The sequence below is a fragment of the Ostrea edulis genome, chromosome 4 (assembly GCF_947568905.1).
Source record: "Ostrea edulis chromosome 4, xbOstEdul1.1, whole genome shotgun sequence".
Classification (NCBI taxonomy): Eukaryota; Metazoa; Mollusca; class Bivalvia; order Ostreida; family Ostreidae; genus Ostrea; species Ostrea edulis.
In genome coordinates this window covers 3,276,478-3,348,566 of record NC_079167.1, presented here as the reverse complement: position 1 = coordinate 3,348,566, position 72,089 = coordinate 3,276,478, and the positions used below count along the sequence as shown (strand labels likewise).

The 72,089-nt window shown below is 36.4% G+C and overlaps 4 protein-coding genes and 1 long non-coding RNA gene across 14 annotated transcripts in view; 2 read left to right on the top strand and 3 right to left on the bottom strand.

The window, feature by feature from the left end:
* The window catches only part of LOC125669942 (cerebral cavernous malformations protein 2 homolog), a 26,860-nt gene extending 2,817 nt beyond the window's left edge, over positions 1–24,043 (top strand). The window contains exons 2-12 of one of the 8 annotated variants that reach the window (XM_048904807.2): positions 11,826–11,930; positions 12,094–12,177; positions 13,210–13,311; positions 13,628–13,715; positions 13,842–14,043; positions 14,715–14,735; positions 15,728–15,869; positions 16,951–17,104; positions 18,116–18,236; positions 18,628–18,712; positions 19,909–20,826. In XM_048904807.2, the coding sequence (XP_048760764.2) occupies positions 11,826–11,930; positions 12,094–12,177; positions 13,210–13,311; positions 13,628–13,715; positions 13,842–14,043; positions 14,715–14,735; positions 15,728–15,869; positions 16,951–17,104; positions 18,116–18,236; positions 18,628–18,712; positions 19,909–19,935 (1,131 nt within the window). In that variant the 3' untranslated portion in view covers positions 19,936–20,826. Of the gene's footprint in view, positions 1–11,825; positions 11,931–12,093; positions 12,178–13,209; positions 13,312–13,627; positions 13,716–13,841; positions 14,044–14,714; positions 14,736–15,727; positions 15,870–16,950; positions 17,105–18,115; positions 18,237–18,612; positions 18,713–19,908 lie in introns of all 8 variants that reach the window. The other 7 variants (XM_048904805.2, XM_048904804.2, XM_048904803.2 and 4 more) reach the window with 7 other exon arrangements.
* On the bottom strand, positions 9,332–11,808 carry LOC125670451 (uncharacterized). The gene is made up of 2 exons (XR_007368207.2): positions 9,768–11,808; positions 9,332–9,560 (listed from the first exon to the last, which is right to left on the bottom strand). It is a non-coding gene; the product is annotated as an uncharacterized LOC125670451 (long non-coding RNA).
* A 7,488-nt stretch (positions 24,044–31,531) lies between the features above and the next one.
* LOC125671494 (integrin beta-1-binding protein 1-like) lies at positions 31,532–43,068 on the bottom strand. Of its 3 annotated transcripts, none has more exons than XM_048907253.2 (5): positions 42,942–43,068; positions 38,385–38,552; positions 37,993–38,088; positions 32,570–32,719; positions 31,532–32,044 (listed from the first exon to the last, which is right to left on the bottom strand). In XM_048907253.2, the coding sequence occupies exons 1-5, from the start codon at positions 42,969–42,971 to the stop codon at positions 31,979–31,981; spliced, it is 510 nt and encodes a 169-aa protein (XP_048763210.1). In that variant the 5' UTR covers positions 42,972–43,068; the 3' UTR covers positions 31,532–31,978. The 3 variants fall into 3 exon arrangements, with proteins under 3 accessions (XP_048763210.1, XP_048763212.2, XP_048763211.1); XM_048907255.2 differs by having other exon boundaries at positions 42,876–42,950; XM_048907254.2 differs by lacking the exon at positions 42,942–43,068 and adding an exon at positions 42,111–42,225.
* A 152-nt stretch (positions 43,069–43,220) lies between these two features.
* Positions 43,221–64,220, top strand: LOC125671282 (transcription elongation factor A protein 1-like). The gene is made up of 9 exons (XM_048906855.2): positions 43,221–43,431; positions 43,662–43,730; positions 43,852–43,963; positions 46,802–47,026; positions 49,953–50,006; positions 50,372–50,526; positions 51,186–51,332; positions 62,894–62,965; positions 63,134–64,220. The coding sequence occupies exons 1-9, from the start codon at positions 43,363–43,365 to the stop codon at positions 63,140–63,142; spliced, it is 912 nt and encodes a 303-aa protein (XP_048762812.1). The 5' UTR covers positions 43,221–43,362; the 3' UTR covers positions 63,143–64,220.
* Positions 64,221–71,541: 7,321 nt separating this feature from the next.
* The window catches only part of LOC125671641 (uncharacterized), a 19,065-nt gene continuing 18,517 nt past the window's right edge, over positions 71,542–72,089 (bottom strand). The window contains exon 19 of the mRNA XM_048907469.2: positions 71,542–72,089. This exon is cut by the window's right edge and continues 347 nt beyond it. The gene's annotated coding sequence lies outside the window, so the exon portion shown is untranslated.

Genomic DNA, 72,089 nt, shown 5'->3' with positions numbered 1-72,089 from the left:
TGCGGTCATGGTTGACCAGCATAACCGTCGTCTTGGTCCTTACTCGGTAGAGGTGGGCACTGAGCTTCTGGACCACCAGCCCTGGACCCTTCCATGAGGGGCTGAGCTTACGGCATTTCCCCTTCACGGTGGCTGTGTCCAGGACATAGACTGTATCCCCCTCCTGATAGGCTCGAAACCTGACCCTAAGGTCGTAATCACGCTTCATGCGCTCCTCGGTAGTCCGAAGTCGGGCTCGGGCGATCTCGTGGGCGGCCTGGATGGACTTCTCCAGGTTCACCACATAGTCCTCTAAGTCTAGGTCCTCGCCTCGTATGGGGGGAGCATACATCAGGTCTGCCGGGGTGTTGGTCTCCCGACCTAACATCAAGTTGTTAGCCGTAAACCCAGTGCTACGATTCACAGACGACCTCAGGGCGCCTGCTATCTGGGCCAAGTGTATGTCCCAGCTGTTCTGAGCCTTGTCTATGTAGCACCTGACAGCATCCATTAACGTCCGATTGTACCGCTCTACTTGGCCATTGGCCGAGGGCCGGTAAGGGGTTGTTCGTGCCTTATGGATTTTCAGTAGCTCACAGACTGCTGCAAAGAGCTTGCTCTCGAAGTTGCGCCCTTGGTCAGTAAATACCTGGAACGGGCAGCCAAACCTGGCAAAGAACTGGTTCACTGCTGCTGAGGCGGTCACTTCAGCTGTCTGGGAGGGAAGTGGTACACACTCGACCCACTTAGTGAATTGATCCACCATCACAAGCACGTACTCGTTGCCACTGTCAGTCCTGGGCAGTGGGCCCAGGAAGTCCAAGTGCACTCTCTCCATGGGAGCTCCTGCATGATACTTTATCATCTCTGCTCGCGCGTGTCGCTGGGGATGCTTGTTCCTGCTGCAGGGCCCACAAGTGCTTACAAAGCCCTCTACTTCCCTCATCATGCCATACCAGAAAAAGCGCTCCCTAAGGCGGGCTTTAGTCCTGCTGATTCCCTGATGGCCTGAGGCAGGGACGTCGTGGCACAGCCTGAGAACTTCCTCCCTCAATTCCCGGGGGACTACCAATAGCCGACTCCTCGACTCTCCCTCCCCCACCAACTTCCAAAGGACTTGGTCCTCATCCTTCATGAAAAATTCCCTGTCAATCCAGTAATTTTTCAAAGCCGGGCTTGCTAGGAACAGCTCTCCCTCCGCCGGCTCTCCATCAGTTGACAACCATTGGCCAAAGAGCTTCAAGTCCGCATCCTGCTGTTGGCTCTGCATCATCTCGTCTGCGGTCATGCCTACGAGGGACAGGGAACCACTGCCGGTATCTGTAAGTGTCCTAACAACAGCTGGTATCTGAGGACTGGTGAGCAGCCGTACCTGGGTTCTGAACGGACCAGATGCCGTGTCGTCACTCTCAAGGTCCACTATCTGGCTGGGTGGCCCGAGAATTTCTCGGGAGACATAGTTCCAAGCCGCCTCACTGATCTCAGGGCTGTGGCCCTCCGGAACGACTCCGGGCTTGCACTGGGCCAAGTTGATAGCCGAGTCCTCAGCCAAGTCAATTTCCTCGTCCGACGAAGGCTCTTCTAAGTAAGTCCAAGTACCCGGGCGGGCGAGTGGAGCCACGTCATCCACTTCCTCCACAAAGGTGTTCCATGACTGGTGAGCCTTCGTGCACTTCAGGCAACTCCGCAGGGCAGGTCGCTGGGATGAATAGTAAAAGCGGCGCCAGAGGCACAAGATGAGTGTGGCAATCTGGATAGGGCATCAGCGTTGATATGGCGCCGGCCTGGGCGGTGCTGTATTTCCATATTATACTGGCTAAGTTCCTCTAGCCAGCGGGCCAGCTGATCCTGAGGGGATTTGAAGTTCAGCAGCCAAATGAGACTATGGTGGTCTGTCCGGACCCTGAATCTCCTTCCCAGGAGGTAATGGCGGTACATGCGAGTGAACCTCACAACCGCCAGTAGCTCCCGCCGTGTAGTGCAATACTTCCTCTGGTCTCTATTCAGGCCAAGGCTCCCATAAGCTATAGGTTTCTCAACCCCGTCCTGAATCTGGCTGAGCTCAGCCCCTATGGCCTCCCCTGACGCGTCCGTATCCAATACAAACATACCCTCTGCTATAGGCATGGCCAGTGTAGGCGGACTAGTGAGTGCTTTCTTCAAGGCGTCGAATGCTGACCGCTGCTCGGGACCCCATTCAAAGGGTTTTTTCCCTGTCACCTGATAAAGCGGGCACGCTAACTGGGCATACCCAGCTATGAAGGTCCGATGGTAGTTCGCAAACCCCAGGAACCTTTCTACCTCCTTGACATTGGTTGGGGGAGCCCACTCCCTCACTGCTGCGATGTAAGTGTCCCCCATCTCAATACCCTTTCCGCTCACTTGGCGCCCCAAGAATTCAACCTTAGTCTGGAACAGCTCACACTTCTTGGGCTTGAATTTAAGGTCGAACTCCCGGAATCTCCGGAATACCGCTTTCAAGTTGTCCAAATGACCTTGAAAGTCTTTACCGAGGACTAAGGCGTCATCCAGGAAGGCCAGGACTATACTCCATGTGAGTCCCCTTAACACCAGGCTCATGGCACGGGAAAAAGTCGCCGGCGCATTGCACAATCCGAATCCCATACGAACAAACTCGAAGAGCCCGTACTTCGTGACAAAGGCGGTCTTCTTCCTGTCCTTAGGGCTGATCTTGATTTGGTGAAAAGCTGAGTTGGCATCGAGCTTCGAGAACCACACATTGCCAGTTAAAGTGTCTAGACACTCGTCAATGAGGGGCAATGGGAATACGTCCTTCCGGGTCACGTCGTTGAGTTTACGGTAGTCTAGGCACCACCGAACTTGCCCGTCCTTCTTCCTGATCAACACAGGGGCGGAGGCCCACTCTGACACCGAGGGCTGGATCACACCTGCATCCAACATCTTCTTAAGATGTGCTTCCTCTTCGTCCACGAAGAACAGCGGGGTGCGCCTCATCCTCTCCTTAACTGGACAAGCCTCGCCTGTGTCGATCTCATGCTCCAGAGCCGTGAAATTACCAAAGTCGAATTCCCCCGTAGCAAATACGTCCTGAAATTCGTTGAGCAGGTCTGCGAGCATCCGTCGCTCCTCCGGGGTCAGTTCCTTGGACGAGCGATCAAGGAGGTCCTTCAAGTGTTCGGGGACCTCAGCCCCCGAATCAGTGTGGGGATTAGCCACACTGCAAACATTCCGGACTATGTCCGGAGTCGGCGTCCGAGGCTGAACCTATCACACTGCCCTCTGGGATGGACACATCCTCGTCCGAGGCGTTGATAATGCAGGTCACTGCTGACCTCCCCCCAGTGTGATAAGTGTGCGGCACCAGTAGTAGGTTCGAGAGTCGTGTGATCTGAGGGCTGACTACGAAGTCTTCCAACTCCTTATCCAAATGACAAGGGCATAAGACGACTGAGGCAGCTGGGACCCTGATAGACTTTGTTACCGAAACCTGAGCCTCCTGTCCCCCTCCTGGGCGTCCGAACGTCATAGGGACCTTCTCCTTTCCCAAGGTCATGGTGCCATGCTCCAGGTCTAAGTGGGCCTTCTGCTGATGCAAAAACTCCATACCTAGCAGCATTTGGTCCTGCAGGGGAGCCACATACAGGTCGACGTTGTGTTCTGTGTCTCCCAGGCAAACTGCCACCGGGCCAATGACGAAGCCCCTCATCCGAGCGTTTTCCCCTGCCTGAACCAAGGTCACATGCTGCTTGATGGGAGGCTTGGGGTCGAGCTCCTCGTAGACCCGGGTGGACAGCACACTCACCTCCGCCCCAGTGTCTACCACTGCCTGTAGTCTGACTCCCTGGACTACCATTTCGACCATGAATCCGGTGGTTGGGCGTATCTGCCCTATAGGCACAGGCAACTCTTCATGGGCTTCTCCCGCATGCCGGCATGGCATATCCACGGTCCCGTCCTCTGCCTGGCCACTGACCACCCCCAGCCCACATTCCTCCTTGGGCTGAACCTGCGCCTTAACTGGCTCCGGGCACTCACTAGGCCTGGGCGCGAGATACGCGCCGGCCTGCTCCTCCTGAATGAGCGAGGGCTCCTGATCCGGCAAGTCCTCCGAATCCTCCGGAAATTCCTCCCCATCCCCCTGGTTCTCTGCCCCAAACCTGGGCAGTTCCGGCACCACGATATCCTCAGGGAGCCTGAATCCCGACAACATATCCTTGGGAGAGGGCTCGTATTTGTCCTCCTCCCACCCTATGACCCAGTCATCGGATTCCTCCTCCTCCTCCTCGGATGCCTCCTTGAACCGCACTTGGAGTGTGCCCTTCCTGGAGCGGCGCATGCAGGAGGGCGCCTGCCTGTGTCCTCCTGCAAACCGACTTGTCCCCGTGCGAGCGTCGCACGGCCCTGGCCTAACTGGGGAGCGCTCTGGAGTCAGCACCCTGACTTCCCGCTGCGTAGGCCCTCCACTAAATTGTGACTGGCGGGTCTTGGCTCCCCGCCCTCGTGGTTCTGACGAACGTTGCTGCGTCTCGTGGCTGTCCTTAGGCTTGGCCTTGGCCCCTTGACCCTGGTTCGCCTCAGTTTTCCCCTTCAGCTCCGGGCATTCCCTCTTGAAGTGCCCCATGGCCCCGCACTTGTAGCAACCTACTGACTTCCGATTTCCGCTCAAAGGTGGCGATGAAGGTCTCCGAGGAGAGGGGGTCCGCCCTCGGAGTTCCTTCTCTATCTCCTGAAGGCGCTGGCGCATCTCCCTGAGTTCCTTGTCAGAATCGGGGGCCTCCTCCTGGGCTACCTGCCTCGCATCCCGCCTAGGCTTTGACGACTTAGTCTGCCTCGAATGTTGGTAATACTGCATCCGATCAACAGCTTCCTCAACCGTCTTGGGCTGGCCATCCAGGGCATAGAGTCCTGCGTCCCGGTCCTCGGCGCCATAACACAGCCGCGGAATGGCGTGAGTATGAACATCTGGCACGGATGGGAAGGCTTGTGTGGCCAGGGTGAGCACCCTGTCTGCCCAATGTCTCAAAGACTCGCCTGCATTCTGGGACGCTGACTGGAAGTTCAGCTGGTGTGACAGGTCTGGCGCTGAGGATCCAAAACGTTTCTCAAATCTCCTCAGGATGTCGGTCAATGAGAGGTTGCGATCAGTGTCCAGCAACAGGGTGTAGTAATCACTGGCGGTCCCTTCCAGGGAGAAGCAGAATTGGTCATGCTGTTCAGGCTCGGTCCACTGTTGGCTACGGGCCAAGCGAGCGAATTTGTGCAGGAAGGACTTCCAGCTACTTTTCCCATCGTACCGCAAATCCTTGTACTTAGGCGCGTGTCTTCCAGTTCCCGTCGCGTATCCCCCAGACCTAGGGTACTGAGGGGCGGGCGTGGGGAGGTGGGGCACCGGAGCGGGCCCCTGGGCCAACGGTCCAAGGAAAGGGGTATGTGTGTCGTGAACACCTAACTGGGGCCGAACGTGAGCTACTCTACCCCCCTCGTCCCCTAACCCACAGGCCGTGGTGCCAGGATAAGCGGAGGGTCCCTGTTGATAGGGTGGAGTCATCATGGTAGGGTAGGGCATAGGTGTGCTAGCGTAACCGCCAAGCCTAGGAGGTACCGAATGCTGGGGATGGGGGGTATTCCCCCCAGCCCAAGGGTCTTGCACATGTGAAGGATGGGCATGTGGGGGTGGGGACCCTGTGAGTAGGTCATAGCTTTGGCTGGCCTGTGGGGGGTGATAATTCCCATAGGAAATCCCTGGCTCCGAAAAAGGGGCGACTGGGGGATCCTGTCTGGGAGTGGGACGTTGTGAGCGTGAACCTAAGCCCCCCAGGGGTAAACTCTGACTAAGCTGGCCTACTGCCTGATCATCGGCCCCAGAGCGAGGGAGTGGGGCCGAAAACCTCCGTGACCCTGGAGCGTAGGGATGCAGGGAGGGGGTATGATGTTCCGGGAAAGTCCCTGAACTAAATCCATAGTCGAAACCATCCCCCCTACCCGGTGTGGGCCTTGCCGAGACATTAGGAATAACTGACCCCCCCATGGGGGACAAGAAATCCTCCTCCCACCTATTCCTATCCCTAGACCACGAAGTGTCGAGTCCAGAACCTTTTCTGGGTGAATCTAAGCCAATTAGATTCTCTGCTGAATTCCACCTACGCCGTATACCCCATTCTGGGCTGTCCCCCTCCCTAGAACCAAGTAGAGTGTCCGAGAACCTCACTCCCCCTCCTGGGGCACCCCTCAACCTACCACCCCCCTCCCTCAAACAGGAAGGCAAGGACGGCGTGACAAAGGGATCGCCGCCAACCAAGGATCCACCTTGGGAATATGGCTCTAACCCGGGACCTGACATACTGTCATAAGCCCCCCCATAACCCCATGGGTTATCAACTCTACCTGAAGCTAACTGCGACAGCGTAGGGCCACGACGCGGGGGTGTCTGGGTGGGCTCGTAAGCCCAATCCAGACAGCGCTTCATCAAAAGATGTATCCATAATACACAACAATGCACAAATATACAAAAATGCAAATGTCAATAATCTAAATTGATTCTGTAATTAAATATTAAATCCTAAAATAATCACAAAAATCTTAATTTAATTCAAAGTGAAAAAAAAAAAAATTTCCAAGTCAAACTGAGACTTCCCGCCAATATGGTGGCTGACCAGCGTGGTGTGAAAAAACAACAAACTGTCAAATCACCGATAAGCCTGTGGCCTCGAGTTGGGCGCCAATAAAGTAATTAGGGTGTTAGTGACCCAGTAATCCCGTGAGTTACCCACAGACTTACCTATGCATTACGCTGAATGAACCTTTCTGTCTTTTATATCACTAGTCTCTAGGTATACGTCTTGCTTCTTCAAGCTGTAGTTCAAAGATGCCTCTTGGCGGGAACTGTCATCCGGGCTCCGGAAGCTGTCTGCCAAACAGGTCGTACTGGGGACGACTCCCCAGATACTACATATATTTGCAGAATTTTATTGCTCATTAATGGAATTTTGTTGAATAAAACGATAATTTTTTCATGGTTATAGAGGATACGTAGATTCTTTTGGTATTTTTTTTGTGGGGGTACACGTTCGTATTACAGGTTACACTTTGACTGAAATTCATAAGTCTGGCACAGAAAAATGACATAATGAAGTAATGTGCTGAATATTTTAACAACATGAGGAACAATACAAATTAATCTCATAAACACATTGCCCCCAGCTGCGCAGACGACTGCAAAATTGTTAATACACGAAATATCACATATATGAACAAGATCCCTTATTGCTCAGAACTGCACTGCCAGCATTCACTGAGGAAGTAGGAGGGGGGGGGGGGGGATATGGGAGGATATATATATATATTGTATAGTGTAATAAATTTTTTCTCCCTCTCTTATATCATTAGCTCACACATGTACACACTCAAATATATATATATATATATATATATATATATATATATATATATATATATATAGATCTATATAATATATAAAACAGAAGTAGTACACATAAATTACTAAAATTATTATATATAGACTATATAATATATATATAGAAAATACTGCACTAAAACCAACATGCAACACTCGGAGATCAGTATATTAAATATGATATATGGTATAAAAAGTCAAATTAGTATATATACTCAATTGACTTTGATATTTCTAATATATATCTCTGTGTGTGTGTGTGTGTATAACATCAAAAGTTGATATAGTATACTCATTTGACTTTGATGTTCCCATTATTTTAAAGATATATATATATATATATCAAAAGTCAATTTAGTATACTCGATTGACTTTGATATATCTATTGTTATTATTATTGTGTGTGTATATATACAATATACATATATATATACAAATATATATAATACACATATATATCTGTATATATATGATATCAAAAGTCGATTTAGTGTACTCAATCGACTTCAATATTCCCATTATTTTAAGTTATTACCTTGAAAATATGTCTTAAGGTTGATTGATCCTCATGTGATGTCATAGGTTTTTTGCAAAATCTTTATTTAATCAAATTTTTCGCATGATTGAAATATAACTTTCACAGGAATTTTATTCACTGAATAAAATAAAAAATCTGGTAAACTTGATACTGAAAAAGTTTTTATTTTCCATAGATAATCAATTATTTATAATTTTAAAAATGTTGTCAAGGGCAATAACTCCTATGCTGGAATTTCCTCTACTGCATGTCTATGACAATGATTTCACTAATATCAACAATTAATTTTTATATATCTATGAATTATCAGATTTCTTAAACTGTTAACTTTTAAAATTTGTCATTTCAACAAGTTTTTTAATAATTTTCATCATTCTATTTAACGAAAATGTGCGATTTTTTTAATGTTGATATATGCTTCTGTTTTTGTATGTCTGACATCTTTAAAGGGGTGGCAACATACACATTTTCTTTGGTTATTGGTTAGATTAAACTATATTGAGTGGAAATTAATACAGTTTTTCCACTTTTAACCATTAATATTGATAAGTCACCTGAGGATCTACCCACCTTAAAGGGATACCTGTTTTTTCTTCCCCCTTTTATCTTCAAATTTTGTTTTTTACCTAGTGTATTTTCATTATGCTATACATGACCAGACCTGGGGTCAATTACTTTAAAATGTAACGCATTAAATTACAATTACATTGTAACTTTCACCTTTACAATTACTGTTACTTTCATTCATATAAGTAATTAATTAAATTACAATTACTTTGGTAAAGTAATGAATTACATTACACATTACAATGCAAAAAAAAAAAAAAAATACAAAGAAAATTCATGAACACAAATTATTTGAAATTAACTTTTAAATCAGCTTGTGATTAAGTATAAATGACCATTGACTGCATGAACACATTAAAAGAATGTTTTTATTTGAAAGAATGTATTTTTTTTAAAATAAATGGGGGGTATCCACATTTCAAATGCCTGTGGTAGCTGCTGCATGCAGTATAACATTCTGATTGGAGAAAAGTTGCATATACATCTAATTTGAAAAGTATGTGAATACTACTTATCTTTCACCATACATGTTGATGACTGAATTTCAAGTTCATATAAATTTTCTAAAGAATCTTATATTTATAATTTTAAAAGTTGTGTCCGGAGGAAAAAGTTTTCATCAAGATATTTGGTAAAAGATGAGAGTTGTCTGTACTTCTCATTTGAGTCTGAGCACACATATATAAATAATATATAGGTGGTTTGAGACCAAGATGGACATTTAAATGTTGTAAATCAGTGTGTTCATATGCATACACTTAAAATAATCCTTGTTTATAATGGAAAGTATTGTTGCATATATACATACTAATTTGCTACATTGTGTAAAAACAAATAATGAAAAGGACAAAATCTATTCAAAACTTTATTTTTTCTACAGAAATGGAGCATGAATTAAAGTTAAAGTGTATGTGTAGGCTCTGTGGAGTGAAAATTCCCATTAATTCCAAGTCTCATCCCAAAGAAAACTTCAAAGCTGCAATCACCTCCCTTTATTATATTGACATTGACAGTGACTCTGTGAACATTCATCCTCCTGAAATTTGTACAGCATGTAGACTACGACTCACACGACATTTTCTACAACAAAAAAAGTAAATATAAGAACAGATATCAAATGTAAATCCCCTCTGCATATAGACTAGATACAGCTACATCTATGCATGTTCATTTTCATGAATTCTTGCACATTATTACACTTATAATTTGTGACACTGTATTACACAATCTCCTCTAAAACTAATATATCATCAATAAGTTTTAAAATAATCGTCAAATACAGCTTACCTTGTCTGTAGAGGGCTCGAGAGAATAGCGCGCGGCTATAGCGAAAGTAGGGCTCGACGTTCTTGCAACCGGAAATACGGTAAAGGTTATTGCCCCTACGCACGAGTTATCGTTCTTTGCAGGAGACGGCTTATATAACGGAAGTTTGATAACGCGGCCGCTGGGCCTCTAACACCGATTGCCTTTGTCCATCCTATTAAAAACGTGCATATTTGGTCAGATAATTGAAATCCTCAAGTATTTCAATAGTATCTCGTGTTTAAAATAGCCGTTATCTTTAACCTCGTTCTTTTGGCGATTTAGTTCCCAGCTTTGTTTACAATTTGGATATTTAATTCACAAACCCAGGCCAGGGCTCATACTGGACCAAAATTTTGTGTCGGAACCTGGTGCGCGTGCATCGACTGATACACGTTTACTGTAGATCTATATTCCATGTATATTATTCAAGAGGCATATACAACATATCATGTCTCTGATTTTTCTTGCATGATGTATAGGCTTACAACATAGCTTTGTTCAGCTATTATGATATTGTGAAAATTGTATTTCAGCAGATTGCTTTTCAGTCAGTCTAGATGACATTGCAGCACAATCATTGTTTTGTCTTTAAATATTGTTTTTGGTGAAGTTGACTCAATTCTATTTCATACCAGAAAAAAATTTAGGAGTATTTCATAGCCTATAATGGGCGACATTGAATAAAGACAAGAAATGAGTTTCTATATGTTTATTAATCATGTTAGTAGTGTAAATGACATATAATACTCATCATTAACATTAAATTTGCACTCTATAAAAAGTCACTGTCAGATGACAAAGTTACTGAAGATTAATTACTGTAATACATAACACATCATAGTTTCACAACATCACATTTTTCAAAGAATTCACTGAAGAATTCTGTTTTCATCTTGAAATCCAGAATGACAAGGTGGTCCTTTAGTGAATATCATCATGTACTGGAGAAGGGAAGTCAGGAAATCTGAAAAAAGTTTTAAATGGCTTAAGATGATGTGAAGACAAAAGATGACAGCATAGCAATCTCAGAAGAACCTACAATTTTGCATTTCCTTGCGGCCATTTTCCAAATAGATCAAATCAAAGACCTAAAGAATGATGCAATTTCCCAACATTCCTCCATTTATACACCATACTACCATCAAATGGATTAGAAAATGTAGCTTAACAATAATTAACATTCAATAGTTTAACTTCTTAGATGAAATCATTTTTGTACTGTGATGAAGCAACAAACTGAATTTTATATGTTTTTAGTGACACAGAAGTATCTTCCATTAACTAGCTTGTGTGCATAATCACACGCTTTTTATTCCACCCAGTTTGGAGAAAGGAGAAACAAAAACAAAAATATTTCAGATGATTTTATGTGTAACTACATGAAAACTCTGCGAAAGTTCATACCTGTTTTAAGTTTCTAATTCCAGGCTGTCCAGCGGACCTAAAATTTCTAAAAAAAATTCCAATTTTCCCCCCAGTTTTGCTAAAATTCCTTAAAAATGTTAAATTCAAGGGAAAATCCTAAAAAAGCCCAAATTTTCCCTGTCAATTTCTATTTTAAAAAAAATATATTTCTATTCTAACAATTTTGAAAACTAAATTTGACCAATATGTCAAGCTGTTTATTGCTTGTAACTTTGTGAACAGAGAGTATTTTTTAAAAAGTTTCTTTATTGTCAAAATTGCGCAAGTAAGACCATTTTAAAAATGTCTAAAACTGTCCTAATCTAGTTTTGAAATACCTAATTTTAACCCTAAATTTTCGTAATTTTAGCCCTAAAATTAGCCCTTATTTTTTGTCAGAGATTGCTGGACAGCCTTGCAACTCAAAAAACTTCAGTTGATAGTGTCAACTTTAAAATGTCGAAGTTCCATAAAAACATGTAAGAATGAGTAACCAAACCTGAATTTTTCAGCAACTAAACCTTTGTTTTATCTATACCCACATCATTTTCTTATTTTTATAATTTCATCATTCAAAAAAGTTGTTAAAAATAAAATATAAAAAATAATGCTTTTGTTAAATGTTTTCTTAAGCAGCAATCTCATTATGAGGTTGTGAATGAGTCCAGGAATTCCACAGGATATGGCATGCACTCAGAATACCACAAAGATGGTGACCACAGTGAATATCAGGTGCAGGTCAGTATCCAGATTTGAACAACTCCAGATCATCTTAGTAAACTTTCAGAATACAGTTATCAGGTGTTTTAATCATATCCAATATTCATATATTTCAAGAAATAATTTACCCAATTCAAAGTAAATGAATTGTTAACTTACCTGTGTCTTTATTGTTTTTTAGTTTGGAGGAATAATTGAAGATATCCAGGTCCATGTAGATATCACAAACAGAACAGAGGTCCTAAGGATGATAGATCGTGGCAAGGTAACTGTATCAAACATTTATCAGATTTTTAGGTCGCCTGAGCTGAAAGTCTAATTAAAGTTTGTGTGCTGTCTGTCTGACATCAATTTGTAAACTTTCCACATTTTCAACTTTTTCCAAAAACTACTTAGCCAATTTGAAACTTACCTCTCACAAAGCACTCTGGGATTAAGGGGATTTCAAGTATGGTCAGTTAAAGGGACAATTAGGGATAATTAAGAAATGGTTGAAAAAGAATCCAAACCATTGTTTCAAAATTGTTCTTCAGAAGCGCTGAAGCAGAAAATCCAAAACTGTATCTTGCATACATACTGAACAAACCATGACCCACTGGTTAAGGGGGTTTAACCTGACACATATAAATGGGGGTTCGACGTTCTACATAGGAAATCAGAATACATGAGAAAACACTTATGAAAACCCAAGGCTTCAGAACTACAAGGGTAAAGTATGTCAAATTGGTATGCAATCATTGTCATATAGTTTCAAGTTTGTTCTGACCTTGAATTGTCAGCCATAATTAGAAATGGAACTTAATGCTTTACAGAGGAAATTAGCATTTGTTCAGGTGAGCATTGTGGCCCTTGGGCGTCTTTATCGGGCTTCTTTATATGTGCTTGTAATGTTATTCCGGTGAAATATAAATCTATGAGCAACCACTGTGCATATGGTATTGTTTGTTGTCTGAATACAATAGCTAATGTATAGAATCATAGCAGGCTTGTAATTCCTCGAGATAAAATGGCGGAATGCAATCAGGTAGTTTTAAGGAGGAATAACACAGTGGAGAAATTTGATATGGATTGAAAGTGTAGGATATGTAAAATGATATATCGAAATTATAAACTTTCAAATTTACCTTATTTAGTTAAAAAATGCAGTTTTAGTAGAAAGTAATTTGAAATTTTTTTTAAACCTCTTTAAAAGGAAGTCAGCCATTATGATGATGTGTTATTCCTCCTTTAAGTTATGATGAAATGGATTGACATATATTTGGTGTTATTCAGTTTATTTGACAAGGAATATTTATAGATGGAAAAGACAATCCCTCAGGTGGTGACCATGGATAGAAATGCTATACTAAGTTTGAGTCGGTATAACATCAAACTGATGTACAGAGATCACAACACAGAGGTTAGTGAGTCGTAAAGTAGAATACATTCAACATTACCTCTGTTATCTTTGTCAATTGATGATTCTCAAAATTTATTCATATATTTATTGACCCAAGCTTTTGAATTTGGTAGCAGTTTTAGCTACGAACATTGAGAATGGGAATGCTGAAACAGTCTATAAATAAGATGAATATTGTTGCGTGCCATTATGTAATGGAAATACCAGAATTCACCACGATCTCAGTTTCATATTCAAATACTTTGTACTGTTTACAAGTGTACAGAAAATTATTCTTTAGTTTTGATTTTAAATGACATTTGCTTTGTTGTTTCAGAGTCTAATCATTAGAGTTCCTATCCATGAAATAGCAGCCGTATGTTATGTCAATGATGATGGAGATCACATATTGGCTATTAAATATGGTAATGTATCCATTGAATGAAGCAAAGATGATATCCATGCACTTCTCTATTAAAGAAGACAAGAAAATGTGATGCATTTGTACTTCATTGTTCAGATTAAAAATTTTCAGCTAATTTTTTTCACAGGCAATCCTGAAAGGTGTTCATTGTTAGTACTGAACTGTGACAGTCCAGTCCGAGCTGAACGTGTATGTTCAGATGTGGCTCAGTGCTTTCAGCTTGTCTATACAGATGCAGTGGTTCAACTTCTTGAAGATACCATTGTGAAAGTAGAAAGTTCCTCCACAGGATCCCCTACCATTAATGACAATGTTCGAAAGTATTCCTTGTAAGTTCTGTTTGACACTCCATGACTTCTTTCAGTGAGGATGTTTCTTTTCTTATTTTGTTTGAAGTTGTACTGTAGTGAGCAAATGGTGTATTGCCTTCTGTACGGATTTTCTGGCTGTCCATTTGTTTTGTGTACAATGCTTTTGAAGTTAAGAGCTGAAATTCTTAAGGACATTTTCTCTAAAATTATTTCTTCATTTCCTCGATATGAAGGCTTGGACAAACTTTATATTTATACTATAGATTTATTTTTCCAGTACACATATGTGATAGAATAGAATTGTTTGTCCAAGCTGTGCTCTTTGTTCACAAAAGTGATCGTTGTAAATCAGATTGAAATGGAGATGTATCACTTTAGAAGCTATGTACTCTAAATGACAGTAAATATCAGAGACAAATTATGTAAAACTTTATTGTACAAGAATTTTTTTTATGAAATAAGGAAAGCTTTAGTCTTCTTTTAAAGCTTTAAGATTTAACAGGGACACAGAAAGGCTGTTATCAAATATAGTCGTTTCCAATGTGAAAAACCACATTTCAACTAAACTGCTAGATTTGACTCTTCATGAGGGCATGCATTTTCCCCGAGTTATGTTTTAAACTGAGTTTGAAAGAACAACACCATGTTATAAAGATTGTGTGATATGTCAATAAATTGCTTGCTTACAGGGAAAGCCATGACAACATTGGGTAAGATTTTGTGTTGGTTGTAAATATCACTTCCTAATACTCTTTTCACTTGGTATTGGTAGCAGGATATTTGACCATCTAGAAAATATAATGCATTTAGGAAAAAACAAAAACCATTATACTTTCAGTGCACTTCATCTCAAGCAAACAGTATGATTTAATAAGACTCTTGCAATTGAAATTTATTACATGTATGAATTTATTCATAGATAGATATATTCCATCTTGCTTTTCATCTCGACATATTTCTTTTCTTCTCTGTAAACGTGTCTTTGTAATGTTATAGATTAAAAAAAAAAAAGTTTCAATACAAAATAATAGGCATTAAACATAGACAATGAATATACATATATATACGTAATAGGCATTAAACATAGACAATGAATATACATATATATACATAATAGGCATTAAACATAGACAATGAATATACATATATATACATAATAGGCATTAAACATAGACAATGAATATACATATATATACATAATTATGAAGATTTTTTGCACTTTATATTTCTACATCCTAAAGGGTGGTATCTTGCCTTATATTCTAGTAGAAGTTATGATTCTTCTTTGCTCACTACAAATTATTTTCTTTAGTATTTTCAACACTTAACAGTATTTTTGTGTGTGAAAACAGGTGACTTTATCAAGCTATCAGCTATTGCATTAAATGACATAGATGTTGGGTGGTTTTTGATACTAATATATGTTGAAACACTAACTAAATTGTGGGTGATAGAAGAAATTATTTACTTTTTAAATTTATGTATTAGATTTTTTTCTTTTTCTCAAAACTTTGTCGGACAAAAACAGGAGAAATTATTGTAACTGAAGGAGAATTTCTTATAAAGAGTACTTTATTTTCAGCTTCAGGAGAAATGATTGTTACTGAAGGAGAATTTCTTATAAAGAGTACTTTATTTTCAGCTTCAGGAGAAATGATTGTAACTGAAGGAGAATTTCTTTTAAAGAGTACTTTATTTTCAGCTTTTCCGGCTCACAGCAAAACTTATCTGACCATAGGCCTTCTCTGAGGAACGGTCGATCTCGTAGTGTTGCAACCAGCGACATTAGCATGCAAAGTGCCCAGAGCGTTCAGGCAGAACTCTTGAGGTCGTACTTGGAGCAGGTAATATAACTGAAAGATTAGAATACCAAGCCCCTCCACTAAATACCGTCTTGTGTAGTGATTCAACTCCGCTCAACAAATGTATATAGTTAGGATATGATATGTTTTCAGCTTCTTTGTCAAAGGTTTGTACGATTACTTGTTTGTTGATTAACTTTTGTGTTCAATATATGAACCTCGTTAACTGTATTGCCAACACAATAAAAGGTGAAAAGTCATTCTGTCTTTTTAATGACCTAACAGGACATTTATTTATTGTCTTTAAATATAATATGCAAAAAAGAGAGGTTTTTTTATACCCTCTGCAAATGTAATTTGGGGGGGGGGGGGGGTATATTGGACCTCATCATGTCCATCTGTTCGTCCGTCTGTCTGTAAACATGATTTTGTCCGTGCATGTTCTAAGATACTAGTGCATCATGGATTTTTTTGAAAATCTGTACACTCGTTACTCACCATATGAAGATGTGCACCTGGTATTTTCATATTGATTGGAAATTTTTCTTCAATTTACAGGTTTTTTTCTACCTATAAACTTAATAATTTTTTAAACTAGAATGAGTATATCTTCAAAATTCATGAAGAGATTTGATTTAAACGTTGTAAATACATTGTTCTTAAACTGAAGTTATGCATTTCTTATAACCCCGGGGGCGGGGGGTATTAGTCTCAAAAGGACAGTTCTAGGTTGAAATTATGCTTATATTGCTTGTGAAAATGGAATAGTAAATGGAATTTTCTTACATTATTTACAGTGTGAGACTGACTTTACCCATGTGAGACAGCTTTACACTGCTACATCATTTGTTATGATGTCAAAACTTTTTTTTCTTTTTTTTTTTTTTTTTTTACATGACATAGTGAAGTAAAACATTTTTTATTCTTTCTTCAGAATTCAGTTTGATGAAGCTTGTTTAGGTACAGTCTGAGGATTTTTAGTTTACAAATTACTAGTAATGGTAAACAATTTTTGGGATATGCTCTTTCTGGCAGTCTAATTTTAGTTTTAGTCTACCCTTAGTAGGAATTCCCAATCCAACACTTGTGCTAATAAAGGAGTATATTAATCTTTTTGTTTCAGTTGAAGAATAAATTTACTGTAGATGAACTTGCCAAATTCTCCACTCTGCTGAAATTAATCAATGATCCTACACCCAAGAATCCTCAAGATCTTCTTGCAGTTTTCCAAGAGGTGTATCAGTTGTATGGGAAAGAAAGGAAATCTCTCTTATCTGGTAAATTTGTTTTGAGAAAAATAGAGGTACATGTTTTATTATACCCCCCACAACTTGGGTATACTGGAATCGGGTTGTCCGTCTGTCTGTCCGTCCGTCCGTCTGTAGACGCAATGGTTTCCGGGCTCTAAAGCATTATCCTTTTCACCTACTGTCACCATATCATACATATGGACTACCCATGGGATGAAGATGTTCCCTATTGATTTTGGGGTCAAAGGTCAAGCACACTGGACATCGAAGTAGCAATATGGTTTCCGGGCTCTAAAGTGTTATCCTTTCCACCTACAGTCACCGTATCATACATATGGACTACCCATGGGATGAAGATGTTCCCTATCGATTTTGGGGTCAAAAGGTCAAAGGTCACACGCACTGGACTTCGAAGTAGCAATATGGTTCGGTTTGTCATGCCATTTGTTTTTTACACTCAGAAAAGAGGCAGTTTATTCCTATTACCAACACCCTTTGGGAGATTGGGGTAAGCGGGGGGGGGGGGGGGGGGGGGGGGGGGTATTCTTAGTGGTTATTGTTGAATATTTGTGTGTAAAATTTCATAGCATATGGAAAAAAACCCAACATATTTAGGAGCCTGTGATCAATGGTAGAAACTTTTATGTGGGTCTGCCAATAATAAAAGAAAGTTTTTTAGGGGTTTGCCATAATCTGTAACTACTCACAGCACAAAAGTCGTTACCCTTTCTGAATGGGTATCATGAAGATAAAGGAATTTATTTTTTAAGGTAGTGGAGGTTGAAATTTTTAAGTAAGCCACCATGTTCATAGGACTTTGGAGGCGAGCATAATTCTTATATGACAAATCATGTGGATGTAGAATTTGTAAATCATCATCAATTATTGATTTGGCAAGCAAAAATCAATAGTCAAACATTGCACACAACAATTTCCGTTCAGAACAGTGTATTTGATAAAATGAATACATGTATGTACTAGTGCTTCAATTATGATTCTTTTAAACTTTGTTGATTTTTATATCTTGTTTGATTATAGGTTTGTGTCCTTTCATCTATGAGAAACATTATGATAAATTCTTGGATTTTCTGAAAAAACAAGGAATTGTGCTCGAAAATGGAACATCTTCAAGTCGCAACAGTTTTCCTCGCATGTACCCGTAAGTATAGAGCAGAAACTGTGCATTAGAAGCTTTAAGATGTACAATAATGATATACATGTACATTGTATGTGTGTGAATACATCTGTAACCTTGGTAGATAAATTCCTTAAAATCTCAAGTTCACTGTGTATTTCATCACATCATTAGTGCATGAATAGCAAGTACTTGTAATTGATACATATGCCTATATTTACAAAATATATTTCCTGTATTTGACATAGAAAAATGGAAGAAAGTAAATTAAAAACTGACTGAATTTTCAATGATTATCATTCATATTGGGAATTTGGGGACAATGTCATTGACACCAGGTTGGATTATCCACTAAAATGGGAGCAGACTCAGTGTAATTGTGACTACTAAATTTTATCAGGGAGTTTGATTGTAGTCCTTCCATCAGTGACAGCTCCACTATTATTGACGATGACCTGGATAGTGAATTGGAGTTTATGGCCTCGGCCTCCTCTGTTATGGTAATCATATGCCACTTTTCAGCAGATGTGTGCTTACACAGTTAACTCCCCTCACGCAGGGTCAAACTTTGTCCATGGCTGCTTATATCTACTATTGTCACTTTTTGATGCATTGGCCATTTTCCTCCCGAGGCAATTCATAAACTTCCCTAATAGCCATGTTCAACCAAAAAAAAATTGTATTTTAAAAATGAGATAAAATTACTTTAATATCAGAAGTTGTATGAATTGTAAGAAAATTTTATCTGGATATTTCCATTGAATTTAGCTTCAAAGGAATATGACCATTATCTTCAAAAAGTGGCATTTGTGGATGATCTTTAGAGTACATACTCGCACATTGCATAAATAACTGTACGGTCATTTTGAATTTTCGTCACTGCATTTGTTACTTCAATAATATCTTCTGGCTGGGTAACTGAGTATGTATAATGTTTTAAAAAACTTGAGCATTAAGTCTATATCTGAGTTTGAATAATATTAAACTCTGTTTATATGATCAATCTCATTCATTTGAGCAATTTAGTTCTGGTTTTCCAGAGTTATTCAAGGACAAGATTCAGTATCATTAAAATTTGCTGTTCCAGATAATTATGTTGGGTATTACCGTACGGTTGTTTACAATGTGTATTCATTCAGCTCCATATTTGTACACCATTATAATCAGAAATGTGGAGGGTTGGTCACTGCTTTTATGGTTCAATATAAATACCAAAGTCTTTGTGCAAGGTTCTGGACTTGCAGTCAAGTCTGTGACAGCTGAATACATTTTTGAAGGTAAAGTTTAAGTTTACTAATGAGCTCATCTTCTAACTTGTCAGCTTCGTAGAACACTTGCTGGATATTGAGGGAATAGATGCCAAATATGTTTTGATGGAAAATGCACTCTTGTTACAAGAATCTGCTGCAAGATTTGCAGGCAAATGCAGGCTGGGGAAAGGTCTCATAGGGCATTATAGTACCTGTTCATTCCAATATCTCAAGTCTTAATGTCAGGTTATATTTGTTAACAGAAAATAGGTTAGTATTTTAGTTTATTTCATACATTTATACATAAACCTGCAGTGCTTTGTGAAGTTTCCTTTTCAGAACTTAATCAAAGAGCCTTTCATATAGAACTGCCATGTATATACTAAACATTCTAAATAATTTCCATATGAAATACTTCTACATGAATTTTCATGTTGCCTTTGCAGACGTTCCATGAGCGACATGACCGCTAATGATCAAAGTGACATTGACAGTGTATTGGAAGGGATTTCTACACAGCTTGCTCAGATTGACAGCAACATTGGGGACATTCCAACATATTTGTCTTATCCACCATAGCTTACTGGGGAAAGTCTTGTTGCAGACTATGATGGTTGTCTTCAATCAGCTGTACCCAGTCCCTGACTGCATTTTGCTTGCCAGCATCTGGTGCTGGCATCAGAAGCTGTGCAAAAGAAGTGATATTCATCTACAATATTTTGTGTGAGCATGTGCTCCAATATGATTGAAAAAAAAAAGCTTGCCTCTATCCCAGTCATACTACGTTATTTTAGATTGCCCATTTGTATGTAAGTGATGGTACATCTCATTGTACTTAAAACAAATCAGTTCCTGTAGCGTATGGTAAATCATGAAGAGCTTCAGCATCAAACACAGCTTAATACAAATATATTATTGAAGTGCTGTATAAAGTGCCTTTATTTAATTCGCTGATTATACAAATAACCCCATGCTTCCATTATTTTCATATCCCCAATACTACAAACAATTCCGTTTATCTGTGGTGTAAATAATGAAACAGATTCAAAAGTTCACATGCATGTCACAGTGCCTTCAGTGAGAAATGAAAACAATGGAAGGTTTATTGTGGGATGTACATAGATATGTGATGCATGTTATTCAAGTCTAATTATATCCCTGGCATTGGATGAGGAAGGGTTATAAAAATGTGATAGTGTGTGTGTGATGGTGAGAGAATGAGTATAATTCTGATATATTTACATCGTTAAAGGGTTTCATTCAAGGTTTAATACTGATGTGTATTGATTACTGTATTTTCCCCTATTATGGCCTCAGCTACATGAACTGTGAAAGCAGCAGGTATAAATTTTTTGTCAGGACGAAAAAAAGTTAGATGTTAGTACATGTAATATTACGATGTATGCTGCCTTAATTTTTTCTCTATCTTTCAACTAAAAGAGTTGTGCAAGTTTTTCATTCACATGATATTGTGGTAAATCAATATATTACAGAACTGAAACATGTTGACAATAAGTGAAGCTGAATTTAATGTAGGTCTAAAAAATGACGGTGAATTATTTGTCATGGAGGATAAAATATTAAAGTGTGTCATTTAATTTTTCTTCAATGCTGGCAAACATCGTATCTAGTATGATGACAAAGAAAAAAACAACCCACAAACCATTTCATTGTCGAAATGATTTGCATGCTGTTTTATGCTGTGTTTACATTAATGATAGTTGCATAGGGATGCTCTGCTTTGTGGTGCTGACTTGTTCAGTTATATGAATTGAAAGGTTGTATGTTGTGAATTGTGGAGATAGAGTACAGGTATATACATTTTTTTTTACCTATTTGTTTTTGAATGTTGACTTAAAATGTATTCCAATAAGATTCTTAAACATAGTCCACATTTACTTGTACATTTGTGTTCACTTACATTGATTGAACCAGTAGTGATTAAGTGATTGTTTAAGAGATTGACTGAATCAGTAGTGATTGATTGATTTTATTGAATAAGTGATTGATTAATTGTATTGATTAAGTGAAGATTTTGTTGTTGTAATTTTTGTTGAAGGTGTGTCTTTTTTTTTAAGTTACACAATGCCTTGTTGATGAACAAAATATTGTTAGCACAAATGATGCAAGTGGGAACAATTCACAGTTCTTCCTAAGATAAAAAAAAATGGGTGCGTTCGTACTACCGTTGATTGACAAAAGTTACCATCAGCAGAATTTTTAAATAGTGGTACATATTTCTAAACACATCTTGCTGCAAAATTATGCATAGATATGGATATATTGTTGTTTGACATTTCTCGCTAACTGATCAGTCAATGGTATACCATTGTTGAATTTCTTACCATTTGTAGCCCAAACTCATTCAGAATACACAAGAATCCAATGACTAAAATATATACTATTGGCAAATTAGTTTATGGTACCATTGGGTTTACTCTGAACACACCCATGTTATGGGCTGCCTTTAGTACTAAAGTTTGACAAGGATAACATTGGTAGCCTTACAATGTGAATGGGGTTTTCAGTAATTGTTGGGAAGGTGACGAACAATGGTTATCAATGGTAACCAGTAATTACCACTGCTAATCAGTGGTTACCTATATATGTTAACCAGTGGTTACCATGAGCAGTTACCTATATATGTTAACCAGTGGTTACAATGAGCGGTTACCTATATATGTTAACCGGTGGTTATGATTAGCGGTTACCTATATATGTTAACCGGTGGTTATGATGAGCAGTTACCTATATATGTTAACCGGTGGTTATGATGAGCGGTTACCTATATATGTTAACCGGTGGTTATGATGAGCGGTTACCTATATATGTTAACCGGTGGTTATGATGAGCGGTTACCTATATATGTTAACCGGTGGTTATGATGAGTGGTTACCTATATATGTTAACCGGTGGTTACAATGAGTGGTTACCTATATATGTTAACCAGTGGTTACAATGAGTGGTTATCTATATATGTTAACCGGTGGTTATGATGAGCGGTTACCTATATATGTTAACCGGTGGTTACAATGAGTGGTTACCTATATATGTTAACCGGTGGTTACAATGAGTGGTTACCTATATATGTTAACCGGTGGTTATGATGAGTGGTTACCTATATATGTTAACCGGTGGTTACCTATATATGTTAACCGGTGGTTACGATGAGCGGTTACCTATATATGTTAACCGGTGGTTATGATGAGTGGTTACCTATATATGTTAACCGGTGGTTACAATGAGTGGTTACCTATATATGTTAACCAGTGGTTACAATGAGTGGTTATCTATATATGTTAACCGGTGGTTATGATGAGCGGTTACCTATATATGTTAACCGGTGGTTACAATGAGTGGTTACCTATATATGTTAACCGGTGGTTACAATGAGTGGTTACCTATATATGTTAACCGGTGGTTACGATGAGCAGTTACCTATATATGTTAACCGGTGGTTACAATGAGTGGTTACCTATATATATTAACCGGTGTTTACCATGAATGGTTACCTATATATGTTAACCGGTGGTTATGATGAGTGGTTACCTATATATGTTAACCGGTGGTTACGATGAGCGGTTACCTATATATGTTAACCAGTGGTTACGATGAACAGAAATGTTTCGATTCACAATCATGACAAACCAGTTGAATTTTGCTGTAACAGAGTACAATCATCACCACCATTTTCTTCTTTTTAACCAAGTGTCAACAAATGATAGCCAGGCAAGCATCATTATGCACCACAAGTAAAACATTTCATAGAAACAACAGTTCCTTAAATATTTTGACCCCTTATAAAGTATTTGAATTGTTCATCATTTTGTTTCATCTAAGGGGTAAAATGACAGAGAATATCTTTGATGTGACAGAGTATGGTGGCCATTTTGAAGGATGGACGTATGAAATGTCACATTGGCAGTTCTGCAATATTGTGGTCAACCTGCAAGATTTGTTGCCAATGTCAGTTGTTACTGGTAAACATTTATACCATTGGAATATCAATGATGATTTAAAATACCAACAATAGCCATTGAGAGAGCTGTGAATACATCCAATCTTAAGTTTTTTTGTTTGTTTACTTCAGGAAATGATGTTAAGGTAGCTCACTACACTAAAGCTTATACTCTGTATGACACCACGTCACAAGATGGTGATTTAAATGTTTTGTGAAATTATTTGTATAGATCAATTTCTTTGTCTATCATCGTAGCTCGGTGGTTAAAGCATAGGACTGGTGAACCGCATATCTTGAGTTCAAATCCGCCAGTCTTTTGTTCATATGTGTTGAAATAATTTTTTTGAAAATCATGCTTTTATCCAAATTTGCATATTTTCTGCCTTCTTGGCATATAAACTGATTATATATCATCATATCTTTTATGATTAAATCAATTTGTGCTGATTTGAGAAACTATTTTCAGGGTGTAGTGAGCCATCTTAAATATGTTTCCTAAGATGGAAAGATATTAAATTATTCAAGTTTTATACCCGTGATGTTTAAGACTGAACGTGGCATTCTGTTAAAATACATTTTACTAGATGAGAAGTGGGTGGAATAAAAAGTTTTTAATGTCATTTTCATTGTTGTTATCTGTGCCCATGTCATAAACTTCTGAAAAAAAAACTAATTGGAACTGACCAGTTTTTTACCAAATGTGGTATATAGCAACTACACTAGGGTATAGGAAACAGATATGGTTAGGATTGGGGCCAAAATCTGATGATGTAGTCTTTACTCCCCTACAAACAGCACCTAGCCATGATAAGCAAGAGGCCTTTACCTTAAGGTAGCTCGCTTATACATCAAGATTTATACATTTTATAACACTATAGTCATGAGATGGCGATTCAAATGTTTTGTAAACTTACTATTATAGATTGTTTTGCTTGTATATCTATGTAGCTCAGTGGATAAGGTATCGGGTTACTGAACTGCAGATCCCAGGTTAAAATCTGCCAGTGTCTTTTGTGTTTAAAATTACATTTTTGAAAACCATTTTTTGTTCTCTCCAAAATTGCATATTTTTGGCCTTTTTGACCTATGTACTTATTACATATATATATCTTTCATGTTTAAATCATTTCATGCTGATTTGATGAACTCTTTCGAAGTGTAGAGAGCCACCTTAATTGTAAAATTCATGGTCCCAATGTTAAGTTTTCTCTCAAAACCTTTAATTGTCATATCTGTATGTGTCAACACTTGTCGAGAAGCAATAACTCAAACTAGTTTTCACTGTAAGTAACATCTTCAAACTTTGCACACAAATACTTTATTTTTATATATTTACCTATAAATTTTGGGGTCAATCTATATGTATGTATTTATGTATCTATTATAATACAAAAACTCTCACAATCTTCATCATAACAATTTAAAACTTAATACCCATCAACTAGGGTCACATATTGAAAACAATGATGCTCTATAGAAATCACTTTTGTTGTCACGGTATTGTGAATGATTTTCAATATAAAGCTTTCATATTTTACACAAAGGTAGTTGATCATTAACTGAGGACACCTTTAACATTTGGGATCACAAGGTCAAAATCCTGACAAACCTTCAATTTCTGATAATATCGTGAAAAATCTTTAACATACAGCTTCATATTCTACAGAAAGGTACTTCTTTATTAAACAAAGATATGTTTAGATTATGAGCATCAGTCCATCATCACTTTGATATTTTATACAAAGGTAAATGGCCATTAAAGAAAGACGCCTAAAGATTTTGGGTCATGAAATCAATGTTACAGCAGACGTACCTTCCCACTAAGTTTACTATACTTAATGCCTTCATACAAAGTTAACATAGTTGATCCTGCGGTTAAAACATGGAAATGGAAGTTTTCGTGAAAAGAACATAAGCACTCCTCTCTGTCATTACAAACATCAATGCTGTGTAACTAGTACAAGTGATACATTAATTTAGTTCTTGGCAGGTCCATTTCTGGCTGTGTCAGTTTTCTAGTTTCTATAAAATATTGACTCCAGGACATAATGCAGACAACCTGAGTGCATAGGAAATACTGCAATACATACTGTACATGATTATAAGAATACAGGCCTCTACCATGAGAAACATCAAAACCAGTCCCTGGGTCACACGATGAAAATGCATTGAATATTAAGAAATAATAGGTAACCAAGTTACAATGACCTTTGAGGACTATTTGCAAGTTCAAGTCCCTGGATGGGGGCTACATGGATCATGAATAGAAAATGCATTCAATCATACAAAATATTTTTCATTCCTAAACATTTTAACAGATAAACTGGGTGCAAAGTTTAATTGGGAAATCTTTATGGCACGTAGATCAAGGATGCATGTCCGGAGATGATGAGGGCTATAGTTATCATAAAGTGAAAATTAATTACCTCGGAACATTTAGCATACATGTTGCAGAAGTAGGAATTACAATGTCCGTCTCTCCATCGTACTCTGGCTTCCATCTTATTTTTGCCTTGGTCTTAACTTTGTATTGTGGAGACTTTAGAAACACGTATTTGTCATTGTTTATGACCATGTCGTGACCCTGAATCAGGTATTTGACCAAGGTAAAAGTCACTAGTAAAATAATCACAGAAATACACCCATTTTTCATGTCCACAACTTCATGATGTAGAGAAATAGAGGCTAAAACAGAGCATGGAGGTTACTAATGAACAGAAATAGAGGCTAAAACAGGCTTAAGGTTACTAATGAACAGAAATAGAGGCTAAAACGGGCTTAAGGTTACTAATGTATAGAAATAGAGGCTAAAACAGGCTTAAGGTTACTAATGTACAGAAATAGAGGCTAAAACAGGCTTAAGGTTACTAATGTACAGAAATAGAGGCTAAAACAGGCTTAAGGTTACTAATGTACAGAAATAGAGGCTAAAACAGGCTTAAGGTTACTAATGAACAGAAATAGAGGCTAAAACAGGCTTAAGGTTACTAATGAACAGAAATAGAGGCTAAAACGGGCTTAAGGTTACTAATGAACAGAAATAGAGGCTAAAACGGGCTTAAGGTTACTAATGAACAGAAATAGAGGCTAAAACAGGCTTAAGGTTACTAATGAACACACACTGTCATGACCCTGAACCAAGGTCGTTTTGTCAAGGGTAAAACAAAGTTAAGAACATATCTCCAGGCCATGACTTTGTAAAGAACGTATTCTAGACATTCATACATGTAAATTTTCCAAGATAAGGTTATTGACGACAATAGGCCTACAGGCCTTTATATCAGTCAACCAAGTTTTAGTTTAAAAGTACTGTATCACTAGCCCCAAGGGCAAAGAAATCTAGAAAAAAATTCTAGTTCTGCATATCTAAGCGAAATTCTAATATTCAGCAGCAGTATAAAACGAGATGTGTACTTAAAACTTAAATGCCCCAGAAAGTGTCTATACTGATGAAAGACTTCACATATATAATATACACAATATGACTGATTTGGACCCATCCTAGAATCAAAACCCTGGGGTTGCAAAATTCACAATTTTGGTACATCTATGGCAAGCCATTTTTACTATTTATTCAATAAAGGATTATATCTCTTTAACTTGAAGAGATATTTCTTCAACTTTGAGAGATGTCTCTTCAAGTTAAAGAGATATCTCTTCACTGATGCAAGATATATTTCTTAAAGTTAAAGAGATATCTCTTTCAGAAAATGTAATAGAGATATCTCTTTGATTTAAGAGATATCTCTTAAAGTTAAAGACATGACCTTATTAAATCAACTGCAATGGTTACTCCCATATACGACATTTTGTACAATGTAATAAGTGCACTTGATCAAATTGGCTAAACATGTAGAGGAGGTTGTCTCTACTGTGTTGAACAGTAGATTTGTTTGACAAAGTAAATAAAAAACAGTATATATGTATAAGATGTTTGTTTCTTTCATTCATACACGTGTGCACATCGAAAGCTGAAAATCTTGCATCTCGTCATGCACTTCCAACTCTAAGTGCCATGTAACACAATTTTGGCGCTTCCACTCTAGGGAGCATTCCGTGCACATTTAGATTAATTTTTTAAAATTAAGAGAGATCTCTCTTTCAGTTAGAGAGATATCTCTTTTGAACTCAGATATCTTTTCTGATTTAGGAGATATCTTGAAAGAGATACCACTAACTTAAAGAGAGGTGTCTTTCTCTTAAAGACATATCTCCCTAAGTGAAAGAGATTTCTCTCCGAGTGAAAAAAATATCTCTTAAACTAAGAGAGATATATCTCTAATATAGAGATGTCTCTTACTATAAAGAGATATCTCTAAAATTTAAGAGACATCTCTTAAGGTTCAGAGATATCTCTTAACCTTTTAAGAGATATCTCTAAGTCTTTAAAGTGTGATATCTCTTTAAATTAGAGCGATATCTCTCATTAAGATATCCATTTACTATTTATTTGAAAAAGGGATATGCCTTTAACATTGAGAGATATCTCTTTAACTTTGTGAAATATATCTTTAACTTTGAGAGATTAAAGTTAAAGAGATATCTCTTTCAGAAAATGTAATAGAGATACATGTATCTCTTTAACTTTAGAGATATCTCTTAAAGACATTACCTTAATGAATTGACTACAATGGTTACTTCCGTATTAGCTACCGAAATGTAGTTCTCTGAAAAAATATTGTGACAGAACAATATTTTTAGGTCACCTGAGTAAACTACTGCAATTGGTCTGCGTCCGGTGTTGTCCGTTGTCTGTTAACAACTTCTTCTCAGAAACTATTGGGCCAATCTTGACCAAATTTGGTATGTAGCATTTGTAGGTGAAGGAGACCGGAAATTGTAAATTTCATGACACCCCCCCCCCCCCCTACAAGGCCTTAATTTTGGGGAGAAAACTGTAAAATTGATGTATTTCTTTAAAAATCTTCTTTACTCCTCGACATCTAGCAGAGAAAGTTAGTATATAGTGATGATGAGCAAGGAAGCTTCTACCAAAATTGTAAATTTCATGATCCCCGGGTAAGGGATTCTGACCCCAGGGTGCGGCCAAACTTGGTATATATAGTGTGTAAAACAAATAACATCTCCTTTAGTGCTATTGATACTAATTGAAACTAAATGGATATTTAGAAAGAGCAGGGAGTCCTTTACTACAAATGTAAATTTGATGATCCCAGGGGTAGGGGTTTTGGTATCAGGGTGGGGCCAAAATGGTCAGTTATTAAATGTGTGAACAATTGTATGAAGCATCTTTGGAATAAGGGGGACATCAATTGTATTTCAGGACTCCTGCACCCCTGGGGCGGGGCAAAAACTGCCCAAAATTGACAAATTTTAAAAAATATTCTCTACAACCGCACGTGTAAGAAAAACTACAGGTAAATGCATAGTGATGTAGAGCAGGAAGGCTTCTACCAAACTTGTAAATTTCATGATCCCCAGGGTAGGGGTTCTGACCCCATGGCAGAGCCAAACTTACTATATAGTGTTTATGTGTAAAACACCTATACACCATCTTCTTTAGTACTAATGATATGAAATTGAAACTAAATGGATATTTAAAAAGCAGGTAGTTCTTTACTACAAATGTAAATTTGATGATCCCAGGGATAGGGGTTTTGGTATCAGGGTGGGGCCAAAATGGTTAGTTATTAAATGTGTGAACAATAGACATTTTTAACTTCTTAATCCTTGCCACATGCACATCGTCCATGCCCTTACAAATATTCTGTAAAATAAGAAGGTCCTCACTTGAAAACTGTAGAAGGAAAAATAAAATACAAATCATGTACTCTAAATGCAATATTTCCTCATAACATAAAACTGGTATTACTTAGAACCAGGTCCAATAGAGTCATGGGGTCTTCAGAAATGATAAAAGGATGATGAGATCTACAAATTGGTATCAAGGTCATTTGACTCCAGTGACCTTGACCCCTGACCTTGAACATACAAACTGGTATAACTCTAAAACCAAGACTAAGAGTGACATGGGATCTTCAGAAATAGCAAGAGGATGACAGGACCTACGAACTAGTATTAAGGTCATGTGACTCCAGTGACCTTGATCTTTAAACACAAAACTGGTACTATTTAAGAACCAGGTCTGATAGAGACATATGGTCTTCAGAAAGGATGATGAGATCTACAAATTGGTATCAAGGTCAAATGACTCCAGTGACCTTGACTTTGAAAATACAAACTTGTATAATTTTTTAACTGGAATTGATAGAGACATGGGACCTTCAGAAATGATAAGAAGAAGATAAGATCTACAAACTAGTATCAAGGTCAAATGGCTATAGTGACCTCTGACCTTAGAACATAAAACTGGTATTACTTAAGAACCAGGTCTGATAGAGATATGGGATCTTCGGAAATAATAAAAAGGATGATGTGATCTATAAAGTGGTATCAAGGTCAAGTGACTCCAGTGATCTTGACCTCTGACCCTAAACATAAGTATGGTATAACTTTAGAACTGGGGATGATAGAGACATGGAATCTTCAGAAATGATAAAAGGGTGTAGTGACCTACAATCTAGTATCTCCATTGACCTTGATTATAAAAACTTGTATAACTTTAGAACCAGGATTGATAGAAACATGGGATAATCAAAAATGATGAAAGGATGTTGGAATCTACAAACTAAGATCAAAAATGATAATAGGACTTACAAACTAAGATCAAGGTCAAGTGACACCAGTTTTACAAGAGGAAAAAAAAGGGGGGATTTGTTTTCGAAAAACTCAAAGCCTTCGTGATTTAGATCTTTTAAATGAAGTTAAAATTGGCATGGATTTTGTCAAGGTAGGAAAATAGTAGTACTCAGAAAAAGCCACTTTTATACAGCCAGTACTTCGTTTTGGAGACTTTATAATCGGGTAGATTATATTCATTTCTCTCATATCTGCGTATGTAAGATACAGATATTCTATGAAAGAAAGGTATGTAAGATATTTCTATCTTTCATATCACGTGACGTTTATCTTACATATCCCGTGACGTCATAATCAATACACAACTAGCTTGCAACTTATCTCGCCTCGATTGACGAACACTAGCGTCTGCAAAGCTCTTGTACAAAAAAATGGCAGATTGTAATGTCCCTGATAATCTCCAGGTGTATGTGACCGGACACAAAAATACACATTCCTTGAACAATTACCGCACACTCAACAACAGTCAAATTCCTCATGACATACACCTATGTCATCCTGTGCGTTATGCCAGTTCACAGAAACCCAGCCCACACGGTCTACTAGTTCTAGGCCTACCTCCACATTCACTCTGTCAATGTCTACTGTCCGTGTCTCAGGTGAAATAAGTGCCTTCAATGTCCATGAGACTCGAGTCCTTGCACGCGTGGAAAACGAAAGCCTAGCCATGCCAATATCCACCAACAAAAACCACAAGTTGGAATCTCTCTTCACACACTCGTCATTAAACTGCTCAATTAATATCAATAGCAATGCTCCTCTAAGAAAAAAAACGTGCAGTTGTGGATTCATATTCTGATTAGGTCTGTCAAAATGTTTCGCGCTGATGGACTGTCGAGTTACGTCACGCATCACCCTGATTATTGATTTATTCAAAGAGGAATAACTCTAATACAATTCACTTATACACTCGTCGGCCGATTTTTTGACGGCAACGTAGTTGCCAAAATGAGGGTCATAGAATTCGATTCTGGTGTTATTTTTAATGTACAGCGAAAAATTAATTAATTGGAAATTTCTCAAAATGGCGTCGCTAGGCACAAGGAAAACAGAAAACTCTATAAATATGAGAGAAATATACTCTCTTATGAGTTGCCATGAAATATTAAGGTGATTCCACCCTCGGGGTTGCAAAAAAGCGGTAAAACCCTCGGCAAAGCCTCAGGTTTCACAGATTTTTTGCAACCCTCGGGTGGAATCACCTTATATTTCATGGCTACTCATAAGAGAGTCTTATAATCTTGTTTTATGTACTACATCAGTGATTTTTCAACATTTTTCAAAAGTCATATGGCTTTCAAATTGGGAAAAATTGTCAACATTTTCATCAAATTGGGAAAACCTAGACATTATTGTAAATATGCTAAATATATCATATCAAACACAAATTGATGTCATTCTTCTTTTATTTTACATATTTAATTTTCTTTTCTTTAATCTCTTAAAATTTTCCACTATTCTTTCTAATCATCTAGAATTGATGCGTCTTTGTCATGTTGTACATAAACTATTCACATTGAACTTATTTTTTGACAAATACGTTTTTCGGCAGTTTTTATTATTGAGAAAAGTGCAAGTTAAATTGGGGGAAAAATTAGTAATTTTTGGGTGGGGAAATGTCCGATATTTGGACCTAAAATGGATCTTTAAAAATCACTGTACATGGCATATGTAATGTAGATCTGCAATCACTTATCAAAGTGTCCTCATCAACACCCTTGGACTGCTGCTGATTTTCTACAATCATTAATGGACACCATACTCCTGGGATGGAGAAAGGAAGTCCACAGGTATAGCGCATTATAACCAACTTCTCATCCAGTTTTACTCAGGATTCAAGATTTGTCTGTGATGGCATCAAATAATCTTCTAACCAATTGGCAAACATCATTTGCTAGTTCCTTTAAGAAAGAAATACTCATCTTCATCTCTGACATGCATAGGATATACATGTATTTCAAGCTCAATAAGATATTTAAAAAAAAAAAATCTCTGATACTACATGTATATACATGTACTTGACTCAGGGAGTAGAGACAACAGAAAAGTTTGACGGTGAGGGCTTATTCTGAATGTATTGAGGAATATCAGTCATGGAAGTAGTGGTTTTTGTTCATTTTTTTTTTGCAGAATTACATTAAAAGTATTAAGATGATGTTGTGAGAAACGAAATTTAATTTATAATTATTTTATTTACAAAAAGTGGCAGCCTATTTTAGCCCTCTCCCAAAGTAATAAAATACGAAATTTGCTAAAGGTAAGACTGCTAATTTGATTTTTTGGTCTGAGAACTGCCAACAAGCAATTTAATTTTGCGAGATTTATTTAAGAACTTAAGGGATGGAATGAATTTACTTAAGTATTGGTGATTTGTGACCATTGAACACTCACAAATTCTGGAATTGTCAAAGAAAAGTTTCACATACCTCACTATGGCACTGAAAGACGAAACACTGAAACACTTCTCTGTTGACCTGTAGCTGTCCGATCTTGACAGCAATGTTAGGCCGGCCAAACCCGTCCTCATACTGTACCACCTCCGCTATAGTGTGCAGAGGATGTCTCTGTAGAACCTCCTAAACAACAAAATACACCAAAAACTCAATATCGTCAGCAGACATCCAGAAATACTGCCTTATACTTACATTCCAACATGAAAATTTGAAAATGTACACGCAAAATGAACACTATAACATTAAACAACCACATTGCTCACCTAAATCACTTTGGCCCAGCCATTGTTCAGCTGCTGTGATTTTAAAAAGAATTTTTAGCAATCTATATTCCCATAAAAATTGTTGACCCCATATTGTGACCCCAACCTAGCCCCAAATGATTATGTCATAACTGAAAATGAATTCACACAACACAGATATGCGTCAACACCAATATGACTAACATGACCTTGCTGTTCTTGTTAAAACAAAGGTCACAAGGTCATACATCATGGTATGAAATGAAAGATCTTGCCTTAAAATTTATATACAAAAGATGAAAGATCAATCTTAAATAGTTCAGGATATATTGATTAGGTCAGCTTTTTAAAAAGTAGGTCAAGGTCACAGAGTTAAAAACAATTGTATCACAAGGTTTTGTCTTATACAATCTCTATACAAAATATGAAAGCCCTACCTTGAATAGTTCCGAAGATAATTTACAGGTTACATTCTCTTACAAGTAGGTTTAACTATAAGGTCACAAGGTAAAAGGTCATGGTGTGAAATGAAAGATCTTGCCATAAGAAATCTATATACAAAATATGAAAGATCTATCTTAAATAGTTCAGGAGTTATTAAAAGGTCAGATTATGGAAAAATAACTCCAAGATCAAGGTCACAAGTTCAAACTTCATGGAATAGCAAGGTCTTGCCACAGAGAATCTATATACAAAATAGGAAAGTCCTACCTCGAATAGTTCAGGAGATAGTGAATAGGTCAGGGTTTTTTAAAGGTAGGTCAAACTCCCAGGTCAAAAGATCAAACACATTGTGTCACAAGGTCTTGCCATAGAGAATATATATACAAAATATGAAAGCCCTACCTAAAATAGCTCCAGATATATTAAATAGATTACCTTTTCTTAAAAAGTACAAATGTAGGTCAAACTTTTGAGTTCAAGGTCACAAAGTAAAAAAAAAAACATTATATGAAATGAAAGGTCTAGTTATATGAAGTATCTATACTAAATATGAAAGACCTACCTTAAATGTTCAGGAAATATTAAATAGGTCAAATTTTCATTAAATTTTGGTCACAAGATCACACACTATTGCATCACATGAAAGGTCTTGCTGTAAAGAGTGTATATAAAAAATATGAAAGCCTAGTTTATACAGTTCAAAAAGATATTTTTTTTCTCTAAATTCCTAAATATCAGTAAATGTAAAACTTGGGTCCCCTATTGTGGTCCCATCCTACCCACTGTGACCGTGATCTGAACCAACTTGAATATATACTCTTATGTCAGGAAGTTTTCATGTAAATCTCCTCTTTTCTGATTTCCCTATATATTTGCATGCAAAACTTTGATTCCCTATTGTGGCCCCACCCTATCCCCAGGGGCCATGATTTTAGCAAATTTGAATCCTCTCTATGTTAGGATGCTTTCAAGTAAATTTAAACCTTTCTGGCCCAGTGGTTCTTGAGAAAAATTTTAAATGACCACTTCCTATTTTTGCCTTTTTTGTGATTATCTCCCCTTTGAAGAGGGAATGACCCTTAATTTAAATAAACTTGAATCCCCTTCACCCATGGGTGTTGTGTACCAAGGTTTAGTTGAAATTGGCCTTGTGGCTCTGAAGATGAGATTTTCCTATATCAGCATATTAAACTCTGATCCCCTACTTTGGCCCCACCCTACCCCTGGGGGCCATGATCTTAACAAAGTTGAATCTACTTTATATCAGGAAGTTTGATTGAAATTGGCCAAGTAGTTCTAGAGAAGAAGATGAAAAGGTGAAAAGTTTATGGACAGTTGGACAGACGACAGACAAAATGTGATCAGGGTTGTTCAATTTCAGCTCAGGTGAGCTAACAAGAGCTCCTCAAAATAATGCAGCCTGTAGAGTGTCTACAAACTCTGCATTACACACACACTCACTGACACATGAATTATGCAGCCTGTAGAGTGTCTACAAACTCTGCATTACACACACACTCACTGACACATGAATTATGCAGCCTGTAGAGTGTCTACAAACTCTGCATTACACACACACTCACTGACACATGAATTATGCAGCCTGTAGAGTGTCTACAAACTCTGCATTACACACACACTCACTGACACATGAATTATGCAGCCTGTAGAGTGTCTACAAACTCAGCATTACACACACACACACACACACACACTCACACACACATGAATAATGCAGCCTGTAGAGTGTCTACAAACTCAGCATTACACACACAAACACACACACACTCACACACACATGAATAATGCAGCCTGTTGAGTGTCTACAAACTCAGCATTACACACACACACACATGAATAATGCAGCCTGTTGAGTGTCTACAAACTCAGCATTACACACACACACACACACACTCACACACACACATGAATAATGCAGCCTGTTGAGTGTCTACAAACTCAGCATTACACACACACACACTGACACATGAATTATGCAGCCTGTTGAGTGTCTACAAACTCAGCATTACACACACACACACTGACACATGAATAATGCAGCCTGTAGAGTGTCTACAAACTCAGCATTCCACACACACACACACACTCAAACACACATGAACGGCCCAGTTACTATATCCCTCTCACATCGAGTTGAATAACATTCAGATCCAACGAATTTTACTTTGGCTGTTTCAAATTTTTTTAAAATTGTTTACACATTGTAAGTGTCACATTTTCTATAATCTAATGTAGATTCTCTTCATTTCTTTCCATTGATTTTTCGTTTTTAAACGTAAAAAAGCGTTCAGTATCTATGAAGGCTATGTCTATGAATAAAATACATTACTTAACCACCGAGTTTCACCTGAAAATAAGAGTACCGCAAACAGTACAATATACGCCCGTCGGACAGTGAAATTCAACCTGGAAGCATACTATACACTCTGAATTGATACAACACACATTCTGAATAGAAAAGCCTTAAAGTGGGTCATGGTGCACCAATCCATCTGACATGTGAACTGATTATGTATTTCTCTGAGAGGGAGGTTGTAACAAAATGTTGTTGCAATATCTATTCATGATGATTTAATAGTCCCTAAAGTAGGTCACAGTGCACCAATTAAGTTGAAATGTTTGAACTGTGAACTGCTTATGTATTTCTTTGAGAGGGAATTTGTGACAAAATTTCAAAGCAATACCTGTGACCATACCAAAAAAAACCCCTGGAAAACTGTTTGATGTAATTCTACCCCTAAAATAGGTCATAGTACACCAATCCAGCTGAAATGCTAATTGCACTTGTATTCCTCTGAGAGGAAGTCTTTGACTAAATATCAGGGCAATATCTGTATTTGAAATGAAAAAAAGAAGCCTGGAAAACTGTTTGACCTATTCTTAGCCCAAAAGTAGGTCAAGGATGAACAAATCTAGCTGAAATGCAAACTGAACTTGTATTTCTTTAAAAGGAAGCCTTTGACTAAATATCAGGGCAATATCTGTATCTGTAATGGAAAAAAAACGCAGACAACTGCTTGACCTAATTTTAACCCAAAAGTAGGTCAAGGATGGACCAATCCAGCTGAAATGCAAACTGAACTTTTATTCCTCCAAGAGGCCTGTGACTAGATTTCAAGGCAATATCTGTATCCATAATGAAAAAAATCCCGGAAAACTGTTTGACCTACTTTAATCCTTACGTAGGTCATGGACGGATGGGCCAATCTAGCTGAAATGCAAACTACACTTATATTCCTATGAGAGGAAGCTTATGTGTAAATTTCAGGGCAATATCTGTATCTGTAACAAAAAAAAGTCTGGAAAACTGTTTGACCTACTTATAGCCCTAAAGTAGGTCAAGAACGGACCAATCCATCTGAAATGCAAACTCACTCTTACACTTCTTGAGGGAGACATTGTGACCAAATTTCAAAGTTGTACATGCATCTGTTACAGAAAAAAGTCTGGAAAACATAATATCGGACGGACAGCCAGACAGGCACGGACAGCGCCATAACATAATATGTCCCGTCTAATGACGGGCATATGAAAAAATCTATTGTGATATATAATATACACCCCTTTCTCACACCAAAAAGTTCTTGAAAAAAAAGTGCATATTGTATTCAGCAACATACAGTAATACATGATCTGTTCTCCTGATTTTCTCTCTGTTTGACCCATGTTATTATATATATGTAAATACATTTCATGTAACTCATGTACCATTCCATGATTTGAGTGAAATAAACTGAACTGAACCTAAAGATCTTATCAATAATTGAACAGGAATAGATGACGTTTGATTTGGTTTAATGTGTCCTCTTGATGTAACAAAATGTTCAATGTAAAAACCACATACACATAACAAATTAATTTGGAGTAGTTTGACAAAATAAATGGTTATTCATTGCTATTAATAATTTTTTAAAAATATATAACGTTTTTCAGACCGTTACGACCACTGTATCTTCATTGGGTGAAAAGATCAGGACTTTTGAGAGTGAAGTATGTGAAGTTAAACGGACCGTGTCGTCTGTGGAAACTAGTGCCCAGTGTATGAGCGAACTGTTTGAAGAAGTTAAAAATAAGGCAGATCAGGATCTGAAATCTATTAGAAGTGACACAAATAAAGCCCTGCTTCATGGAACATATTTCTCTAACCCCTACTCGAAAGGAGTTGAAATTAAGAGCAATTAATTAATTAACATTCAGTTTGGTATTAAAGTTAATGATTAATTACTAATGGATTCTACTTTGCTTTCAAAAAAATATCATAAGGAAAATTGCAACGCTTTTTCAAATATATGAGTTGAAAATGTAGGTGGGAATCCAGAGTTAGCATGCATAGTTCTTTACAAGACTTTCTGTGATCAAACAGCCATGGGTAGGTGGGAGGGGAATGGACTCGGGTAGGTGGGAGGGGAATGGACTCGGGTAGGTGGGAGGGGAATGGACTCGAGTATGTGGGAGGGGAATGGACTCGAGTATGTGGGAGGGGAATGGACTTGAGTATGTGGGAGGGGAAAGGACACGGGTAGGTGGGAGGGGAATGGATTTGGGTAGGTGGGAGGGGAATGGACTCAGGTAGGTGGGAGGGGAATGGACACCAGTGGTTGGGAGGGGAATGGACTCGGGTAGGTGGGAGGAGAATGGATTCGGGTAGGAATTGGGACCGTGGTTTAAGACGATGTACGATGTAGTTACCTTGGTTCTTTTATTTTGGACTTGAATTCCATGACGGGAGACAGTGAGGAAAACTTGGTCTTTCTCTCCTACTGATATGGGAATATCACCTGCTATCTGTAGAAAAAGACAAGCCATCATAGATACATATATTTACCATGTATATTTGTAGATTTTGCATTGTTTATTTTGTTTAAAAAACAACAAATCTTTTGTACATGTTGATCAAAGAACAATTTTTTTCCAGGTCTATAGTTAATTTGTACGCTGTAACATTACATGCCAATTTTTATTGTAATCAAATCAGCTATCTAAACAAGATGTGATTGCAAAACACATATCTCTTCAAATGTTTCAGGTGCAAAAAAGATGTGTAATATGTAATATTGTACATGTTAATGTAGGCTTTTTACCTGTGCCTCTTCCAGCCTGTCTATGAGCTGAGCCTCTGTGTCCCTTTTATGCGAGTTTCCTATTGCTATTTTTTCTATATTTCCTAGATAGAAAACATCAAATGTCTTCTTTTGCATCAAAACATTTTCCTTTTCTTTAAGTTTCATGGTATTCTCATTTATCCCTGTCTAAAAACAAAAGACAAAAGAGGATTAATGGCAAATTTTGTTTATTTAGGGAATGTTCAAAAGAATACTGATCATGTAAAGATAAGAGTTTAGATTTGACTGAAAGGACTCTCAAATTTTTAAAGGCTGAAACAGGTCCCAATCTCAATGTAAAACAGAGTACTGAAACAGGTCCCAATCCCAATGTAAAACAGAGTACTGAAACAGGTCCCAATCCCGATGTAAAACAGAGTACTGAAACAGGTCCCAATCCCGATGTAAAACAGAGTACTGAAACAGGTCCCAATCCCGATGTACAGCAGAGTACTGAAACAGGTCCCAATCCCGATGTAAAACAGAGTACTGAAACAAGTCCCAATCCCGATGTAAAACAGAGTACTGAAACAGGTCCCAATCCCGATGTAAAACAGAGTACTGAAACAGGTCCCAATCTTGATGTAAAACAGAGTACTGAAACAGGTCCCAATCCCGATGTACAGCAGAGTACTGAAACAGGTCCCAATCCCGATGTAAAACAGAGTACTGAAACAGGTCCCAATCCCGATGTAAAACAGAGTACTGAAACAGGTCCCAATCCCGATGTACAGCAGAGTACTGAAACAGGTCCCAATCCCGATGTAAAACAGAGTACTGAAACAGGTCCCAATCCCGATGTACAGCAGAGTACTGAAACAGGTCCCAATCCCGATGTAAAACAGAGTACTGAAACAGGTCCCAATCCCGATGTAAAACAGAGTACTGAAACAGGTCCCAATCCCGATGTACAGCAGAGTACTGAAACAGGTCCCAATCCCGATGTAAAACAGAGTACTGAAACAAGTCCCAATCCCGATGTAAAACAGAGTACTGAAACAGGTCCCAATCCCGATGTAAAACAGAGTACTGAAACAGGTCCCAATCTTGATGTAAAACAGAGTACTGAAACAGGTCCCAATCCCGATGTACAGCAGAGTACTGAAACAGGTCCCAATCCCGATGTAAAACAGAGTACTGAAACAGGTCCCAATCCCGATGTAAAACAGAGTACTGAAACAGGTCCCAATCCCGATGTACAGCAGAGTACTGAAACAGGTCCCAATCCCGATGTAAAACAGAGTACTGAAACAGGTCCCAATCCCGATGTAAAACAGAGTACTGATACAGGTCCCAATCCCGATGTACAGCAGAGTACTGAAACAGGTCCCAATCCCGATGTAAAACAGAGTACTGAAACAGGTCCCAATCCCGATGTAAAACAGAGTACTGAAACAGGTCCCAATCCCGATGTACAGCAGAGTACTGAAACAGGTCCCAATCCCGATGTAAAACAAAGTACTGATACAGGTCCCAATCCCGATGTAAAACAAAGTACTGAAACGGGTCCCAATCCCGATGTACAGCAGAGTACTGAAACAGGTCCCAATCCCGATGTAAAACAGAGTACTGAAACAGGTCCAAATCCCGATGTACAGCAGAGTACTGAATGGCAGAAGTACTAACATGTGAATGCTAACATTTACAGGAAATATGGTAACATTAACAAGGTGTGATCTATGGAATGTCAAATCAACATGAACTCAAATAATATTGAAGATATCTTTAATTATTTGAAGATATTGTCAATTCATTTGATGCGTAAAACAATTCAATTAAAGATCTATTAAAATAATTAATGATATCTTCCATTCTGAATAACTTAATTGTTGATAGCATTAATTATTCTGCTGAATTGACGACTGTTATAATTGAATTGTTGCTCACGTCAAATGAATTGATCAGTCGGTGAGCTCAGTGGTAGAGCATTTGCTTAATAACCAGGAGGTCATGAGTTCGAGCCTCGCTCATGCCATTGCCGCATCGGTAGCGATTGCTCCTTCCCTAAACGCTCGACATTTAAAAGTGAGAATCAGGGGTCATTCGGATATGACTTTAAAAATGGAGGTCCCTTACCGTGGCAGGTGTTGGCATGATAAAGAACCCTCACTGCTATGGCCATGAGCACTAAGCATAGGTCTAAATTTGTGGTACTTCACCTACAGGTGGTGACGTCTCAATATGAGTGAAAAATTCTCAACAGGACGTAAAAAACAATCAATCAAATGAATTGATGATATCAACAATTGAATTGATGCGCACTACAATATTCAATTGAAGAGGCACTAATTCAATTAATGCCTACATCAATTCAATTAATGCATGCAATAATTGAATCATTCCTCTATTCAACCATAGAATAAGAGGCCAGAGAGGCAGGCTTTACTTGGGCTCAGCTGAAAAATGCAGCCCAAAACAGTACGTTGGAGAGGTGTGGTTGCGGCCCTATGCTCTCCACGGACTGAACAGGAATAAGTCAAATCTATTCCGCTAAAGTAATGATATCATTCGTTCAATTGATGCAACAATAATTCTTTTAAAGAGAGCAACTATATAATTAGAGATATCTTCAATTCAACATATCCACAAATGAATTCACAATGTCTCTAATTGAATTGCTGCTTTTTTAAAAGAATTGATGCTATTATTAATTCCTCATACAGAAGTGTTGTAAATAAAAATAAAATTATCTTCAACTGAATTCAAGAGATCATCAAATAATTTTTACCAAACTCCAAATTAAATTTTGCAAGCAATAATTCCACCACAGTGATGCGCACAATCAACAGAATTAATGAGAGCAATAAATGAGTTGATGCGCACATCAAATCAATTGTTGCTCTCATCAATTGAATCAATGTGCGCATCGAATCAATATGGAATATTGGAACTATTATTTTGTCTCCAATTCCTTCGTGGTTTTAATGTTTAGTACATGTATGTCCAACAAAATCTAGATTTCTGCGTTATCTTGGGCAACTTTTCAGTAGTATATGTAAATACATACAGATATTTTGTGAGTTTAGTCACTTAGCACTTAGCATCATTTTTGGAGGGGGTGGGGGGTGGGGGACAGAGAAAAAGTTGCCTTCATATTCATGGTGGCAAATCATGCGACTTCGGCATAATCTATTACCCAGAAAAATGGCAAGGGAACAAATCTATACTAAAATGATAGTTCTATGTGCGATAGAAGTAGAGAACATTGACACAGATTTTGGGCAGTCGGTTCCCTGAGCTAGAAAGGGATAAAGATCCTTGGTTCATGTCTTCAAGGGTATGAAGAAATTTAATATTTAAGGAGGAAGGAATGTGGTCGTCAGATGGGATCAATTGCCGGTGGCTGGTTGGCTCAGTTGGTAGAGCACCTAGCTAAAGATTCAGGGGGGTCTGTGTTTGTATCCTAGTCTGGTCCACTGTATTTTCTGTCTTCTTGTTACAGATCCAAGTAAAAACACCTCTGGAGGTAGATTCATAGGTTCTAAAATCTGGATTCGGTTTCACAATCTCTATATGACCAAACATTCCCAGATTAGGGTTTGATGTATTCAAGATGAAATTTGTTTGTATCTACATATAACAGCATTTTAAAGCTAAAATCAAGAGGGAAATTGTTTGTAATTGAAAGAAATATTATAGAAATTTAAATTAATTGTCAGAATGAGAAATTATCACACAAAATCGAGAAATGACTGAGGAAATTACTTTTCTATTAGCTCTTGGAATGAACTTTCAAATGTTGGCGACCATGGCATTTGTCTAAAATAAATATAGCTAATTAGTAAGAGGATCAAAGATTAGCATTGAGGTTTATGGGCAATGAATTGGTACTCTTTTTCCTATATGAAATACGAAGGCACTTGTTTCGACTTCATAAGCTTTAATAGAATGCTAAATATCATATCTTACGAAGCCTTAGTTAAACAGGTTGAGAACACTTCCCCTGCAGCGAGATATTCTTGGGAAAATGCGATTATCCCTCTCTAGTAAGAATAAATATATCCCGTACAACCGAGAAAAACACCCGTGGAGCATATCTCTTATATGTTCAAGTGAAAAGAAGAAAAAGCGCTAAAATGTCTGATACTTCTGTAAATATATTAATCAAAACAAAAACACTCACGATGTGCATTGAATTTAAGACTGCATCCCTCTTACGCAGCAACTTTGATATGCAATTTCTTAACTGTGTTGTCAATTTCATAAAACAATTTGCATCAAGTTGAGTGTGCGTCGCACTTATTCAGCATTGCACGGGATTCGCCACTATTTTCAATAAAGACGCCAAAACATCTGTTTATAGTAATGTTTAGTTTTTCGCTTAAGAGGGATAATAGCGTTTTAGCGAGAATATATCGCTATAGAGGAAGCGGTCCCAATTGCGCAACCTGATAAATACAACAGTGTTCAAACAAGCGCCCTTGATAAAACATCGTGGTTTTCTTCATAGAACTCGATCACTACACAAACCTTGAGACTTTTGGTATCATAAAAAGTCTTAAAAGACAGAACTTCATTCTTATAATACATACTTACGCTTAATTTTAAATTCTTTCTTGGAAACATATCAAAATCAGCTCTACTTTCTCTTTATCATGTTAGTAAATTCGATCACGGTTAAACATTAGAATTCCGGATTGATTTTATAGCTTCAGTCTTATGTCAAACCTAATATATAAACATAAAATGGTGAAAATAATGAACATTGTTTGATCTCATAACTCCTAAAAGCAATACAAATCATTCATAAATATCTACAGAAGAATGAAACTGAAAATATGATCTTTCATGTCATGTGGTTGTTTTTAATCGGGTTCGGTGTTCTCTTAGCGCCATTCAGTGCCCCCCAGAAACGACCAGTTAATACAGGAGACAAAAATCCCAAACAATTTATGAAAATTGCCGAATAACATCACACAAACATATTCATTAAAGTGCATTAACATTTAAAGACATAATGAGCTGTGAAGACGAAGTATTGAAAATCGGAAAGAAGTTGGAGAAGATGATTTCAAACAACACTGCCGTGAGTATTCATGCGTGTTCAAGTTGTCTCCCGTTTCGAATGATTTAAAAAAAAAAGAAAGGGGGGGGGGGGTAATAAGCGTAATGTCTCTGTAAATCGTGTTAGAGAAGGTTTTTATTTTGACAGAGATAACTTGATGTCACATGAACAATATCGTCATTAGATCATAGATCATACTGTATGCATTTCACAGCTGTTTTAAGTTATTTCCTTAAACTGTTCATATTCAGGATCATGGAGGAGCAGATGATATGTTGAACCGATTGAAAGATATCCCAATGACCCTTTCTGTTCTGCAGGTAACGGAAATACATTTCATTGTAATTTAGCAAAAGTCATTGAAATTATATGCTGTATGGAATCGATTGCTACATTTTATTTATTTTGAGTAAATTGTTTCAATTTCTGTGTTGGAAATAGAAAACTAGAATTGGGATGACAGTAAACAACTTTAGAAAAGCGGCATCCAAGGATGAATTGGTGGCACTCTCAAAGACTCTTATCAAGAGTTGGAAAAAACTTTTGTCCAATGGTAAGAAACTGTATCTTCTGTAACAGTATCAGCAAGTGACATCAAATTACTCAAAAGAGAAGTACTTGAGCAGTTAAGAGTGGCTGTGTTAAAAGTAAATCTACAGATATAGGTCCTAAAATTCTAACTGACTCAACTCCAATGCTGTGGCTTCTAATTAATTAATGAAAATTATCATGTCTAAACCATATACAAAGAAATTCGGTGCATAAAAAGAGACATGTAACAGAGATTTGTTTTTTTTTTTTATAGGTATAATTGCACGCCACAACTGTTTTAAATTACATAAATCATCTCAAGAATGAAAGATACCAAGTTATAACCTCGCAAATCCTATCACGAAAATATTCAAGATACAATATTTTCAGAAGATGTTTCACTTCAAAGAAAAATGAAAATGAACTTTCAAAAGTAGACACATGACTCATTAGCTAATAGCAAGATTTGAGCAAATAGTTAGGATATGCAAACTTTTTTGTTAATAATATATTTGTTGATCATCAAATCATTTCAAAACTTGGTATGTTCAATTCCAATTTATGATACAAGTGAAATAAACTTAAATTTATCACAGCAATATTTAAAAACAATTTTATAGGTGGGACAGCACATATTTTAAGCGGTAGATATGCCACTGTAGGAGTTGCTTGTCTCTGATAAAAGATATTTTGAGTGCATAAGAAAAGTATGAAATATCATAAATTTTCACTTCTTTATAACGTTTTACATTTTAATGATATACATCATATTTGTGATACAGGAGAAAAAAATATCACGGAATTTTTCTTCATAAATAATATGATATGTTCATCTAAATATGCATCTTCACAAGTCGAGGGTTATTGATTCATTACCTTGCACTAACCCTTGACATCAGTCGCTATATAAAAGTTGGGCTCATCAGACCATTATGCAATCCACTATAAATAAAACATCCTATGATATCACTGCATCTTGTTATGGTGTACATGGATACAAATGACGCAATCCCTTACTGCTGTATTGATAAACATGCGCAATTGTAATATTTACACCACTAATTACATTTATTGATAGTAGATCCAGTTTGGAAACCTTTTTGCTTAAGACAATGTTGCTTAAATGATTGAAATAGCCATAACTATAGGTATCAATGCACATGTTTTTATTTGAATCTCTCACTTCGCATTGTTATGAATAGAACCGCATTCTCATTGGTTCCCACTCTTTTGTGGAAACAATCAGAACGGGCCCAACTTTTTGATAGTCACTGATGTGAAGGGTTAGTGTGAGGTAATGAATCAATAACCCTTGACTTGTGAAGATGCTAAATATGGTCATGCAAGACATCTGCTGCTTAAAGTTTTATAGGTAGGTTTGTCATCTGTTTGATGTCTGTAGATATTGGTTCCAAAATTTAGAATTTTTAAATGCATTGTCTCTTCTAAAAGATTTTATTGATCTAAATAAAAAAAAAAAATGAGGCAAGACCCAGAGATTATGAAATATGCACTTTTCAGAAAAAGAAATTTGCTGGTTTATATACAGTGTTTAATCATTATCTTTAAATCACATTTTATCATGTATTTTGAAAAGTGACACTGGTTAGTGACACATTATTAGATTGATTTATTCAATTTTGAGAAAGTTATGGCCATTTGTAATTATTTTTCATGATAATAGTAAAAACTGTATATTCTACTTCATGACAAAAGATGTACGCTGTGTGTATTGAAGATCATATATAATTTTCTTGCTTTCCATATCATGTTTATAAATATCCTAATAGCAATAAGCCATTTGGACATTGAAGGGGGGGGGGGGGGGTCTAGTTGAATTTTTAAAAATATACTTGATTTAAATAAATTTTCAGGGTAATAGATATTTGAATTTCTGATTTTTGTAGAAAATATTAACTTTAATGGTGTTACTTTGTGAAATGTAACTAGGCTGAAATATTTTACTACATTTGATTCCTGCTGTATTTCGTCATTGATAGCTGACTTTTGTCCCAAGAAATTGAATGTTTTTCTTAAATGCTTTTAAAGACACAAATAATATTTCAATTCTTTTCTTTATTCATTAGTGGAGGGCACACCATATTTCATATATTTATTGAAGAAAAGTTGTAAATTGAAAGTATCTATATATTCATTTCCATTCATTGTTGCATTTTATGCCTAAACAACCATGTATGACCCTCATGTAGAAAAGGAAGTCTCACATCCTTTCACGGTTGACTGTCACTTGTATGTTCATGAAAATAAAATAAACATTTACATGTACTAGTATATACATGTCATACTGACATTTACATGTACTACTATATTCATGTTGTACTGACATTAACATGTACCAGTATATACATGTCATACTGACATTAACATGTACCAGTATATTCATGTTGTACTGACATTTACATGAACCAGTATATACATGTTGTACTGACATTAACATGTACTACTATATTCATGTTGTACTGACATTTACATGTACCAGTATATACATGTCATACTGACATTAACATGTACCAGTATATTCATGTTGTACTGACATTTACATGAACTAGTATATACATGTTGTACTGACATTTACATGTACTACTATATTCATGTTGTACTGACATTTACATGTACCAGTATATACATGTCGTACTAACATTAACATGTACTACTGTATTCATATCGCACTGACATGTTACACAGGGTTGGAAGCTGGCTAGAACATGTAGAAGAAAACAAACCTGTTTGACTTGGACAAAACCTTGAATTCTCTTTTTAACCCTCTTTAGAAAGATGTTGATAGGTTTGTTTTTATTTCATGTTGGTCAAAGTAAAGATAAAATGATTAAATTGTTAGATTCCACACCTACAAAATCAGAGAAGAAGGAGAAAGAGAAGGAGAAACCTTCCGGATCCCCTGATCAGTCAGACAGTAATTCAGAAATGTCAGAAGCAACAGATAGCCAGAGCAGCCACGGGAAAACATTGATGAGACAGGACTCTGAGGCATCCATTACCAATGACCCAGTTAGACTCAAGTGTAGAGAGCTGCTGGCTTCGTCACTTAAATTAGATGATGACAGTAGGTTATTTCAGTAGACTTTGGGAGCATCTCTGTAAAACTTAACATGTTAATGTTGCTAGCATGTTCTTATGAATGTAATACACTGAGTCTATAAATCAATTTCATTTGTAAGAACCTTAATTTTATAAGCTTGTCAAAGATGGGGCATATTATGGTATGACATCGTACATCTGTTTGGACCTTATATGCTAAACGAACTGTAAGCTCCAGGATTTTACAACTTGGTACATTTGATCCCCTCCAAAACAAAGGTGTGGGGGGGGGGGGGGGACCAATGCAAAAGATAAAACTTAATCAGGTTTAAAATAAAAGCATATAATTCTTGCTGTCAGCTTTCTCTTTCTTTAAAGTTCAGATTAGAGTTGGAAGAGTGTGGCCTAGTTGGATTGAGCATATTTGCAATTTCCCTATCAATAACTCACATTTGTTTGAGGTTTGGAACCAAAAAATGGCCATTGAGGGGGTGCTGATTAAGTTTTATCTTTTGCATTGGTCCCCCACCTTTGTTTCGGAAGGGGCCTATCGATAAAATTAATTTGATAATTTAATATTAAAAAAATGCATGTTAAACATATAGAAAAATCTTTAGAATGGCATTTAGAATTTGTTTAATAAGTAGACAGTCACTACTGACCAAAATAATCCATCGATGCCTCACAGTCCAGCCATACTTTTATATTATTAATATGATATTGTACAATGGTGCAGTGCTTTTCCTTTGATGTTTAGCAGCTGATCAATATATATTGGATATAGTGCTGATATATTAATTATCACTGATTTATTAATACTAATAATGATATCCATCTCCTTTGCATTATTGACTAAAGTAAAACACAACTTGATAACAGATTTTTTTTTTTTACAGAATTTACATTGCAGTGAACTCTAATGAAAAAGTCAATTTTCAAATACATGGATTTTGAAAAGAAGGGATTAGAAAAAATGAATTTGAAATGTTAAAAACATAATATACCTATTCTAAACAGTGAGATTATAGTGGCATCAAAATATATCAAAGGGCAAACAATGACAATTTATTTTCATAGGGAAAAGTAATACTACCGATATGTAGAATTCAAGTTCTATATATATTTCTGCAACATTGTTAGGATTTAATGTGTGTCAATGTTTTCATTAACATTCAATGTAACGGAGAGAGAATTAATGTTTAAATTGTCGTAGACCTTGGTATGATACCAGTTTTAAGTCCCCTACTGACAAAGTCAAAGGGGACTTTAGGTTTTCACTCCATCTGTCCGTCAGTCCGGTAAATCATTTTCTTGCACTTTTTTTCTCTGTTTTTGTAGATATTCATTTGATAATTTGTACATTGCTTTGCCATAACTAGTTACAGATCAAGTTTGAATTTAATTTTGGTCCATTGATTTTTAGCTCACCCAAGCCGAAGGCTCAAGTGAGCTTTTCTGATCAAAATTTGTCCGTTGTCTGTCGGCGTCGTTGTAAACTTTTTACATTTTCATCTTCTTCTCCAGAACAACTGGGTCAATTTCAACCAAACTTGGCACAAAACATCCTTGGGTGAAGGGCTTTCAAGTTAGTTTAAATGAAGGGCCATGCCCCCTTCAAAGGGGAGATAATCACAAAAATGCAAAATTAAGGTAGGGTCATTTAAAAATATATAGGGAAAATCTTTAAATATCTTTTTTTCACGAACCACTGAGCCAGAAGAGCTAAGATTTACATGAAAGACTCCTGACATGTTGCTGATTCAAGTTTGCTCAAATCATGGCCCACGGGGGTAAGTTGGAGCCACAACAGGGGATCAAAATTTTACATAGAAATGTATAAGGAAGATCTTTAAAAATCTTCTCAAGAACCATTGGGCCAAAGAAGCTGACATTTACATAAAAGCTTTCTGACATAGTGCAAATTCAAGTTTGTGAAAATCATGGCCTCCAGGGGTAGGTTGGGGCCACAATAAGGACTAAGGTTTTACATGCCAATATTTATGGAAAGTCTTCAGATATGGGCCAAGGTGACTGAGGTGAGCGATGTGGCCCATGGGCCTCTTGTTTCACTAAGTTATGATCTGTGGACTTAGAAAAATAGCATGAATTATCAGTTTTCTGCACTTTTTTGTTGTGCTTGCAGATGTTCATTTGATGTTTGATACATTGTTTTGCTATAACAAGGTACAGAATAAGTTCAAATTTCGTTTCGGTCCATTGATCTTTCACTAAGGTATTGCCCTTGGGCTTAGATAATAGCATGAATTATTAGTTTATGGATTTTTTTGTTGTGCTTGCAGATATTCATTTGATATATGGTACATTGCTTTGCCATTACAAGATACAGATCAATTTTGAATTTTCCTGGTCTCATCTTTGTACCTGAATAGTAGTTCCAACATTCCTATCCTTGTTCCCCAATTTTCCCCTTTACCATAACCTATGTAATGAACTACAAATATTGTTTTGCAATCCAATAATTTTTGTGACTGGTTGGGGACAGTATGTAATGCTATGCAATACTCTCAGAATGCTTGTTCAGCATCAAATCTTATAAATGAAAACATTTCAGATTTATATGAAAGTTCCTGAAATCAAAATCTGGACATTTATCACTTTTGTTTTGAAGGAAATTCATGTACTGACATCAATGTTTGTAAACAGATTCGTCTCTGTGAGAGATTTTTTATAGACTGTAGTGAAAATTAACTCATCAATATGTGCGAGTCCTTTGAAATTCAAGAAACCATTGGACAAATCAGTTATATAATTGACAACTCAGTCATGTATAGGATATATCATGTAAGCATTGGGACCAACTAATAACAAAAGGTTAAGTAATATGTCACATTTATGATCTTGTGTCATTGTGTAACTAGTGTATACTCCTACTAATCAAACATTTATTGATCCTATGATTTAGTTTGAAGTATATGTTGATTTTTTTATAGGTCATATTCCGAATGCACAATGCCCTATAGAACTTGGTGGGAAAATTGAAGATGGTATCCTTGTCTGAGTCTTATTCTGCAAAACTTAACTATCTCTTACATCCTCATGTCATTTTATTGTAAATTTTAAATCATACCATGTGCATTTTGTTAATTATGCTAACTTTGGAGCAACTCCTTATTAGTTGTGTTTTTTGTTTTTTGTTTGGTACAGTGCCAAATTACCAATATACTTCTCTAAAAAAAATACAGTGCAAAAACACGGATGTGTGGGGAATTGATATGTGAGAAGTTCTGTCTTGTGTATTCTGTATGAATTATCACGAAATGTGCACAGTATAACCATGTTTTACATTCTACATAAACTTGCTGGAATGACTTCTGTGAAAAATTGTTGATTCCATCCTTAACTATCAAAGCTATATTTATGGAAATGAAAAACACAGATCAAAAATACAAAGCTCGAGTAAGAAGCAGAGTTGCCAATCTGAAAGACAAGAAAAATCCAAAATTGAAAGAAAGAGTCATTATGGGTTTAATACCTCCAGAAAATCTTGCAGTCATGTCTGCTGAGGTAAGACTTGTGTTGAACATAGGTTGTCAGCTCTTTGCATACCATTGGACATTTTGCTGGTTCATAGTTAAAGAAATAGGTGGTTTGTTGATTGATGCAATCAAAGTTATGATTCACATTACTATGCAAAATTTGATACTGGTATCTGATATCATTTTAATTGCAATATTTTTGCAGTTGATGTTTTTGTAAAGTTCAAAGGTTAATTTTTTATGGTATATTTTGTAACTGATTTGTACATTTTGTATTAAACATGTACTGTCATAGAGTAACTTATATACATATGGACAGTGATAATTGTTGTACAGAAAATAATGTACTGTCACAATTTCATTTATGTCTCTCTGTATTCTTTATAAATTGTCAGCTTGTGATGTGTGTGTTTCGTTATCATGTAATATGCTTCTATCAGTCATTGCTTCTTTCTCTGTAGGTATGCTACCCAGACCCTTGACTGGCAATAAAGTGTCTTTGACTTTTTTTATATTTCATCATTTAGGCATTTTAGCTTACATGTGTTTCATTGGTGTAAAATGCCACTGAAACTTTATGACAGATATAGTGGAAATATGTACACTGTACATTTACAGTAACCACCTTCACATCAATATGTGAACATCTTTGGCTTTTATGTTTTGCTGTCTGTTGTGTGATTGAAGGAAATGGCTAGTGATGAAATGAGAATGCTGAGAGCCAAATTCACCAAAGAATCAATCGACGACCATCAGATGGCCAGACAAGAAGGCACAGCTACAGATCTGTTCAAGTGTGGAAAATGTGGCAAGAAGAACTGTACATACAATCAGGTTAGTGTACAAATTAGTTCACTGTCAAATTACTTAGTTTTATGCAAACTTTTGGGGTTTGAGAGAAGATTAATAAAATCCTTCATTAGTATGAGTGTGGGATTGGGAAACACTGAGGGGACAAGATTTCCAGTCTGGGACGAGGCTTTGCCGAGTCCTAGACAGCGAATTTTGTCCTCTGGTGAAATTTCCCGATCCCAAAGTAAATGATGAATTATTTTTCTCACAATTTATATACTGTTTAGTGCAATAATTCAAGAGCTTTGAGAAGATTTGAAGTCATGAAAATCATTATTTGAATTTAAATGCAAGAAATTAATTAGATGGTCAGAAAGAGTATACCCAAAAATGATTTACACTTTATGTGTAAACTAAAAAACCCAAAGTTGCCCCACAGAAAGCTATATCAAATCAAAGTTTAAAGAAAACAATACAAAATATTTTACTTCTACATGTAACGTAAATCATAGAAAATACATGATGTCATAATCTTTGATATCGTAGCAGTGTAAAACAGAAAAATCTCACATGGCTGTCTCACACAGGAATATAAAATCTTTCATTAGTATAAGTGTGGGATAGGGAAATTCCACCAAGGGGACAAGATTCACAGTCTAGGACAAGGTTTTGCCAAGTCCTAGACAGCGAATCTTGTTCCAGAGGTGGAATTTCCCTATCCCACATGAGCAAATCATGAAGGATTATTTTTCTCACATTTTACCCACAGTTTAGTGCATAGATTCAGGAGCTTTGAGAAAATTCAAAATCCTCAGTTAAACTTCAATGCAAAAACTAATTAGACAGGTAGAAAGAGCATACCTGATAATGGTTTGCACTATAAGTGTAGGCTAAAAATTCCAAGGTTGTCCATCAGAAAGCTATATCACCGTGAAATTTAAGGAAAAGAATACAAAATATTTTACTTCACCGTGTAACATAAATTATAGAAAATATATGACATCACAATCAAATGACGTCGCAGTAGTGTGAGACCGAAAAATCTCACATGGGTAAAGTCGATCTCAAACTGGAGATAATATGAGAAATGTTGGTCTCAAACAGGTGATAATATGAGAAAATGTTATCATAAGGTTTCTTGATTTCATATTTTAAAAGTTGTCATTATTTGTTTAGTTCACTTTCTTCATTGTGGGTATCTTCATGCAATACAAACAACAAAAAACAGACTCTGATGATACAGTGCATGGAACATTTTCAAATAGAATTTCTTACAAAAAGAGTGTTAAAATGGGTTTCACTAGACTGTTGCATGTATAAAACAAGTTTTAGGAAAATTCTTTTAAAGACTCTTCTCAAGAACCACAGGGTTACAATTCGTAAAGTAAATATATAGACATCTTCATGTGGTGTAGATTTGAGTTTGTTCTCACCCCATGGTCGAGCCACATGATTAGTTTTACATTGGAATATGATTAGTACATGTTTATGAAAATTCTGTTATGAAGTTTATCCCTAGAACCATAAGGGTAAAGCAAGTGAAAATAATAAGCAAGCATCCTTATGAACTGTAGATTCATGTTTGTTCAAGCCATAACTTCTGGGATCAGGATAGGATCACAGAAGGTGTTCAGAATTTTACAGAAGAATATATTGGAAAATGCTTGATAATATATCTTCTCAAGAACCACTCGGGTACAAGATGTCAAATAAATATGTAAGCATCCCCTTGTATAGTTTAGATTCAAATTCATTCACACTCCCCAAGGGTCAGGGCGGGGCCGCAGTAGTGGTTACAAAGGAAAATTCTTTAACATATTTCTTCCTGAGAATTACAGTGGTACAAATGCAATCATCCTTGCGTAGTACAGATTTGAGTTTGTTCATTCCCTGACCCAGGGCCATGTTGGGTACATGAAGGGTTCTTAAATTTTGCTCATCTTTAAACAGGACATATTATGGTACAGCAATGTCTGTACATCTGTCCGTCTGTTTGGGGTTTTCTGTTTCTTATTTTCATTTCTCTGTCACATACCAAGCTGAAACTTACTAGGTAGCATCACTGTACGTCGTCCCATGGGGATCCAGGTTAGAATAGGTCTTCAGTACCCCTTGTTTGTCATGAGAGGTGACTAAATGGGGCGGTACTTCGGATGAGACCGCAAAAACCGATTCCCCGTGACACAGCAGGTGTGGCATGAAAAAGATCCCTCCCTGCTCAAAGGCCGAAAGTGTCGAGCATAGGCCTAAAATTTGCAGCCCTTCACCGGCAATGGTAATGTCTCTATACGAGTGAAAAATTCTCGAAAGGGACGTTATATGAAATCAATCAATCTATCTTTGTGGATCACTCTAGATTGGTCTATTTCAACTTCTCTTGGAAGAGTTTTGCCCCTTTATTTTAAAATTAATGTTATACGGATTTTATTGATACTAAATTGAAATTAAATATTTAAAAAGTGTTTAATTTGTCCGGTTAACTCCTCCCACAGTTGCAAAATCCTTGCCGCATGCACATCTTCAATACCTATACATACACTCTCTAAAATAAGGTCCTCACTTGATAGACAGACAAATCATGAAGATGTACTCTCTATGTAATATTTCCTCTAAACATAGTTCAACGTGTAATTTTCTCAAAAATTGTTGAAAATCAAATTCAAAATTTCATATCCCAAGGGTATCATGAAAAATGTTGTATCGCGATATATCACACAATTTTTAGTTCACCTGAGTAAACTCAGGTGACCTATTGCAATCGGTTGTCATCTGTCGTCGTGCGTTAACAATTGAACATTTTTAACTTATTCTTGATAACTACCAGTCCAGTTCTTTTCAAATTTGGTATTAAGCATCTTTGGGACAAGGGGGACATAAATTGTAAATTTCAGGTCTCCAGCACCCCTGGGGTCTTAGGGGCGGGGCAAAAACTGCCCAAAATTGACCAATTTTCAAAAATCTTCTTCTCAAGAACTGCACATGTGTAAGAAAAACTAAATGCATGGTGATAGAGAGCAGGAAGGCCTCTACCAAAATTGTAAATTTCATGATCCCCGGGGTAGGGGTTCTGACCCCAGGGTGGGGCCAAACTATGGTATATAGTGTTTATGTGTAAAACACTTAAATAACATCTTCTTAGTGCTGTTGATACTAAATTGAAAGTAAATAGATATTTAGAAAGAGCAGGTAGTCCTTTACCAAAATTGTAAATTTGATGATCAAAGGGGTAGGGGTTTTGGTATCGGGGTGGGGCCAAAATGGTCAGTTATTAAATGTGTGAACAATAGACATTTTTAACTTATTGATAACTATCATTCCAATTCTTTTCATATTTCGTATGAAGCATCTTTGTAACAAGGGGGACATAAATTGTTAATTTCAGGATTCCTGCACCCCTGGGGCCTTAGGGGTGGGGCAAAAACTGTCCAAAATTGACCAATTTTCAAAAATCTTCTTCTCAAGAACCGCACATGTGTAAGAAAAAACTAAATGCATGGTGATGGAGAGCAGGAAGGCCCCTACCAAAATTGTAAATTTCATGATCCCCAGAGTAAGGGTTCTGACTCCAGGGTGGGGCCAAACTTAGTATATAGTATGTATGTGTAAGTTTGCTGATACTGTATAAAATCTAAATGCATACTTAGGAATAGCAGAAAAGGATGTACAAAAAATGGTGAATTTCAATCAAAACCCAGGGTTAGGACTTTAGGATGAGTCCAAATTAGTCATATCTTTTGATGTTTTAATGTTAATACACCTATTATTTAAAGCCTTTCATCAGTGTATGCACTTTTGAAGGCAGTGAAGTTTTAAGAACACATCTTGTTTTATACTGTTGCTGAACATTAGAATTTAGCTTAGATATTCAGAACAGGAATTTTTTTCTAGATTTCATAGCCCATGGAAGTAGTGATACTTTTTCACTAGTATTCAGGTGACCGATAAGGCCTGTGGGCCTCTTCTTTCACAATATCATGATAATATCGTGATATTTTAGGACATTCTGTTTTTCCTTAAGGTAAGGTTTACGACATTTTGACATGTAGCGAACAAAGTCGTGTTGCATATCAATATGTTCAGTAGGAATTTATCTTTTAAAAATTGACTTTTTAAAAAAAATTGCCCTTGTTGTTTTTTAAACAGGTGGGCTTATTTTTGTGATCTTTGTACAAAAGGGAATACTAGTGGTATAAAAACTACACGAGGCAAACTTATGGTGTAAAAAGCTGGTAGAATTTTAAAAAAGAGTATTATCTATAAGATTATACTAATTGATAGAAAAATGTTATTTTAAAACTTTAAAAAATAGCACTTTTTATATCTTGAATAAAATTTAAATTGGTTGCCATGGCAACAAAAAATGTATATTGAGCAGCTTTACGAGGTCTACGTCAGAAAAAAATTACTTTAAACATAATATTTGGACCATAAATATTTAAGAAAGTATACAGAATTACTACCCACTGGGTTTGTTTCCATGGTAACAGATTAAAAAGAATTATTTCATTTATGCGATTTGTCACTTTGTTTTATAATTGTGTAACCTTTGAAGAGTGCATTGAGCATTTTCATGAATAAGATACAAACCCAGCCCAAAAATGATATTTATATTTATTTGTCAAGTTTTGGAGTATCACATTTATTAGAAATTAAGATGTTGAGTTTTGTTTTGTTTTTTTCTAAATTCAATACAATATTTTCAATATCCCGGCAGGTTTTTCATGGTACTGCTTTGTCATTTATTTCGTGTTACATTAGCCTGAACCTGTCTTATATACTACATCTTTGAAATAATTTCCCTCTCCTTGTTCCATTGCTTGATGTTTGTTTACATAGTTGAACATACAATGTGACAATATAAAACCTGGTCAGTGGTGGATCTAGGGGGGGGGGGGGGTGTAATGTAAAGTTAGTAAAAATTACTAATAAATCTGTTTTATGTCGACGTTATGCAAATGTTCCTCAGACAAAATTAAGACTAATTTAAGATGTATTAGAGAAGACCCCCTTTTTTATTCTTACATGATCATATCAGTCGCATTTTCTACATTTCAAAGTTCATGCAATAAATCGCTCTATCAGCACAAGTAGATGTCATAGCATTGAAATATGAAGTGCATGTAATTAGAGAGCATTGTCAGGTTTATTTTTTTAAAAATGCTTGTGAATGTCATAAAAATTCCTAGCTTCATTAATGTCAAACCTTGTCTTTGAGGATACTGTTCACAAACAATGATTGATTATAACAGCATCAAAATAAATCCTACTTTCCCTAGCAAGATTCGCAGAGATTACATGGTCACAATATAATTTTAATGAAAATTAACCGTAGCGCATACTACATATATATATATATATATATATATATATATATATATATATATAAAATTGTAGACTTTTATAATATCAAAGAAAATAATTTATAAATGATCATTAATTGAGAAACATTATCATTATTTTATCATAGAGGGTTACACATATGCCGCTTGACACTTGACAGCGGTAGTAGATAACAAGTAAATATTATGACATTTTCCCTCGATTCAACTATGATGTGACACATTTTTTCATTATGACGTCATAAAACGTGAAGTGCACTGAGGTATATCAAGAGTTATCTCCTTGTTGTTGCAAACCTTACCTTAAAGGCCAAGGTTTTCGACCGGTCGGTTTTCCTCGGGTAAGTTAAGTGCGGGATGGAGCTAATTTACGGCAGGTGTGAAGCCCCGAGCCCGAGGAAACCCTGCTAGCTTGTGTATACCGTCCCAACTACACAGGATGTTATCTGTGTTACCTGCATACCTGTACGTTTTTGTAAGATTGAAAAATTCATGGTAGTCATTTTTCTTGTGCAAGTTAATTGAAACGTTTATAATTAAATCTAATGAACATGTAAAAATTAAACCTCGATAAATTTATCTTATATAAATGAGCACGTTAGCCATTGAAAAAATTCGCAGAATATTCTTTATTCTAAGTTTTCTTGTATCCATTTGACTGCCTCCGCCAGATACCCGGTATCTGACAATGAACTACCAAACATACAGTTTCCGACGGGAGTTCCTGCGTACTGCGGTAGATTTTCTGGCTATGTACAGCTGATGTACCGATCATCGTCCCACGCCCTGTGATGACTACATGTATATATTCCAAAACTGCTCAGAGAGTTTTACTCATTTTGAATTAGTTTTTCTGGATGGCACACCAGAATTCTCTGGTTACCAAAGTTGTCTGTGTGGCTCGTCCATAACGCATGGTCTACAAAAACAGTCAGGACATTCGGATTTTCCGACAGTTCCTTCGATAACTGGATCCCAATACCAACCATCATACGCAAGAAAGAGCCCTTATAGCGGCTAATAGTTGACAGTTACATTAATTTAAGGTATTCCATGTATAATGAACGGATAATGAACAATTTTGAAGGATTTAGATCAACAGAAAAGTTTATTGTTAAATAATGATGAAAGTGAAGCAGATGAAATTCACATGACTGGTAAATGATTAGAAGCTGGCCTTTTTGCACTTAAGACTTTTTGGAAGAGTTGTCTGCCCTTTGTAAAAATAAGAAAAATCCAATTTTCTAAAAATGTGTGTGGTCAATGATTAATTTTATTTCATATTTTCATGAAAAGAACGTGTATGTAACTTTTTACCAAGAGACAATTATGAAAACATAATTTGTTTTTAAAATATTGTAATAAAACATGCTTTTCCCATATACTTCAATGTTAAATTCTAGGTGAAATAAATCAGGCAGTAAACAAAATTTTGAAAATTTCTATGGTGGATTATTTTTATTTGATGAACCCTTCAAAATGATACCATAATTACAAATATTCCACCATCCATTTATTAGATATGAAATACGGTCATTATACATTGAATACCTTAATTAAATTTAGATGTTAGATCCGCTCGCGTACTCGCATACATATGTATGCAAATACGCAACCGGATCTAACATCTAATTTGAATTAGATTGCAGTTACATGTACGTTTGTCACCATGTTTCGAGGGAAAATTACGCTTATAAATTTTTAAATGAATGTAAACAAAATTTCATTAAAGTACAATGTATTTACTCATAATTAATCTGTTCAATCTGATTAAAACCAGATCCTGAGATACGCTCCCAATCGCTCCACTAGGATCTGACGTAACCCCATAGGGGGTCATGTCTGCATGACCTTTCGCTTGGAATATTCATGAGAACTATCAGCCAGTCAGATTGCGGCATACAGACAATGATGGCTATTTAGGCGGTTCCTGGCAATTCGTAAACAAATTGCTGTAATCTCTCTCCCACGAAATTTATTCCACACTGTAAATTTGTATATTCTCGCATAACGAATTTTAAACTTTCGCAATAATGGTTAATCTATTCCGTTCATTCAAACAACAAAACGTACGAAATGAAATATACCCAAATTAAATTAATTGTGAATTCAGATTTATGTATGCAAGGTATGAATAGGGACGGGTACGAATTGAATAGTTTTCAAGATGGATTACTTAAATAACGTGAGGAATATAACGCCAGTCGACGTAAACGGTGCATTGTGACGTCGCATCTAGCTGCGATATGTTTTCTTTCAAACCAAACAATCGCAGCCATTTTCCTTGAATTGTGAACTCCATCGGGATTTTTTAGCGTTTGAATGAAAGAAAACCTGTAGAGAAAACAGACCTTGTTTAAATCACATGTTTTGACAGGTGTGCAGTCGTCTGTCAAACGCGCAGCCATTTTTTTATTGCATCTCTAACGTAAATAATGACTCAAAGGTTCATGGGAGAAAAATTATCGTTGGTAGAAATCGACGGGGTCAATTTGATTGACTTAACGAAAGGTCATGCGGACGTGACCCTATATGGGGTTACGTCAGATCCTAGTGTAGCAATCTAAGTGAGCGGATCTCAGGATCTGGTTTTAATCAGATTGTAATCTGTTTAGCATAAAATCGATGTCCGTGTAAATTATATTCTAACAATCCATAATAATTATCAATCGTACCCATTCCTAAGCATAATCTACTACATTCTATTATAATTGATGTAATTGTATGCAAAATTTACTACTATTATTGTATGACTATCTCTACATGAAAATTCCCTCTCCAGTTAAATTACGCGGTAAGCATCAAAAGACTGCACGGGCGTCTCGATCGCCAGATAAGATAGATAAGGTATACACAAAGACTAGTAACTAGATGTCCATCAATTTCTAGCATCCAATGTGAAGCTCAATTTCTCCTGATTGACAAGGGTTCACAGGCCAGGTAAATTTGAAGGCGGTGCTTATTTTCTCGGTCTTTAATTCTCTTGTTATTTACATTAATGCCAAATTCAGTTTATTTTAAACATTTATTTTGTTAAAGTAACTGTCATAAAACAAATAACAAAAATTCAGATCAAATAATAATCAAATGGCTCACATTTGTCATTTGAAAGACTTTTTTGATTTTGCTGATAGTGTATAAAACTAAATGCATATTAAGAAAAATCTGAAAAGGATGTACATGTACCAAAATTGCGAATTTCACAACCCCAGGGTTCTGACTCTAGGTTGAATCCAAAATAGTCATATACTTCTTTAATTTTGCTGATTCTGTATCAAATCAAATTCATATTTAGGAAAAGCAGAAAGGGATGTACCTAAATTGTGAATTTTGCAACCCCAAGGTTCAGACTTTAGGGCAGGTCCAAAGTAGTCATATAGTGTTAATATAACATATAATATATAAAGTCTTTCATCAGTATGGGCATTTTCAGGAGCATTGTGTTTCAAGAACATGGCTTGTTTTTATCCTGCTGCTGAATATTGGAATTCAGCTTAGATATGCAGAACAGGGAATGTCTTATAGACTTGGGGATAGTGATACTTTTAACTGATACCCAGGTGACTGATAAGACCTGTGGGCCTCTTGTTACTAGCCCAATGAATTCTTTAGTAGCCCAGAAAATAGACAAAGTTTCAATATCAATGTTGCATTATTTTATTCTGTTCAATTTTCACAGTGTTTTCCTCTTCTCCTCATAATTCTCGTGCTTACTTTGTGTTTTTCTGCTTTTAAGCACCATAATTACTTGGTAAATGAAGAAAAGTTAACTCAAACATACTTCATTTCAATATAACTTTTCTATTCAGAATAGTCTATTGTTTGCTCACCTGAGCTGAAAGCTCAAGTGAGCTTTTCTGATCACCTGTTGTCCATCGTCTGTCCGTCTGTCTGTAAACTTTTTACATTTTCAACTTCTTCTCCAGAACCACTGGGCCAATTTCAACCAAACTTGACCAAAAGCATCCTTGGGTGAAGGGCTTTCAGGTTTGTTCAAATGAAGGGTCATGTCCCTTTCAAAGGAGAGATAATCACAAAAATGCAAAAATAGGGTGGGGTCATTTAAAAATCTTCTCAAGAACCACTGGGCCAGAAAAGCTGAAATTTACATAAAAGCTTCCTGACATAGTGCAGATTCATGTTTGTTCAAATCATGGCCCCCTGGGGTTAGATGGGGCCACAATAGGAGATCAAAGTTTTACATGCAAATATATAGGGAAAATCTTTAAAAATCTTCTCAAGAACCACTGAGCCAGAAAAACTGATATCTACATGAAAGCTTTCTGACATATTTAAGATTTAAGGTTGTATAAATCATGGCCCCTGGGGGTAGGATGAGGCCACAATAGGGGATCAAAGTTTTGCATACAAATATATAGGGAAAATCTTTAAAAATATTCTTCTCAAAAACTATTGGGCCAGGAAAGTTGAAATTTACATGAAAGCTTCCTGAGATAATGCAGATTCAAGTTTATTAAAATCATGGCCTGCGGGGGTAAGATGAGGCGACAATAGGGGATCAATTTTTACATACAGTTATATAGGGAAAATCATTAAAAATCTTCTGAAAAATCACTGGGCGAGAAAAGTTTACATTCACATGAAACATTCCTGACCTAGTCCAAATTCAATTTTGAAAAAATCATGGCCCTTGCGAGTACAATAGGGATAAAAGTTTTACATGCTAATATATAGGAAAAATCTTTAAATATGAGCCAAGGTGACTCAGGTGAGCAATGTGGCCCATGGGCCTCTTGTAATTTTTGACCTTGGAGTTTGACTTACTTTAAAGAAAACTTAACCTATTCAATATCTCCTGAACTATTTAAGGTAGCAATTCGAAAAAATTCGTATAAAGATTCATTATGGTTAGGTCCTTCATTCCATGCATATGATCTTCGATCTTGTGATCTTGACCTTGGAGTTTAACCTAAATTTCAAAACTTTAACCTACTCTCAACTGTTAGATAGTGAGCAATAGGGTTCTCTTATGTCATATATAGATTCTTTACGACAAAGCCTTTTTTTTTGGTATCAAAGTTACTAACCTTGGGAGTTTAACCTACTTTTAAGAAAATGTAACCTATTAGATATCTCTTGAACTATGAAGGGTAGGGATCTCATATATTGGTTATAGATTCTTCATGGCAAGACTTTTTATGTGATACCATAGTGTTTGACCGATTGACCTTGACCTTGATGTTTTACCTACTTTTAAGAAAACCCTTGCATATTCAATATCTCCTGAATTACTTCAGGTAGAACTTTCATGTCTTGTGTATAATTTTCTTATTCAAAATTCGACGTCCTTTCATTTCATACCATGATCTTGTAACCTTGGAGTTTGACTTACTTTTTAGCTCACCTCAGCTGAAAGCTCAAGTGAGCTTTTCTCATCGCCTGTTGTTCGTTTTCTGTCCGTCCGTCTGTAAATTTTTCACATTTTCGACTTCTTCTCCAGAACCACTGAGTCAATTTCAACAAAACTTTGCCAAAAGCATCATTGGGTGAAGGGCTTTCAAGTTTCAAGTTCAAATCATGGTCCCCGAGGGTAGATGGGGCCACAATAGGGATCAAAGTTTTACATGCGAATATATAGAGAAAATCTTTAAATATGGGTCAAGGTGATGCAAGTGAGTGATTTGGCCCATGGGCCTCTTGTTAAAAATTGTAACCTTCTGAATATTTCCTGAAATTTCTAAGGAGGGGCTTTCATCATTTGTGTATAGATTCTTTATGGCAAGACCTTGTGATACCTTGGTGTTTGATCTTGTGACCTTGACCTTGGAGTATGGCCTAATTTTAAGAAATCTGAACTATTCATATTTTGTATGTAGGTTTCTTATGGCAAGACATTTCATTTCATACCATGATCTATGTGACCTTGACCCTTTCCTACAACAGCAAGGTCATATTTGTGTTGAGGCATCCCCATGGTGTGGGAATTCATGTGATTGTATTTGTCCTATTGAGCCCTATAAGCACCCCCTGGGACTTTTTTCAACTCTCAAAAATTAAGGCCTAAGATAGTATTCTTTATGAGAGTGCTACACCTCATAATTGTTATTGGTGATTTTAATTGTCTGTTTGTTCATTTAGCTAACTGAGTTACATTTCATAATAAAGCTTATGATGTAATAAAGCCTCTGCAGGCAACACTTGACATGTTATAAAACAGCTGAAACAATTACAATCAGTCACAAAGAGTATTGATTCTGATAAAATTATCTAAAATATCTAGCATGTTTTTATTTTATATTTTAGCTACAGACAAGAAGTTCTGATGAACCTATGACAACATTTGTTTTCTGTTTGGAGTGTGGTAACAGATGGAAGGTATGCTTTGTAAAGTTTACCTTCAAGCCTTTTGAGATTTTTGTGGTAAATGGAAAATTAGAAAAATGAACAATGATTTTAAACTTCACTATTCCTTGTATATGAAGATAAAGGTAGTATTAACTTGTCTTTCAAATTGGGTAGTTGTTTTTTGTTTTTGTTTTTCAGTTCTGCTAATGTGAAGAAATAAAGTCTCTTCATGGGACAAGAATATGAAGCAGGCCATGGTTTTCAGCCATTACGATCTACCATTGTTAAAAATGATGCTGTTTCAGATTCGGAATTCTCCTACCGTTTTCCTCATATGTAAATTAAACATACACATTTATCATTTTGTATATAATTCATTTTCTCAAGTTCTCATGTGAAATCGCCATCATTCAGATTCTCGCTTCTTTTATACCAGCATGTCAGAATTAGTGGTAAATTATTGTGTGAACGCTGGCCATAAAAACATTGAAAATTGGTTTAAATGCATAAAATAACAAGTGTATAAATATTTTACTGAAACTTTGAAATTTTGAATGTAGTACTGTACTCATTCAGAAGTCTTGCTTCCCTTCGTGTGCTAGTTTCTACAAGCATTTTTGGAAGGTAAAAGTTTGGTTTTACCTTTTTAAATTATTTAGCTTTTAACCTCTTACCATAGATTTGATGACTTTCCAATTGATCTTCATTATTGCATATTGACTTATAAAGAGAAGATTACAATGTTTACCAAGTCTAGTAACTTTTCAAAGAATTTGTTTACTATACTGGTTATTGCAGCATTTAGATTGGAATTTACTGAAAAGTTTCGGTCATTAGTCGTAGGGAAGCATGTTATTGAATGATAACAAACTACCTTCTGTCATAGTGAATCCTCTGTAGATTTTATGTGACGGAGGTACAGACACCATTGTGATACCGAGAATGGTGAATATTTTCCTGCATATTTATTAGTCTCTCTGGGTTTTGTTTTGTTTTTTTTACTTTTTTTTATATTAAACTTGATAAATGATGTAGTTGTATTTCTGTGTAACATTTGTGACAATAAGGCAAGTTTGTCTTGTCGTTGAAACACAAACTATTTCTCCTGTCTTTAAGTATGGGGCAAACTAGAATTTTATAATGGAGACTTTATTCCAAATTGTTGGTGTGTGTACTTTTGTAAAAATTTACCCTGTACATGCAAAGGATGTTTAACTGATGTTTAACGTATAATGATGTTGCCAGATGACTTGTTACTAATAAAGAAGTGTCAGAATGAAAGCAATCAGAAGTCATAGTTCCCTCTGTACAGACAGCATTGTAAGCAGAATATAAGGGCTTTAAAACTCTTGGATGTTTTGTGCAGACATCCAAATGACCTTGATTGAGAATTATATCATCAAATGGATAACAATTTCACGCCGTTTTTGGTCATCAGCTTAAAATGGCTACTTCTCATGCAGTGTCCCCTTCAGAAAATGCTGGATATGTTAAGAGATTTTGTTTTCCCAAAGCTTCACTCTGTTTTTAGGAACAAGAGGCTCATGAGTCATTAATTAATGGTCACTCTGTTTTTAGGAACAAGAGGCCCATGGGTCATTAATTAATGGTCACTCTGTTTTTAGGAACAAGAGGCTCATGAGTCATTAATTAATGGTCACTCTGTTTTTAGGAACAAGAGGCTCATGAGTCATTAATTAATGGTCACTCTGTTTTTAGGAACAAGAGGCTCATGGGTCATTAATTAATGGTCACTCTGTTTTTAGGAACAAGAGGCTCATGGGTCATTAATTAATGGTCACTCTGTTTTTAGGAACAAGAGGCCCATGGGTCATTAATTAATGGTCACTCTGTTTTTAGGAACAAGAGGCTCATGAGTCATTAATTAATGGTCACTCTGTTTTTAGGAACAAGAGGCTCCTGAGTCATTAATTAATGGTCACTCTGTTTTTAGGAACAAGAGGCTCATGAGTCATTAATTAATGGTCACTCTGTTTTTAGGAACAAGAGGCTCATGGGTCATTAATTAATGGTCACTCTGTTTTTTAGGAACAAGAGGCCCATGGGTCATTAATTAATGGTCACTCTGTTTTTAGGAACAAGAGGCTCATGAGTCATTAATTAATGGTCACTCTGTTTTTAGGAACAAGAGGCCCATGGGTCATTAATTAATGGTCACTCTGTTTTTAGGAACAAGAGGCTCATGGGTCATTAATTAATGGTCACTCTGTTTTTAGGAACAAGAGGCTCATGAGTCATTAATTAATGGTCACTCTGTTTTTAGGAACAAGAGGCTCATGAGTCATTAATTAATGGTCACCTAAGTAGCATGCCACAACTCTTCAATAGACAGCTCAATAACACAAAGTCTTCATTATACATGTATATTTTTTTTAACAAGAGTACCGCAAACAGTACAATATACGCCCGTCGGACAGTGAAATTCAACCTGGAAGCATATTGTGCACTCTGAATTGATACAACACACTTTCTGAATAGAAAAGCCTTAAAGTTGGTCATGGTGCACCAATCCATCTGATATGTGAACTGATTATGTATTAAATTTTCACTGAGTGAGGTTGTGACAAAATGTTGGTGCAATATCTATCTATGATGACAAAAAGTCAAGGAAACCATTTGATCTACTTTTAGCCCTAAAGTAGGTTATGATGCACCAATTAAGTTGAAATGTGAACTGATTATGTATTTCTCTAAAAGGGAGGTTGTGACTAAATTTCAGAGCAATACCTGTGACCATACCAAAAAGAATCTGAAAAACTGTTTGACCTACTTCTACCCCTAAAGTGAAATGTTAACTGCACTTGTCTTCCTCCGAGAGGAAGCCTTTGACTAAATATCGGGGCAATATCTGTATCCATAATGAAAAAAAGTCCGGAAAACTGTTTGACCTACTTTTAGTCCTAATGTAGGTCATGGACGGACGGACCAATCCAGCTGAAATGCTAACTGAACTTGTATTCCTCTGAAAGGAAGCTTATGTGTAAATTTCAGGGCAATATCTGTAACGAAAAAAAGTCCGGAAAACTATTTGACCTACTTATAGCCCTAAAGTAGGTCAAGGATGAACCAATCCAGCTGAAATGCAAACTCAGTCTTACAATTCTTGAGGGAGATATTGTGACCAAATTTCAAAGTTGTACATGCATCCGTAACGGAAAAAAGTCCGGAAAACATGAACCTGGATAGACAACCAGCCAGCCGGACGGACGCGCAGACAGCCGGACGGACGCGCAGACAGCCGGACGGATGCGCAGACAGCCGGACGGACGCGCAGACAGCAATGTCTAATGACGGGCGTATAAAAATGAATTTTTCTTAGCTTTCCATATTCAATTTTTCTAAATGTCCAAGAGTAAAAGAGCATTTTAAAAATTCTTATACTGTATTTACACTACATGATTTGTGGATGATTTTATTAGATAAAAAGAATATTGTCACTCATTTACTTGGAGTCTGAACTCCTGATACAGGGGTAGGAAAATTAACAATTGTGGTAAGATCTAAATGGTCTTTATAACCTAACCCCCTGTGGTGTCTGGGTAGCATAGTGGTTGATGCACTTGCTTCTCACTGCTGCGACCCAAGTTCGATCCCAAGGATCAGTAGTGGTTGTATGCGAGAGGGTATTGTGGTCGCCCATTCGGACACGTGGCTTTCCTCTGGGTACTCCGGTTTCCTCCCACATCATTGACCCCTTCATGCCAAAACCTGAGCTGACTAGAAGCATTAATATAAGTTGTAGAACTTGTTTGCTAATTGTCATAAAATAAAGTTTTAATTTACATAAAAACTTCCTGAGATAGAGCATTTAAGGTTTGTTCAAATCATGGCTCTGGTGGGAGAAGGGCACAATAGGGGATCAACATGTGGACAAATATAGGAAAAATCTTTTTTAAAAAATCTTCTCAAGAACCACTGGACTAGAAAAAAAGAAGAAGAAAAAAAACCCAGCAAACGATAGTCTACCATCTTATCAATTTTTAAAAGTTATCATTTTTAAATAATTTTTATGTCAATATAGATATTTATATGAATTTTCATAAAAGTTGATTTATAATTTATAATTTGGGTTAAAGTCATTGGAAAATGGAAAATATTTTTAAAATAGGTTGGACCGACATGGTGTCAACATTTTTTGTGGGAATAAAGATTGAAAAAAAATCTTTGAAACATCACAGCAGCAGGTCCAAGGTAACTCAGGTGAGTGATGTGGCTCATGGGCCTCTTGTTATAACCATGAATGCAGATTTCTTCACAAATACACTGCAGAAGTAAAGATATGCAAAAATTTAGTGCTTTTCAATATATACCAATTTGAACCTCACCTTGGAGCCTAAACCCCTTGCCCAGGATCACAAATTTAGTAGAGAATTTCACACTCTTCACACTATTTATTCTGCAAGGGTAAAACTGAAGGTTTTTTTGTTTTTTAAGAGAATTCTTGTAGAAGGAACAGGTAGCCTTATACTGAAGTTGTAAATTTCATGATTCCAGGGGTAGGGGTTTTTGTTCCAGGGTGGAGCCAAAAATATGATAGTGATTATTGTATTTGTCATTTGAAAGACCTTTTTGATTTTGCTGATAGTGTATAAAACTAAATGCATATTAAGAAAAAGCAGAAAAGGATGTACAGTTAATTTTCAAATTACCGTCACTCAATTCTTCGCCATTTTTGTTATAATGCCACATTTTTCTAAGAATGTTTTTCCTATTACATGGCTTGTTTTTTCCTGCTGCTGAATATTGGAGTTCTTGTATCATCACAATATGAAGCATAAAGATCCAACCTAACACCAGCATCCCCAACCCAGAGAGGCATGAATTTCAAAATTTTTATAGAGGCATCTTTGTTTATCATGTCCATACAATTGTACACAATTTGCTTGTTGAATGTCCCTGGGTAAAGAAGATTTTAAAGACTGCATGATTTTTATATGCTCACCTTTATAGACAGGACGTATTATGGTTCAGCGATGACTATCTGCTTGAAGTTTTCTATTTCTATGTTGCAAGTATAATCCATTTTAACGTCTCTTCCAGGAGTTTTGTCGCTTTATTTGAAATTTAATGTTATATGGAGGGTACACGATTTGTCCATCCAACTCCTCCAACAGTTTTACATGACAGTGTTTGTATGGGTATTGAAGATGTGCATATGGCAAAGATTTATTTTTTTCAATTTTTTTGGGAGAAAATTGCAGGTTGTTGACCTTGGTCCATTTTGAGGAAATATTGCACAGTGTACATGACTTTGTCTGTCTAACTCCTCCCACAGTTTTCTAGCGAGAACCTTATTTTACTGGGTGTTTGTATGGGTATAGAAGTTGTGCCATGTGGCAAGGGTTTAGATTTTTTTCAATTTTTAAGAAAATTAGTTTGTCAGTTTTTGGAAATATTACAGAGAGTATACATGGTTTGTCCATCCACCATCTCTTATAGTCTTTAAGCTAAGGCCTTCTTGTTTTACAGTGTTTATATGGGTACTCAGAATGTGCACGTGGGAAGGATTTTGATTTTCTTCAATGTTTGAGAAAATATTTCAAAGTGAGTGAGTACTTGGTTTGTCTGTTTGATTCCTCTCAGTTTTCATGCTATTTAGGCATTTGAAATCAACTTGGAAGTTGAAAATTAAGGTTGAACTTTGTTGGCAAGTTCTTTACACACAATCTTAAGAGCTCCTGTGTGTACATCTACCTCCTGTGACAGTTTTTAAGCTAGGATCTTTTTATTCATATGATACAAAAGAAATAATGTCACAGCTTGATGATGGCTGATACTACAGTACCTTAAAGGGACTGGTTCACGAGTTTTTATCAAAATATTTTTCATTTTCGATGTTAAATATTAAAAATATAACTCATTTAATGTTGACAGCCAAAATTTTGACCTTCTGAATGAAAGAATAAAAGCAATATTTTAATCTTAAATCTGTGTTATGTAAACAAAGATTCGAGTCTTTTTATGTATACAAACAAATATGTGAAATATTGATTTTGTAATATAAAGCATCTTAATTTTACATAGTCACAAATTTTAACTTTTAGATGACATATCTTACCCCAAAAATGCTTGAAATGTGAAAGAGATGATAAACTTCGAACGATATCTAATTCTTTTGAAAATTTCGTAAACAATAACACACTGCAAGCTTTGTTTACAAAACAAATAATAAACTCTATACAATGAGCTTCAGTGATGATGCATAACCATAATTTTTATGTGAAATCTTTTAAACACATTCGACAGTAGATTTTGATCATTAAAAGTGAAAAAGAAAATTTTGTGGAAAATCATGAATCAGTCCCTTTAATTGGAGTCCTATAACTCATGGTATTTTTATCATGTTTACTAATTATAGTGCCCTTATCCCAAACATATTCCATATCAAGTTTGATAAACAAGAGGCCCATGGGCCACATTACTAACCTGAGCCACCTTGGCCCTGCTGTTGTTCAAGGTCAACATCGATGTATAACAAGGTCTTGCCATAAAGACTCTAGATACAAAATATGAAAGCTCTACCTTAAATAGTTCAGGAGATATTAAATACCTCAGATCCATAAAGAATCTATCCAAAGTATGAAAACCTTGCCCAACACAGTTCCTGATATACTTAATAGGTTATGTTTTCTTAAGAGTTGGTCAAGCTAAAATTTCAAGGTCATAAGGTCAAAGGATATGAAATGAAAAGTTTTGCTATAAGAAATTGATATACAAGATATGAAAGATCTGTCTTAAATAGTACAGGATATAAATAGTGTATAGGTAAGATTTTTATTAAAGTAGATAAAACCTCCAGGTCAAGGTCACAAGATTGCACACCATTGCATCACATATAAAGAATGTACATACAAAATATGAAATCCCTAGCTTAAACAGTTCAAGAAATATTTTAAAAGATTTTCCCTTTATATCATCATGCAACACCTTGATCACCTATTGTGGCCCCAACCTACCCCTGAGGGCCATTATTTTAACAAACTTGAATCTGCACTATGTCAGGAAGATTTTATGTAAATTTCGACTTTCCTGGCCCAGCGGTTCTCAAGAGGATTTTTAAATGACCCCAGTTTTGCATTTTGTGTTTATCTCCCCTTGGAGAAGGGTGTTGCCCCCTTCATTTCAACTCCTCTCACACCTCTAAACTTGACATTCCTCAAACTTCGTACAGTTGTTATGGACACATTAAAGATGTGCATGCATCTTTTTGAAAGTGATCCGACATTTTTCAAAAAATTTACATGTAGTTTAACTTTGTCATTTTTTAAGCATGTCTTGAATAGACGGTACCTATTTTTGTAATCAACTCCTCCTACAGCATTTATTTGACATCCTTCAGACCTTGTACAGCTGTTAGGAAGCATTGAAGATGTGCATGTGTCTTTTTGAAAGTGATTGGACATTCTTCGAAGAATTTACATTAAGTTGAACTTCGTCATTTTTTTAGTATGGTACCTACTTTGTGTAACCAACTCCTCTCACAGCTTTTACTTGACATTTTTCAGACCTTGTACATTATAGTTGTTATAAAAACATCAAAGATATACATGTGACATTTTTAAAAGTGCTTATGTTTTTCCGAAATTCTACATTTAATATGTCATTTTTCCAGTATGTTTTGTACTGCTGTCTCAATGATAGACAACATATCTTAAAGTAACCCAACCATTTCTGTTCTTGAATGGATTTTTTCAATTTAATCAAAAAAAACTTCAGACTCCTGTGATTAAACAAATAAACCAATCTCTGCTAAAAGGAAATAATATTATAAATAATACTGTACACATGATGCTAATTAGTACATATATAACCCCACCACATATAACTGCAATTTCATAGAGCTGAAATACAAATTGAATACCAAGTGCAGGGGGTAGTTGTGCAAAATGTCCAATATACAGAAGATGGAATATGCTGCATAACCTCCACACAACACTTCATTTTAGAAATTTAAATCTTTGTGTAAAGATTATATGTGTACTAATTAGCAGCATGTGCAAGTAAATTACAACACCCATGAAAGAAGTTGATTCGATTATTGTCATCCTTCGCCTTTGGAAACACTTATAAAGGTTAGAAAGTGTAGTTGTTTACCAGAATCAATACAGCATCACTCATTTCCTTCTGAGAAAGAAATGTGTCGAATGGCAGATTTTCATTTTTTGGGCAAAATATGTAGAAATAAAGGGTTTGTCATGGCATTCTGAAAATCTAACGTGATCTGCACGAGTTCACGTTTTGAAGTATAATATGTAAAACAACATGTATGCGTGAAAACGATGATGATATAATGAAGACTATAATTTTTGGAGCCATTTCATCAAAAAATTAACACACAGTGCTGATATTTGCAGAATTCTGGGATTTACTTATGGTTATTAGTTCCCACCATGACGACGTGTAAAATATTCATTAGTTCATAGTGAAAATAATATTTATTTTATGGTGGAGTCGCTCAAATTTACATATAAAGACTTCACATTTTTATTGTCTTTGAGGGTAGATCTTTACAATCTTTCATGAATAATAATCATGATCTACAGGCATGTTGTAATTGGAACCATTAAAAATACCAATGAAACAAATTAGTTACAGATATTTATTAGACACAGTATTTCAATTTCAACCATTCCATGTACAAACTGCTATTATTATTTTTCTAGAAAGAGAGTACTCATTGTTTTTACTGAGCTAATAAAAGCCTGCAATTTAAATGACCAGGGACTACTTTAACTCAGTTGTGACATCAACAGCTGCTTACAAATGATAAAGGCGAAAATTCATTTGTGACATAACAAATGTCTGCTACCAAACAATGAAAACAAAATTAATAGTACATAAAATTTGAATATTATGCAATGGAGAGATAATATGCCTGCTCTCAATCTTTATGTGGAAGTGCACTATGTAAACTCAAGTCAACTTTAGGTGCGCCGACTTAGGAGTACATGCATGTTTTCAAATATTCAGTCAATAATATATGTATTAGGATAAACATAGATATCTATATATTGGTACAATGACCTGATTAAAGGGTATAAAATTCCCCAATCAAAGATATGACTACACAGTAGTATTTATAAATAAAAGTCAATAAAGTATATCACAAAATACATGCACAAGCTACAACGTT

Excerpts from the sequence above, each read along its gene's own strand:
- LOC125671282 (XM_048906855.2), top strand. The coding sequence starts at position 43,363 with ATGAGCTGTGAAGACGAAGTATTGAAAATCGGAAAGAAGTTGGAGAAG. Across the intron at positions 43,731-43,851 it reads TGACCCTTTCTGTTCTGCAG|AAAACTAGAATTGGGATGAC; the intron begins GTAACGGAAATA and ends TGTTGGAAATAG. Across the intron at positions 43,964-46,801 it reads GAAAAAACTTTTGTCCAATG|ATTCCACACCTACAAAATCA; the intron begins GTAAGAAACTGT and ends TTAAATTGTTAG.
- LOC125671494 (XM_048907255.2), bottom strand. The coding sequence starts at position 42,935 with ATGTATTATAAGAATGAAGTTCTGTCTTTTAAGACTTTTTATGATACC. Across the intron at positions 38,553-42,875 it reads ATGATACCAAAAGTCTCAAG|ACAGGGATAAATGAGAATAC; the intron begins GTTTGTGTAGTG and ends TTTTGTTTTTAG. Across the intron at positions 38,089-38,384 it reads ACAGGCTGGAAGAGGCACAG|ATAGCAGGTGATATTCCCAT; the intron begins GTAAAAAGCCTA and ends CTTTTTCTACAG.